Source organism: Argopecten irradians, chromosome 12 (assembly GCF_041381155.1).
Source record: "Argopecten irradians isolate NY chromosome 12, Ai_NY, whole genome shotgun sequence".
Taxonomy (NCBI): Eukaryota; Metazoa; Mollusca; class Bivalvia; order Pectinida; family Pectinidae; genus Argopecten; species Argopecten irradians.
Genome location: NC_091145.1, coordinates 1,071,498 through 1,143,586, shown reverse-complemented (window position 1 = coordinate 1,143,586; position 72,089 = coordinate 1,071,498). Strand labels below are relative to the sequence as shown.

At 36.5% G+C, this 72,089-nt stretch overlaps 2 protein-coding genes across 2 annotated transcripts; one reads left to right on the top strand and one right to left on the bottom strand.

The window, feature by feature from the left end:
- Nucleotides 1–213: 213 nt before the first annotated feature.
- LOC138336525 (probable serine/threonine-protein kinase clkA) lies at nt 214–5,986 on the bottom strand. The gene is made up of 2 exons (XM_069286038.1): nt 5,727–5,986; nt 214–853 (listed from the first exon to the last, which is right to left on the bottom strand). The coding sequence occupies exons 1-2, from the start codon at nt 5,984–5,986 to the stop codon at nt 214–216; spliced, it is 900 nt and encodes a 299-aa protein (XP_069142139.1).
- A 12,893-nt stretch (nt 5,987–18,879) lies between these two features.
- Nucleotides 18,880–57,703, top strand: LOC138336014 (serine--tRNA ligase, cytoplasmic-like). Its single transcript, XM_069285275.1, is given in 12 exon segments — nt 18,880–19,085; nt 28,202–28,272; nt 28,865–28,948; nt 32,661–32,819; nt 33,189–33,329; nt 36,650–36,805; nt 40,008–40,229; nt 44,856–44,985; nt 47,016–47,173; nt 52,092–52,169; nt 52,171–52,222; nt 56,604–57,703. Coding segments are annotated over 12 exon segments (1,545 nt in total). The 5' UTR covers nt 18,880–18,949; the 3' UTR covers nt 56,762–57,703.
- The last annotated feature ends 14,386 nt before the right edge of the window (nt 57,704–72,089 follow it).

Below are 72,089 nucleotides of genomic sequence, written 5' to 3'. Positions count from 1 at the left end.
TGACACCTGGTTGTGACTATGTCCATTGTTTATAACTGGAGTTGGTTCTGACACCTGGTTGTGACTATGTCCATTGTTTATAACTGGAGTTGGTTCTGACACCTGGTTGTGACTTTGTCCATTGTTTATAACTGGAGTTGGTTCTGACACCTGGTTGTGACTTTGTCCATTGTTTATAACTGGAGTTGGTTCTGACACCTGGTTGTGACTGTGTCAATTATTTATAACTGGAGTTGGTTCTGACACCTGGTTGTGACTATGTCTATTGTTTATAACTGGAATTAGTTCTGACACCTGGTTGTTACTGTGTCCATAGTTTATAACTGGAGTTGGTTCTGACACCTGGTTGTGACTATGTCCATTGTTTATAACTGGAGTTGGTTCTGACACCTGGTTGTGACTATGTCCATTGTTTATAACTGGAATTAGTTCTGACACCTGGTTGTGACTATGTCCATAGTTTATAACTGGAGTTGGTTCTGACACCTGGTTGTGACTATGCCCATAGTTTATAACTGGAGTTGGTTCTGACACCTGGTTGTGACTTTGTCCATAGTTTATAACTGGAGTTGGTTCTGACACCTGGTTGTGACTTTGTCCATAGTTTATAACTGGAGTTGGTTCTGACACCTGGTTGTGACTTTGTCCATTGTTTATAACTGGAGTTGGTTCTGACACCTGGTTGTGACTTTGTCCATTGTTTATAACTGGAGTTGGTTCTGACACCTGGTTGTGACTTTGTCCATTGTTTATAACTTTGCTATTGTTCTTGCTGTAACATGTCTTGCTATTTTTCTTGCTGTAACGTGCCTTGCTATTGTTCTTGCTGTAACGTGTCTTGCTATTGTTCTTGCTGTAACGTGTCTTGCTATTGTTCTTGCTGTAATGTGCCTTGCTATTGTTCTTGCTGTAACGTGTCTTGCTATTGTTCTTGCTGTAATGTGCCTTGCTATTGTTCTTACTGTAATGTGCCTTGCTATTGTTCTTGCTGTAACGTACCTTGCTATTGTTCTTGCTGTAACGTGCCTTGCTATTGTTCTTGCTGTAACGTGCCTTGCTATTGTTCTTGCTGTAACGTGCCTTGCTATTGTTCTTGCTGTAACGTGCCTTGCTATTGTTCTTGCTGTAACGTGCCTTGCTATTGTTCTTGCTGTAACGTGCCTTGCTATTGTTCTTGCTGTAACGTGCCTTGCTATTGTTCTTGCTGTAACGTGCCTTGCTATTGTTCTTGCTGTAACGTGCCTTGCTATTGTTCTTGCTGTAACGTGCCTTGCTATTGTTCTTGCTGTAACGTGCCTTGCTATTGTTCTTGCTGTTCTTGCTGTAACGTGCCTTGCTATTGTTCTTGCTGTAACGTGCCTTGCTATTGTTCTTGTTGTAACGTGTCTTGCTATTGTTCTTGCTGTAACGTGCCTTGCTATTGTTCTTGCTGTAACGTGCCTTGCTATTGTTCTTGCTGTAACGTGTCTTGCTATTGTTCTTGCTGTAACGTGCCTTGCTATTGTTCTTGTTGTAACGTGCCTTGCTATTGTTCTTGCTGTAACGTGCCTTGCTATTGTTCTTGCTGTAACGTGCCTTGCTATTGTTCTTGCTGTAACATGCCTTGCTATTGTTCTTGCTGTAACTGCCTTGCTATTGTTCTTGCTGTAACATGCCTTGCTATTGTTCTTGCTGTAATGTGCCTTGCTATTGTTCTTGCTGTAACATGCCTTGCTATTGTTCTTGCTGTAATGTGCCTTGCTATTGTTCTTGCTGTAATGTGCCTTGCTATTGTTCTTGCTGTAACGTGCCTTGCTATTGTTCTTGCTGTAACGTGCCTTGCTATTGTTCTTGCTGTAACGTGTCTTGCTAACATGCCTTGCATGCCTTGCTATTGTTCTTGCTGTAACGTGCCTTGCTATTGTTCTTGTTGTAACGTGCCTTGCTATTGTTCTTGTTGTAACATGTCTTGATGTAACGTGCCTTGCTATTGTTCTTGTTGTAACATGTCTTGATGTAACGTGCCTTGCTATTGTTCTTGTTGTAACGTGCCTTGCTATTGTTCTTGCTGTAACGTGCCTTGCTATTGTTCTTGCTGTAACGTGCCTTGCTATTGTTCTTGATGTAACGTGCCTTGCTATTGTTCTTGCTGTAACGTGCCTTGCTATTGTTCTTGCTGTAACGTGCCTTGCTATTGTTCTTGCTGTAACGTGCCTTGCTATTGTTCTTGTTGTAACATGTCTTGCTATTGTTCTGTAACGTGCCTTGCTATTGTTCTTGTTGTAACGTGCCTTGCTATTGTTCTTGCTGTAACGTGCCTTGCTATTGTTCTTGCTGTAACGTGCCTTGCTATTGTTCTTGCTGTAACATGCCTTGCTATTGTTCTTGCTGTAACGTGTCTTGCTATTGTTCTTACTGTAACGTGCCTTGCTATTGTTCTTGCTGTAACGTGCCTTGCTATTGTTCTTGCTGTAACATGCCTTGCTATTGTTCTTGCTGTAACATGCCTTGCTATTGTTCTTGCTGTAACGTGCCTTGCTATTGTTCTTGCTGTAACATGCCTTGCTATTGTTCTTGCTGTAACGTGCCTTGCTATTGTTCTTGCTGTAATGTATTTTCTGCTGCCTTGCTATTGTTCTTGCTGTAACGTGCCTTGCTATTGTTCTTGCTGTAACGTGCCTTGCTATTGTTCTTGCTGTAACGTGCCTTGCTATTGTTCTTGCTGTAATGTGCCTTGCTATTGTTCTTGCTGTAACGTGCCTTGCTATTGTTCTTGCTGTAACGTGCCTTGCTATTGTTCTTGCTGTAACGTGCCTTGCTATTGTTCTTGCTGTAACGTGCCTTGCTATTGTTCTTGCTGTAACGTGCCTTGCTATTGTTCTTGCTGTAACGTGCCTTGCTATTGTTCTTGCTGTAACGTGCCTTGCTATTGTTCTTGCTGTAACGTGCCTTGCTATTGTTCTTGCTGTAACGTGCCTTGCTATTGTTCTTGCTGTAACGTGCCTTGCTATTGTTCTTGCTGTAACGTGCCTTGCTATTGTTCTTGCTGTAACGTGTCTTGCTATTGTTCTTGCTGTAACGTGTCTTGCTATTGTTCTTGCTGTAACATGCCTTGCTATTGTTCTTGTTGTAACATGTCTTGCTGTAACGTGCCTTGCTATTGTTCTTGCTGTAACGTGCCTTGCTATTGTTCTTGCTGTAACGTGCCTTGCTATTGTTCTTGCTGTAACGTGCCTTGCTATTGTTCTTGTTGTAACATGTCTTGCTGTAACGTGCCTTGCTATTGTTCTTGTTGTAACATGTCTTGATGTAACGTGCCTTGCTATTGTTCTTGCTGTAACGTGCCTTGCTATTGTTCTTACTGTAACGTGCCTTGCTATTGTTCTTGCTGTAACATGTCTTGATGTAATGTGTCTTGCTATTGTTCTTGCTGTAACGTGTCTTGCTATTGTTCTTATGTAATGTGCCTTGCTATTGTTCTTGCTGTAACGTGTCTTGCTATTGTTCTTGCTGTAACGTGCCTTGCTATTGTTCTTGCTGTAACATGTCTTGCTATTGTTCTTGTTGTAACATGTCTTGCTATTGTTCTTGTTGTAACGTCTTGTGTAACTGCCTTGCTATTGTTCTTGATGTAACGTGCCTTGCTATTGTTCTTGTTGTAACATGTCTTGATGTAACGTGCCTTGCTATTGTTCTTGTTGTAACATGTCTTGATGTAACGTGCCTTGCTATTGTTCTTGTTGTAACATGCCTTGCTATTGTTCTTGTTGTAACATGCCTTGCTATTGTTCTTGTTGTAACATGTCTTGCTATTGTTCTTACTGTAACGTGCCTTGCTATTGTTCTTGTTGTAACGTGTCTTGCTATTGTTCTTGCTGTAACATTCCTTGCTGTAACGTGCCTTGCTATTGTTCTTGATGTAATGTGCCTTGCTATTGTTCTTGTTGTAACTGTGATCTTGCTATTGTTCTTACTGTAACGTGCCTTGCTATTGTTCTTGCTGTAACGTGCCTTGCTATTGTTCTTGTTGTAACATGTCTTGATGTAACGTGCCTTGCTATTGTTCTTGTTGTAACATGTCTTGATGTAACGTGCCTTGCTATTGTTCTTGTTGTAACATGTCTTGCTGTAACGTGCCTTGCTATTGTTCTTGCTGTAACGTGCCTTGCTATTGTTCTTGTTGTAACATGTCTTGATGTAACGTGCCTTGCTATTGTTCTTGTTGTAACATGTCTTGATGTAACGTGCCTTGCTATTGTTCTTGTTGTAACATGTCTTGATGTAACGTGCCTTGCTATTGTTCTTGTTGTAACATGCCTTGCTATGTCTTGATGTAACGTGCCTTGCTATTGTTCTTGTTGTAACATGTCTTGATGTAACGTGCCTTGCTATTGTTCTTGCTGTAACGTGCCTTGCTATTGTTCTTGTTGTAACATGTCTTGATGTGCCTTGCTATTGTTCTTACTGTAACATGTCTTGATGTAACGTGCCTTGCTATTGTTCTTGTTGTAACATGTCTTGATGTAACGTGCCTTGCTATTGTTCTTGCTGTAACATGCCTTGCTATTGTTCTTGTTGTAACATATCACGATGTAACGTGCCTTGCTATTGTTCTTGTTGTAACGTGTCTTGCTATTGTTCTTGATGTAACGTGCCTTGCTATTGTTCTTGTTGTAACATGTCTTGATGTAACGTGCCTTGCTATTGTTCTTGCTGAAACGTGTCTTGCTATTGTTCTTGTTGTAACATGTCTTGCTGTAACGTGCCTTGCTATTGTTCTTGCTGTAACGTGCCTTGCTATCGTTCTTGCTGTAACATGTCTTGCTGTAACATGCCTTGCTATTGTTCTTGTTGTAACATGCCTTGCTATTGTTCTTACTGTAACATGCCTTGCTATTGTTCTTGCTGTAACGTGCCTTGCTATTGTTCTTGTTGTAACATGCCTTGCTATTGTTCTTACTGTAACATGCCTTGCTATTGTTCTTGTTGTAACATGCCTTGCTATTGTTCTTGTTGTAACGTGTCTTGCTATTGTTCTTGATGTAACGTGCCTTGCTATTGTTCTTGTTGTAACGTGCCTTGCTATTGTTCTTGTTGTAACATGTCTTGCTATTGTTCTTACTGTAACGTGCCTTGCTATTGTTCTTGTTGTAACATGTCTTGCTATTGTTCTTGTTGTAACGTGCCTTGCTATTGTTCTTGATGTAACGTGCCTTGCTATTGTTCTTGTTGTAACATGTCTTGCTGTAACGTGCCTTGCTATTGTTCTTGCTGTAACGTGTCTTGCTATTGTTCTTGCTGTAACGTGCCTTGCTATTGTTCTTGTTGTAACATGTCTTGATGTAACGTGCCTTGCTATTGTTCTTGTTGTAACATGTCTTGCTATTGTTCTTGCTGTAACATGTCTTGCTGTAACGTGCCTTGCTATTGTTCTTGTTGTAACATGTCTTGATGTAACGTGCCTTGCTATTGTTCTTGTTGTAACATGTCTTGCTATAACATGTCTTGATGTAAACGTGTCCTTGCTATTGTTCTTGTTGTAACATGTCCTTTGCTATTGTTCTTGTTGTAACATGTTCTTGCTGTTGAACATGTGCCTTGCCGTTGTTCTTGTTGTAACATGCCTTGCTATTGTTCTTGAGTTGTAACATGTCTGATGTAACGTGCTTGCTATTGTTCTTGCTGTAACGTGCCTTGCTATTGTTCTTGATGTAACATGCCTTGCTATTGTTCTTACTGTAACGTGCCTTGCTATTGTTCTTGCCTTGCTATTGTTCTTGTTGTAACATGTCTTGATGTAACGTGCCTTGCTATTGTTCTTGATGTAACGTGTCTTGCTATTGTTCTTACTGTAACGTGCCTTGCTATTGTTCTTGATGTAACGTGCCTTGCTATTGTTCTTGTTGTAACATGTCTTGCTGTAACGTGCCTTGCTATTGTGTAACTGTGTGCTTGCTATTGTTCTTGATGTAACGTGCCTTGCTATTGTTCTTGTTGTACATGTCATGATGTAACGTGCCTTGCTATTGTTGCTATTGTTCTTGCTGTAACGTGCCTTGCTATTGTTCTTGCTGTAACGTGCCTTGCTATTGTTCTTGTTGTAACATGTCTTGCTGTAACGTGCCTTGCTATTGTTCTTGTTGTAACATGTCTTGCTGTAACGTGCCTTGCTATTGTTCTTGCTGTAACGTGCCTTGCTATTGTTCTTGTTGTAACATGTCTTGATGTAACGTGCCTTGCTATTGTTCTTGCTGTAACGTGTCTTGCTATTGTTCTTACTGTAACGTGCCTTGCTATTGTTCTTGTTGTAACGTGCCTTGCTATTGTTCTTGTTGTAACGTGCCTTGCTATTGTTCTTGCTGTAACGTGCCTTGCTATTGTTCTTGCTGTAACATGTCTTGATGTAACGTGCCTTGCTATTGTTCTTGTTGTAACATGCCTTGCTATTGTTCTTGTTGTAACATGTGCCTTGCTATTTGTTTTGTTGTAACATGCCTGAAGGAACGTGCCTTGCTATTGTTATTGTTGTAACTTGTGTTGTAACTTGCCTGTAACATGTTTGATATACTTGCTGTAATGTTCTGTAAACGTGCTTTGATCTTACTGTAACGTGTCTTGCTATTGTTCTTGCTGTAACGTGCCTTGCTATTGTTCTTGTTGTAACATGTCTTGATGTAACGTGCCTTGCTATTGTTCTTGTTGTAACATGTCTTGATGTAACGTGCCTTGCTATTGTTCTTGTTGTAACATGTCTTGATGTAACGTGCCTTGCTATTGTTCTTGTTGTAACGTGCCTTGCTATTGTTCTTGATGTAACGTGCCTTGCTATTGTTCTTGTTGTAACGTGCCTTGCTATGATGTAACGTGCCTTGCTATTGTTCTTGTTGTAACATGTCTTGCTGTAACGTGCCTTGCTATTCTTGTTGTAAACTGCCTTGCTATTGTAACATGTCTTGATGTAACGTGCCTTGCTATTGTTCTTGTTGTAACATGTCTTGATGTAACGTGCCTTGCTATTGTTCTTGTTGTAACTGTCTTGAAACGTGCCTTGCTATTGTTCTTGTTGTAACATGTGCTTGCTATTGTTCTTGCTGTAACATGTTTGATGCCTTGCTATTGTTCTTGTTGTAACATGTCTTGATGTAACGTGCCTTGCTATTGTTTCTTGTTGTAACATGTCTTGCTGTAACGTGCCTTGCTATTGTTCTTGTTGTAACATGCCTTGCTATTGTTCTTGTGTAACATGTCTTGATGTAAACGTTGCCTTGCTATTGTCTTGATGTAACGTGCCTTGCTATTGTTCTTGTTGTAACATGTCTTGATGTAACGTGCCTTGCTATTGTTCTTGTTGTAACATGTCTTGATGTAACGTGCCTTGCTATTGTTCTTGTTGTAACATGTCTTGATGTAACGTGCCTTGCTATTGTTCTTGTTGTAACATGTCTTGCTATTGTTCTTGTTGTAACATGTTCTTGATGTAACGTGCCTTGCTATTGTTCTTGTTGTAACATGTCTTGATGTAACGTGCCTTGCTATTGTTCTTGTTGTAACATGTCTTGATGTAACGTGCCTTGCTATTGTTCTTGTTGTAACGTGCCTTGCTATTGTTCTTGTTGTAACATGTCTTGATGTAACGTGCCTTGCTATTGTTCTTGTTGTAACATGTCTTGATGTAACGTGCCTTGCTATTGTTCTTGTTGTAACATGTCTTGATGTAACGTGCCTTGCTATTGTTCTTGTTGTAACATGTCTTGATGTAACGTGCCTTGCTATTGTTCTTGTTGTAACATGTCTTGATGTAACGTGCCTTGCTATTGTTCTTGCTTGTTGTTCTTGCTGTAACGTGCCTTGCTATTGTTCTTGTTGTAACATGTCTTGATGTAACGTGCCTTGCTATTGTTCTTGTTGTAACGTGCCTTGCTATTGTTCTTGCTGTAACGTGCCTTGCTATTGTTCTTGTTGTAACATGTCTTGATGTAACGTGCCTTGCTATTGTTCTTACTGTAACGTGCCTTGCTATTGTTCTTGATGTAACGTGCCTTGCTATTGTTCTTGTTGTAACATGTCTTGATGTAACGTGCCTTGCTATTGTTCTTGTTGTAACATGTCTTGATGTAACGTGCCTTGCTATTGTTCTTGTTGTAACATGTAACTTGCTATTGTTCTTGTTGTAACATGTCTTGATGTAACGTGCCTTGCTATTGTTCTTGTTGTAACATGTCTTGATGTAACGTGCCTTGCTATTGTTCTTGTTGTAACATGTCTTGATGTAACGTGCCTTGCTATTGTTCTTGTTGTAACATGTCTTGATGTAACGTGCCTTGCTATTGTTCTTGTTGTAACATGTCCTTGCTATTGTTCTTGTTGTAACATGTCTTGCTATTGTTCTTGCTGTAACGTGCCTTGCTATTGTTCTTGATGTAACGTGCCTTGCTATTGTTCTTGCTGTAACGTGCCTTGCTATTGTTCTTGTTGTAACGTGCCTTGCTATTGTTCTTGTTGTAACGTGCCTTGCTATTGTGTCTTGATGTAACGTGCCTTGCTATTGTTCTTGTTGTAACATGTCTTGATGTAACGTGCCTTGCTATTGTTCTTGTTGTAACATGTCTTGATGTAACGTGCCTTGCTATTGTTCTTACTGTAACGTGCCTTGCTATTGTTCTTGCTGTAACGTGTCTTGCTATTGTTCTTGCTGTAACGTGCCTTGCTATTGTTCTTGTTGTAACATGTCTTGATGTAACGTGCCTTGCTATTGTTCTTGTTGTAACGTGCCTTGCTATTGTTCTTGCTGTAACGTGTCTTGCTATTGTTCTTGCTGTAACGTGCCTTGCTATTGTTCTTGTTGTAACATGTCTTGATGTAACGTGCCTTGCTATTGTTCTTGTTGTAAACATTGTTTGATGTCTTGTTGTAACATGCCTTGCTATTGTTCTTGTTGTAACTTAACGTGTTCTTGCTATTGTTCTTGTTGTAACATGTCTTGATGTAACGTGCCTTGCTATTGTTCTTGTTGTAACATGTCTTGATGTAACGTGCCTTGCTATTGTTCTTGTTGTAACATGTCTTGCTATTGTTCTTGTTGTAACATGTCATGATGTAACGTGCCTTGCTATTGTTCTTGTTGTAACATGTCTTGATGTAACGTGCCTTGCTATTGTTCTTGTTGTAACATGTCTTGATGTAACGTGCCTTGCTATTGTTCTTGTTGTAACGTGCCTTGCTATTGTTCTTGTTGTAACGTGCCTTGCTATTGTTCTTGTTGTAACGTGCCTTGCTATTGTTCTTGATGTAACGTGCCTTGCTATTGTTCTTGTTGTAACATGTCTTGCTATTGTTCTTGTTGTAACTTGTTGTAACATGTCTTGTAACGTGCCTTGCTATTGTTCTTGATGTAACGTGCCTTGCTATTGTTCTTGTTGTAACATGTCTTGATGTAACGTGCCTTGCTATTGTTCTTGTTGTAACATGTCTTGATGTAACGTGCCTTGCTATTGTTCTTGTTGTAACATGTCTTGATGTAACGTGCCTTGCTATTGTTCTTGTTGTAACATGTCTTGATGTAACGTGCCTTGCTATTGTTCTTGTTGTAACGTGCCTTGCTATTGTTCTTGTTGTAACATGTCTTGATGTAACGTGCCTTGCTATTGTTCTTGTTGTAACATGTCTTGATGTAACGTGCCTTGCTATTGTTCTTGTTGTAACATGTCTTGATGTAACGTGCCTTGCTATTGTTCTTGTTGTAACGTGCCTTGCTATTGTTCTTGCTGTAACGTGCCTTGCTATTGTTCTTGTTGTAACATGTCTTGATGTAACGTGCCTTGCTATTGTTCTTGTTGTAACATGTCTTGATGTAACGTGCCTTGCTATTGTTCTTGTTGTAACATGTCTTGATGTAACGTGCCTTGCTATTGTTCTTGTTGTAACATGTCTTGATGTAACGTGCCTTGCTATTGTTCTTGTTGTAACATGTCTTGATGTAACGTGCCTTGCTATTGTTCTTACTGTAACGTGCCTTGCTATTGTTCTTGCTGTAACGTGCCTTGCTATTGTTCTTGCTGTAACGTGCCTTGCTATTGTTCTTGTTGTAACATGTCATGATGTAATGTGCCTTGCTATTGTTCTTGTGTACACGTGCTTGTATTGTTCTTGTTGTAACATGTCTTGATGTAACGTGCCTTGCTATTGTTCTTGTTGTAACATGTCCTTGATGTAATGTGCCTTGCTATTGTTCTTGTTGTAACATGTCCTTGCTATTGTCTTTGTTGTTAACATGTCTTGAATGTAACGTGCCTTGCTATTGTTCTTGTTGTAACATGTCTTGCTGTAACGTGCCTTGCTTGTTCTTGTATATACATGTCTTGATGTAACGTGCCTTGCTATTGTTCTTGTTGTTGCTAACATGTCTTGATGTAACGTGCCTTGCTATTGTTCTTGTTGTAACATAATGCCTTGCTATTGTTCTTGTTTTGTAACATGTCTTGATGTAATGTGCATCTTGCTATTGTTCTTGTTGTAACATGCCTTGCTATTGTTCTTGTTGTAACATGCCTTGCTATTGTTCTTGTTGTAACGTGCCTTGCTATTGTTCTTGTTGTAACATGTCTTGATGTAACGTGCCTTGCTATTGTTCTTGTTGTAACGTGTCTTGCTATTGTGCTTGCTATTGTTCTTGTTGTAACATGTCTTGATGTAACGTGCCTTGCTATTGTTCTTGTTGTAACATGTCTTGATGTAACGTGCCTTGCTATTGTTCTTGTTGTAACATGTCTTGATGTAACGTGCCTTGCTATTGTTCTTGCTGTAACGTGCCTTGCTATTGTTCTTGTTGTAACATGTCATGATGTGTAACGTAAAAGGAAATTAACGAATACGCAAATTGGCCAAATTAGCGTGCGAGCGCCGAAGGCGCGAGATTTTGGGGTTTAGGGGTCACCCCCGTGAAAAAATATATTACGATTTAGAATGGCCGAGATGAGTTTTACAATGTATTTTGATGATTTTGCGAGCGCCCGAAGCGCGATATTTTGGTGTTTGGGGGGGTTTGTGGGTCTCCCACGGGAAAAAATATTACGATTTAGAATGGCCAAGATGAGTTTTACGATGCATTTTGATGAATTTGCGAGCGCCCGAAGGCGCGAGATTTTGGTGTTTGGGGGGTCCGGGGGTCTCCCCTGGAAAAAATATTACGATTTAGAATGACTGAGATGAGTTTTACGATGTATTTCAATGATTTTAAAGCGTTCTTACCATGGAAATTTTTCGATTTAAAGTAACCTGCATTTAGAAATGATAATTGTGATAATTGTGTCGTCATATCATTATGCAACCCTGCTCGATCTGAACATACCGGCTTCACACCATCGGCACATTGTTGTGTAACTCAAAATAATAATGAATTAATTATCTTGCTAAGACATATAAACACAGTAATCTTTTAAGAGACATTTTTTGAAATAGTACGTAGAATCCCTTGGCAATGTCCTAATTTGATTGGTCATTTTAGTCATGTTTTCAAAATAATGTCAACCTTTGAACAGGTTCCCATCGCTCTCAGGTCGACAATGCTGATACCTGATCCACACCATTAAAATTCAAAAGGCTTCAACATTAGTTCTAAAGCCGGAATGAAACGACGATCAACAGACGCAGGTATATGAACAAAACAGAACAAGTACGATAACCCTATCAATCAATCAATCAATCCTTATAAAGACCATACTTGGAAAATCGTGACAAGTCCCTGTGCTCGTAGCTATATTTATACAATCCCGGTCGCCGGGGATAGGGGGTTATATAGCTTACCGGTATCGTAATCATTATGTATAGTCAGGTAAGTGTTGACAAACAGGTTATAAAAATAGACTGGCACCTGGGTCGGTGACAGCGGGAGACAGACACGTGAACCATATAACATGATGGTACCGTGTACCCCTTGCTTTGTTTCAATCTGAGCACTTCTATCTGATTTCCCCTGACAATAATGTACATGTGCCGCGTTGCGAGATTGCCATTCGTGGGAAATGCAGTTGAGTTACATCACACACCTTTGGTATCAAACGATCTTCAGTTATCAGTATAAGGTACAAAATTGTATGTATTATGGATTAGTTGAGATCGATGTCTGGAAAATGTATAAATCAATTTTATTCTCGTTCAGCTTCTTATAAAATATAAAAAAATAATTAAATAAAAATTAATATTCTTTAAATTTGATTTGAGAAAATTTGATTGTGCTTCATTATAACATATATTTGGGAAGAAACAAAACGTGAAATGGAGAACATGAAAACGAAAATTTTTGTATATTTAATGAAGTACCGATATATCACATGGAGACCATTTTAGGTCCCATGGTCAGAGAAGTAGTGCAAAGAAGCGAAGTGACTTTGATAGATCAAAACGACGCACATAATTCTTGTTGATATGTCTTGGTCACACATGTATTGTCTAAAGATGCGATGGGCTGTGGCCAATGACCGATTATAATTCAGCAACAGTAAGGAGAAGGGTCAAGTGGCCAGAGTAGCTTGTTGTCGCTTAGGTACTGTCTGTATTTAGTGGTTCACATTCTTTATTCAATGCTAAGTATTTAGTATCTACTAATCAACGGTCATCATTACCGTAAACTTCAACTATATTTTCCGTTTTCAGGTGAATCACCAATGCACAAGATATAAAGAACGTTTACTCTTTTTCTTGGAATTTTTCTAATTTCGTCTACAGATGGATTTTAACCAAATTTCGCATAGTTTTAGAAAATTGCTTGCCCACTCTTTTATCTCATAATATTTACATCAAAATGTTCTACTGTTTTTTTATTGTATCATTACATTTGTGCGCCTCTTAGTGACGTCATTTCCTTATATGGCGATTGAAATAACGGAAAATTATGCAAATATTACGAGAGAATGAGTAGAATATAGGAAAAATAACAGTACAGTTTTGACCTGGATTTTTTCGATGCGTTGGTATTCGAATTCCATGTCTTAATTAACACCATCAGCTAATTGATTACTTATCAATGTTTAATTTTGGGATATCATGCAGGTTCACACGGAATTCAATTCCAACATTTTAATTCTAGTTTCTCATTGCTCTATAGGACTCGAATAATAGGGCGATATTTCTTTCAGTGTACTGTTTCAAGGGAGGTTACTCTTAGTCTTGGTACTCGCACACAACAGTCCTATTGGAGTAATGCCCCTTTACTACGAGGACACACGGACACACAAATGATAGAGCCTACAAAGATCACAAACACATTTACACAATACACATTGGGAAACTAGCTTAACTCTGTCCATATATATACAAAAATATTTACATCCCCCGCTACACTTATATAAAGGCATAATGGATTTTTATAACGGTCTAGATGGCCACGTACAAAATATAATATTGGTTCAACCAGAGACGTAGAAATCTACATGATTTAACTACTATTTAAATCTCTGGTTCAACCTTTGGGATGACTGATAATCCTCCTGGAACGTGCTTTTACCTCCAAAGTCACATTGAATTTCATAAATATAGCTTTGGATCTACAATGTATTTTATAGTACATGTACTAACGTAGTAAACAAGTCACGTGCTTATACCTCATTCATGCCATTGGCCGAAATACAGAATTGTATTATGGGTAACTAATGATCACGTGATTGTGTGTTTACTTCCAAATATAGTGATAGTTTGCTTGCCATTTTTTTCGGAAAAAATGATTTATTTGAAAATATTTGTACTCCAAAATGTTATTAATATTGCATGCATATCATTTTGCCTTGCACATATATACTGTTTTACTACAAATAATGGTCTGAAATGAGTCATAAAACTGTCATTTCAACTTTTTACCCATAAATGATATAATGCGAATTGACCAACTCAATCGGTCTAACCGTCTACTCCCGGCTAAATTCGTAGAATTTTAAATTTATATATTTTTTTTTTTTTTTTTTTTTTTTTTTTTTTTTTTTTTTTTATAATTATCTTTTTATTCGTGATTTTCATTCAGTACAATTAAATATACAAATACACTCAATAGACTCTCAAACACATACATACTTACGTAAAAAACATACACTCATATATTTAACACATGCATATACATTCACATACATACAAATACAAAACTTAAATTTCTAGTACATACGTAGAAAAAATTATACGAATTAGGAGTTTGGAGATGAGGGGAAAAATTATATTGTACTGAATATTAAGGAAAGGAATCAAAGACAGGATTAGAAGAAAAAGAAAAAGTGATAGAGTTATAAAGAAAGAAAAAGGAAAATGAAAAGAAAGAAAAAAGAAAAAAAAAAGTTAAGAGTCTAGGTAGGATGGAGACGGAGGAACAATTATAACTGTATAAAAAATCTTTAATCAAAAAAAAAAAAAAAAAAAAGGAAAAAAAAGCTATTTCGGCTTTGTGCAGGGAAAGGGGAAGGGGGGGGGGGGATAAAATGAAATAAAATAAACAAATTATAAATATGGATTTAAAAAGTTTAATAAAGTAAATGTGTGACAAAGTGCAATTATAACTTGATTAGTTTTTCCCATTTTCTCCATTCATTTTCAAATTTAAGTTTTACTTTTTCATCTTTACTATTTGAAATATATTTTTGAATTGTATAATGGTCTTTAATTGTGTTGATAAGAGCGTTGATGCTTAATGAGTTGTGTAAACATCTCATTCTGTAAATGTATTGCTTTAATAATTTATGTTTATTTCATTGTCCACTCTATTACTATGGAGGATAATTTTCATTGCAAGAGTCCAAAAAGAAAGGATTTTTTATTAACAGAAAAAGGGAATTAAGAGAGCTTGTAACTAATGTGTCAAAACTTTTCAAGTAATCCTTGCACTTCGTCACACTCCATAACAGGTGTTGTAATAGTTTCAGGCCCTCAGTATTGCAGAGTACACAAAGAGGAGGAGATAAACTACTCTGATTTTAAACCAAAATGAATTTGTTGCCAAAGATATAATGGATTAATCTATATTGGGAACCACTGTAGTTTAGCATTTGTTGTAACTTTTATTAAATGGAATTTTATATATTTTACACACCAAGTTTCATGATCTATATTGTTAAAAAATTGCATTCCATTTTCTAGGACCGGACGGTATTATATCGGACTTGTTTAAAAAGTTATAAAACAGTTTTGATCCTTTTCTATCTTTGAGAAAGAGTTGCAGATTAATAGGCATATATGGATAATGAATTTGTTTTCTTTGTAAATCATATGAAGAAATTAGTTTTTTGGTAGCTGAAACAAGACCTTGGTACTGTAAAAAATTTGTGTTAACTTGGTAAATCTGAATAAATTCTTGATATGTGTAAAATAAACTTCCTTCTACACTCTTAACAATGTCATTTATGATACACACACCTTTCTGATAATAGTTTTTATAGAAGATTATCTTCCTATCCACCTTAATATCACTGTTATACCAAATAGGAGCCATCAAAATGTTTTCCTGACAGATTTTCTCGTTATATTTTGAGCTTAACATATACCACGATTTAAAAACATCACTCCAGAATTTATTTTTACATTTATTTTCACACATCTTTATATATTCCGAACCAAACAATTTGAAAGAATGAGTCCAATATTGTTAAAAGATATTATTTAAGACTTGTTGTCTGCCATTTCTCGTTAGTCAGATAAAGTCCTTCATACCCATGAAAGTTTAAGAGAATTAATAAAAGCAATTGGTATTTTATCCATTTTCACTCCCCTTCCCATTTGCATAATTATTTTGTGTGTTTGGTCTGCCTTCTTTAATTTTGTCAGGTTTTCCCAATATGCCGGATAAATAGATCAAATGTAATAATGAATTAAGATAGCTTATAAATTTATTGATCTGGATTGGTGATGAAATATAAAAAGGCATTGATTGATTTGTGGAGAAAAAGTTAGGGGTGTTAAGATAAATGTGAAATTTTTCCTTGTGAGGTGTTAAAAGATCCGCATCCTTTTATTCCATACTTTTAACAAAGATTTTAGTCTGATTAGTTTTTTGTCAAAGTTAAGTTTTGGCATTTCATGGAGATTTACACTAAAAACAATACCTAGCAATTCGAATTTTTCCTTCCCCCACTGTAATTTAAGTTCTGGTAAAAAAGAGTCTTCACTATATTTCTTGCTACCAATCCAAATCACTTGCGTTTTATCAACATTCATTTTAAGTCCAGAAATTTTTGCAAATCTATTAAGTTCCATAATTGATTCTTTTAGAGATTTCTCCGAACCGTCGAGTATAAGTGAAGTATCATCTGCATACTGAGATAACAAAATAGGACAATTTTCAACATTTACTCCTTTTATATCTTTATTATTTCGCAGTTTTTATAGCTAGAATTTCAGCACAAAGAATAAACAAATATGGTGCGATAGGATCCCCCTGACGGCAGCCCCTCCCAATACCAAAGAAAGAAGAGATATTTCCACCCTGATTAATAGCAGATTGTACATTACAATGTAGAGTTTTAAACCAGTTTATAATACTATTTCCGAAACCAAATAAAAGAAGAACTTTTTCTATAAATAGCCACGACACCGAATCAAAGGCCTTCTCAAAATCAATCATCAAAAGCATGCCTGGTATGTCATTTTCCTCAGTATAATGCATAATATCATATATTAATCTAGTATTTACTCCAATATAACGCCCAGAAATAAAACCAGTTTGATCATCACTTATTAATTTATTAAGAACGGTTTTTATTCTATTAGCAATAGTACCAGATGCAATCTTATAAACAATGTTAAATTTTTTAAATTTATATTTACCTGCTTTTGGTTTCAGAATAGATAAACAGAACACAAAGAAAATAAGATCTTCTTCAAAAGGCCAAATTAAATCTATATTAAATAACAGGTCAGAAAAATCACTATATATGTGGAAGTAAACACACAATCACGTGATCACTAGCTAGTTACCCGTAATACTGGGCCAATTCCATATTTCGGCCAATGGCATGAATGAGGTATAAGCACGTGACTTATTGTTTGTACTACGTTTTTTACAGATATTTTGATAGTAAATTATCTATGTGTCTGGTTTTTACTACAAAAAAAAACAAAAAAAACACGTGTGTTTTGTAACATTATGGGGGAAATCCCCCGCGGATCGTTGTTTCATTTCCAAAGTTTGGAAACATATTGAATTTCATAAATATATGTTTGCATCTATTTTTCACCGAAGCGTTTGTTATGTAACAGGAGCTTGCATGAGATGCTAATCAGTCAGGCGTCACAGGTAAGGTATACCTACAGTTGGTAGTAGACTATTAAAGGTTACACATTGTGCACACGGTGTGAACTACGAGTGGACACGGAGTGCAAGAGGTTTAGACTACAGGTAGACACGGAGTGCACAAGATTTAGACTACAGGTAGCTATATAGACACGGAGTGTACTACGTGTGAACACGGTGTCCACTACAGGTGGACATCGTGTCCAGGTAATATGCCCACTACATTCAGACAACAGACAAACTAGATAATATGGTACTGAGATATGAGAAAAGATCTATTTATTCTGCATTCTGTATGGACTGTGACAGATAGAAACATTTATTGCGATCAGAAACATACATGTAATATTTATTGCAACATAAAACCGCCCTAATTACTAGAAACCATTCGCACGGTAATGTTTATTTGAATTGATACATATAAAGTAAAATGTATCAATACATATTATCATACAATTTAATTTATAAATTAGGACGTTTAATAGAAGTTATAAAAGCAAATTAAGTGCGTAGCAAATTAACTGCGTACAGGTTAATTGTTACGGTAAACCACATACTGGTTATGTCTCATCAATGGCTCGTTCAAGTCAGCATTTTCCCAGTAAAAACTTTTTTTCTTGTTATTGATATATAGTTTAAACATTGACTTTTTATCTAATAAATCTTACTTTGGATAGTTCGAACCAAGGACGTAGATGAAATTCTTGTAAGAACACTTAAAGTGATGAACCTTAGGTGAAGTAAGATTTTCAGTGTTCCAAGAGACATTTTGATCAGCATTTTTTTTAAATTTTTTTTTTTTTAATTAAAAATGATGTATCAAGGAAATCCTTGGATATATTGATGGGCATAATAATAGCAAGGACATATATAATAAACATAAGCAGATTAAGTCCTTCATAAAATGTTTAATTTTGTATGCATCGAATATAGTTTTCAAAACGGCAAGATGTGCGAAATAGTTTTAAGCCCAGCCCCTGTCAAATGTGTATACATCATGTACGTGTGCATTTGCTTCATGGAACCTGGTGCGTTGCAAAGCATTGGAAATATGAAAAACCGTCCATAGACGTTAAAAGACCGCAATAGAAATTGCATTTTATTGTGTCAACCGATTGAGGAACCTGTAAGCACTGGCTTAAGAAAGTTATAATTTAGTATTTTCTTTAATCCCAGGGGTCCATTATAGAATTCAATTCAATTGATAGCATGCTGGGACAGCCTCTGTATCTGTATAAACTAATCAGTTCAGTAAAGTCTACATAATGTTCCAGTCTACTTGACCCCGTGTGGTTTTGTTTCAATTAATAATAATTTAATAAACCTACTTTTTTATCAAAATGCGCTTATTCTTTCAGTTATTAAAATGATTGTTATAATACTGATTTTTGTATTCTGTCTGGCTTTCATTCTTTCAAGCACCATCACATGTTCATAAATCAATTCAACAATATCAAAGATTTAAATAGTAATTACTATTTAAATCTCTGACAATATCAAACTTCTGCATACCTTTCAACGTTTATTAGATTTAACACAGTAATCAGGAACATATAGTCGATAAAGTTGGGTTTTTAGTCGATAGCAGATAAATCCACTAACTAAAGTCTACACAGATGAGATTTCCTGGGATTATTCCGGTTCCGGTTGCGCATGAGTACAAGCAGGTCACTGACTCCACGTTGAGAACTCGCCGGGTTGACAGCCAAAATGGTGTTGGACATTGAATTATTTCGTTCCGATAAAGGAGGTGATCCGGATAAGATCCGGGAAAACCAGGCGAAAAGATTTAAGGATGTTACGTTAGTCGATAAAGTGATAGAATTCGACACACAATGGAGGAAAAGTAAGTAAACGGAATCACTCAATCAGCTGGTGATATTATTCTTGGGACTCTATGGAGCAGCTGTCTGATGTTTGGCGAATATGATAAGGTTGTTGACCGAAAACTAACACCAAATATTATTCACAATAGTTAAATTTTTGTGGCATTTTGTCTGGAATGAAATAGTTAATGCCTTGTAGTTCTTATTAAAATCCAATCCAATCACCTTTTATGATGATGCAATCCGTCGCAAAAAGTGGACATATATGACATATATGCTATATGATATAGCAGATACATAGGTTCTAAGAGGAACATGAAACTACACTTACGGTATGAGAACTCACACTTGTGAATAGTGCATACTTTCACGAAATCGCTGAAAGCTAAATGTCAAAAAGAAATTTGTAGTTATTAGATGTTACACCGACAATGACAATGATGCAATAGTTAAAGCAAGGACATATAGATCAGGTTGGGCACTAGTCCGCTAAAACTGACCATAATCACAGGCTCAAAATTCTAACTGATCGCCTGTTTATGGTCAGCTACCTACTGACTTGAAAAGCCGGGGATTGTAGTACAAATCTGGCGACAGCGATTTTAGGACTTCTGTAGGTTTAATTGGGGCCAAAGAGGTCTTGATAGTTAAAAGAAAACATTTTGGCTCTCACTTTAACACATGTCACATCACAACTCATCACATTAATGATGCTATGTCCTTATAATTAGTTATGTTCGAGACGTCCTAGAATCAATGTTTGGGTTGCTATCTTTGAAGACTGAAAGTTAATTTTAACACCCAATCAGACAGCTGGGATCGATTTCCGGTGAAATTCCGCGATTCTGATTGGATGTTAAAATTAACTTTTGGTCTACTGAAACTCTGATTCTTGGACGTCTCGAGCATAACTAGGGACATAGCATCGTTAATGTGATTTGTTGGGATGTGACATGTATTAAAGTGAGTGCCAAACGTTTTCTTTTAACTGTAAAGGCATATTTGACCCCAAACCAACATGTATAATTATCATAATTGCTGTCGCCAGATTTGTACTACAATCCCCGGCTTTTCAAGAGCAGTAGGTAGCTGACCATAAACAGGTGATCAGTCAGAATTTTGAGTCTGCGAGGAAAATGGTTTTTATTCCCAGTTCATAGGCATCTTGCATCAGGTTTTAAGTAGTGTAAAGATACAGGGACAAATATCCTTCTCACTTATAAATCCTTGTTAAAAGGTTTAAGACCCTCTTTAAACTAGTGATTTTTTGTATGCCGATATCTCACTTCTTATGTGTACTTGAACATTTAACATTTGCTAAAGACTGTCTATGCATCCGTCTTAACCTTATACAATTATGGCCTACTGTGGTTTCGCCCTCGAGAAAATAACTCTTTTGAGGGAGACAATTCTAGATGTATCCCGTCACATAGGGACATAATTGTTTTATCATACCAAACAAAATTAAAATAAATCAATGAATTTGTTATATTAAAAACCATCAACAGGCTATATCTAAAAAATCTGGTTTAAGAAAATTGAACTCATAAAGATAGTTCCCAACAACATTGCTTCATTCGTTGGACTACAAAAAAATAAGCAACGGCCTTGCCATTGTTGGTTGACGTTGCAGATGACGTCCACTTCCGGTCACAGGCGGAGCTTCCAAGGGGTTATTTACCTGAGGTTACTTCCCTGAGGGGTTATTTCCCTGGGGTTATTTCCCTCACCTCTCAATTCTGGGGATATATCTAACTTATTCAATGTCATTGTATCAAGTTTAATCCAATCAGAACATACATGAAAGTGAGATATCATCATAGATGTTATTGTTGACTCGTAGATTGTTGTATTGTTTGTAAATTTTGGCAAATTATGAAAAAAAATTGTACATTTCTGTTTAGTACTGTAAGTCCGCAGGATTCATTATATATTTCTGTCACCAAATAACCATGCAATTATGTTTACTAGTGTTTATAGCATGTACTAGGAGTGCTTGTTTGACTGGATTCAACTACATTTGACATATACAAAAGAATAGTCATTGAATCCTTTTTGATACGGTAAAACTTGGTTTTACCAGTATTGGGATCGCAATTCCGGAACTAGCTTTTTACCCCCCCGGCTGGTGTCGTGAAGAATAAACTGAATAACCACACATTTGTGGTATATGTAGTTGTCATTTGCACTCAGATACAATATAAACTAGTTTAGAATCATTCTGTAAACTTATTCAACAGCATCAATATCATTTTAAGTGGATTGCGAAGAAAATACGAAAATATAGTGAACTGCATTTCATTATTAACTTAATGATATTCACAAGATGATCAGCAGATACAAGTGGTGTTGTGGTAAGTCCTGAGCTTTCTATGCAGACGGCCCGGGTTCAACCCTTATCGTCGGCAGATTATTTTTATTTTTTTTATTTCATATTTTTATTTGTTGTTAATTCACCATGCTTGAAAATATTCTTTTATTTTGTCTTTATATTTATTTTTGTTTTATTTTATTTTTATTTTCCAAAAGTTTATTCCAAACATAGACATGTATAGCATATACACTAAATTACGAACATCCCACTATTACGGCCACTTATTTTCAGTTCCGACTTTTTTTCTCTTCAGAAATACAATCACACCACTATTCCGTTTTACGACCAATTTTCATAGTCCCAACGACCACTAAATTAACACTAATTGACCCTTTGATTATGACCACAGGCACATGTGACTTCACACCTCGCTGTGCCTCACCTTCCCGCACGCAGCAACCCGTGAACAACTACCCGCAGGTACATCAGTCAGTCAGTCTTTTGTTTCCGTCGACCTAATTATCAGATTATCTACCTGTACTAGGAGAGTGTTAATCGCCATCATTTGCATACTTGTGACTGGCAGTTGACGTGATCGAAACCACAAGTAATGCAACGTTCTTTCGATAGCCCTGGTGGCGAGATCGAACGATTTAGGCAGTTCTTTCTCATACGTGTAACGCCAATGGAATTAAAATTCTTTAATGCATGAGATATATTGATCTTATTTCAGATATTTATGAAGTACCGTACGTGTGTCATCTATTTTGTTGCGCTAAACAATCGGTGTTTTGCATTAGTTAAAAGTACGCTTGACTATTGCACAGTAGTCTTTCAAACACTTTACCGATTGTGATCGTAAGTTATTATTTGACCAATCATTGCACATGGCGGGATAATTAAAATCGATTTACGTAAATATTAATAATAATTTACACAGATCAATACTAATTTTAAAACACATAGATTCTCATTTACCTCAGGTGATACTATGTGATAATTAAACCAGAGACATAGATAATTTAATAACTATCTAAATCTCTGATTAAACTAACGATATGTATTTGAAATATAATTAAAACATAATAGAAAGTAATGTCTAGAAAAAGTATTTTCATTTAGATTGTCAACAATTACTTCAGTGAAATTCAGTTTAAGATTTAAATAAGCACACACCATTAACTTTATTTAATGAAAAAAATATGTCTATGCTCTAGTAATAAATGGTATAGTCATTATATGTCCCTAATTTATCAAACTTTAAAAAATATTTGTAAATTATTGGTTTTGATTAGATACGCATGCATTAAAATATGATATGATTAAGATTCTAATGGCCGACAAAAATAATTGATCAAATATAGTAATTTGCAAATTTATCTTAACCAAAATATATCAAACTGGTTTTTTCCCCACACGTACATGTACATACTCAGCATGCTATGTTATGTTTCTTATGTTTTTTTTTATATAAATGTAATGTATATGTCATGTCAAGTTTATGTTGATGTCCCATGTATTTGTAAATGTGTTAAATGCAAAAAATTGAACAAAAAATTAAAAAAATATATATATATAATATACATTTATATATACATGTATATTGCATTTTTCATAAAATTTCAATTTTGAAACAAAAATACAGTACATATATTATGTACCGGTCAGCTAGGATACAGAGTTTCTGTTCTTGATCGTCATGATCATAGAAGAAACCTGGTCCACCTCAGAATTAAGACCACCTCGCTATTAAGACCACTTTTACTCAGACCACTGGGTGGTTTTAATAGATAGGTTTTAATGTAAATACTGTTATACATATTCTCAACACATGTTATATAATGTTTCTGACGTCCCTTGCTCATACACATTTTCATTTACAGCGGTTCGGAGCGGTAGGGAGCTGGGTTTTCGAGAAAAATATTTCAAAGATTAAAGGATAGATAACCACCCCATATATACATCTCTTCGTATCGGTAGCAGTGTGCAGCCAAGCGTGAAGGTGTGATACATTGTTCATGACCACACATCAAAACAATAAGCAGTGATCTAGAGTTGGCTGTTCTATTGTTTAGAGGATTAAGTGTCATTTTATAACGAAATCTTATCGTTTGGTTGTTTATGCAAATTAAATGAAAAAATTCGGAGGTGTTTAAAATATAAATGAAATTGTAATACATGTACGTACTATTCTGTACTAGGCAAATGTACTTATATAATTTGTAACACAATGTTTTTAAGAGTAGATTATCATGTCAAAGTAAAATTGCTGAGTGAATCTGCTATAATATATATTGAAACCACTGAAGCTTATAATTTTCGTTACTGTAAAGGAAATTTTAGAAATATCAACCCAATTCAAATGATTCGACTGAACTAATTAAGTCTTCCCATCTTCTCTTCCCGGTAGGAGTATGTTATTTTTTCATTACATTGTACAGATCAATATGAAATATTTAATGTAAGTAGGAAACAAATTTGACATATTTCAGAGTCAGCCTAATTCAGGTATTCTCTGATAGCAGATAATAAAACCGTGATATTCCACAAATTTAGTACTAATCTGATAGATTTGTATCAATCCATCAAAACAGTAAAAAGTAAGCGTGTCACTATCCTTCATTAAATCATATACTACAATTATGTTTTTTCTTGAACCAAGCCTTATAAGAACAGTTTTTCTACCAATATTCATATTTCAAAGTAAATTATCATGTTCAAGCCTTATGAAAACAGTTTTGGAACCAATAGTCAAATTTCAAAGTAAATTATCATGTCAAAGTAAAATTTCTGAGTGAATTTGCGATCCGAATTTTGGACCTATCCTTGCTCCAAATTTTGCTGAACAACTTTCCATAATGTTTAATAAGAAGATATTTACAAATTGTAGTAGTTAGAAAAGGACACTGATGACAATATCTGTCATTTAGGTAACTCGTGCCGTTACCGTTTGTTAGAATATATGTTGTAATGTACTACAAACTTGATAGACATAGAGAAAAAATATTAACATGTTTTGACAAAAAACATTCTTCGTGCCATTTACATGTCGTTTAGTTAATTAACTCAGGTTATTTAGTTTTATAGTTAATTTATATACATTCATGTACTTGAAACTTGATAAAGCATATACCGGTAAACAGCTGATAGCTGACAGAGATTTTTTTCCCTCTTTCCCTCTCTTTCTCCCTGATATGTTGCCAAAGTAGTATTAGTGAAGTTATGAAGCATGAAAGTCATCCTTTATGACAATATACGTTAGTTATATATGTTACACGGTCTGACAACCATTAATTTTTGTAGTTATAGATAGTATGGTGTTCTTAAACTTGCTAGATGCATTTTTGTTAAAAAGGAAATCCTTGATGTCATTCATATTAGTCATTAAAGGTCAAATACGTGTACGGTATTGCTTAAACATTATATGAGATTATAACCAGTAAGTTTTTTCTTGATATCTGAAGAATGCTTGTTTAGTTTTTAACAAAAAAAAATCAATTTAATTTGACATTACAAGTCACCATAATGCTGAAACTTTTCTTTATATAAACTTGACAACATAAATACTTCCTCTTTGATTGAAGGTTCTGCACTGAAATGCATTATGTGTATTTAGAATAACTGGACCTGTACAAAATGCGAGAAAATAAATCAATGTGATAAATTATTACGACCAAATAAAAAACAATTATTTGTATTAGTTTTTCAGCCTTAGTTTAAGTCCTGTTTTCTTTGGATCGTTTTCCAATTTGCAGTTATACTGATAATATAACCATTGACTTATCAATCTTTAACACTCGAATCAACTCCTATCATCCAGAAGTTTTACCGCAGCAGTACTTTCAGTACTTTGATTGAATCCTTTTTGATATTGTCATGCAAATGGCGACTATATTTATATATAGTTATACATATTGCATTTTGAGAATTATCAGTTCACAAGATGGTCGACAGGCAGCCATTTTCAATTTTTTTTTTTTTTTTTGTGGAATAAATTTTATTTAACAAAATACACTAAACACCAATATAATTAAAAGGAATGGTGGTGTACTACACAGCTAAATCAATCGATGTTTTTATGTCACAGAAAAAGCACCTTAACTACTTGATACAATGATCAACAACAATGCATACACAATGATCAAAATTATATATGGTATCAGCTGGCATGGACAGCAATATGTTTCATTGTAGCAATAGGTTGCCAATAGTTATTTCGCTCCAACGTTTCGAACATTCCGGTTTTTCAACTCTCAAAATAATGACAATATTCTGTAGATGTAAATAGACATTTGGCTTTTCACAATAGATATTAAAACTGAAGGAGTTTTAATTCCACAAACACAGAAGCTTGTACAAGTTATTCCACGTTTACACATATATTACCGTGCATGTATAACATTCACTAAAACTTACAAACGGCTGATAACATGCATTCAAAAGTAAAACAAAACTTTCAATCTTGGCAATACAGTTTACACTAAATCAATGAAAAATGACCAGAGTAAAATATCCCAACGGGTCAGATGACTTTTTTTTTCTAATTGCAAAATTATACACCGTACGTTGTCATCACACGTACTTCTACCATAGGAAATCAATCGCCCTACTGTCAAATCAAAACGCTGTACAAAGGAACGAGTTCTGATTTCTATAAAAATATATTTTAAAAATAATTAAAAGTATAGAAATTCTGTTAAAAAAATCTTTTCAGTGGGATTGGAGGATGATGTGTATAAACGTAAAGACTACGCCTTTTTTGTTGAACCAACAGCTTAAAGCATCTTTTAATTTTGGGTTTAAATGATGACAACATGGTGATTGTACAGTGATGTGGACACATGTAAAAATAAGGATGTCTCGGACACAACCATCAGATATCTAACGTTTAGGAAAGCACTTACACACAAACATGACGTCACAATTAAAACCACGCCTCTCCGACTTGTGGTGATGTACACTCTCCTGACACACCAATAATCAAATAGCACGTTCAGTTATATATATTATACATCTATATCTATCTCCAGTTATAAAGAACTATTTACATATTTCGCTTTAAATTCAAACCTTAGATGAAAACAGTTCACTCTCAAGCGAGGAACATCAAGTACCATTCTATTATTAATTCTAATTGTATTCCAATATACCTTTTTCGTATTTGGCTCTTCGCTGTTAAAATCATACATTCATTTTGGCTTTATAGGAATTTGTTGTTAACACAACTTTTTCTTCGGTCGTTACAATAAGTTGTAAGTTTTCGATTTTGATAAATCAAGTATGTTATTGGTAGTTCTCGGAAAGTACAGAAGGGATCTGTTCCATAATTTTTAGCTCACCTGGCCCGAAGGGCCGGTCAGCTTATGTCATGGCGCGGCGTCCGTCGTCCGTCCGTCGTCCGTCCGTCCGTCCGTCCGTCAACATTCCTATAAATCGCTACTTGTCCTAGAGTTCTGCATGGATTGTAACCAAATTTGGCCACAAACATCCTTGGGGGAGGGGGAACAGAACTTGTATAAATTTTGGCTCTGACCCACCGGGGGCAGGAGGGGCGAGGCCCAATAGGGGAAATAAAGGTAAATCCTTTAAATCGCTACTAGTCATAGATTTCTGAATGAAATGTAACCAAATTTGGCCACAAACATCCTTGGGGGAAGGGGAACAGAACTTGTATAAATTTTGGCTCTGACCCCCCGGGGGCAGGAGGGGCGGGGCCCAATAGGGGAAATAGAGGTAAATCCTTTAAATCGCTACTAGTCATAGAGTTCTGCAGGGATTGGAACCAAATTTGGCCACAAACATCCTTGGGGGAAGGGGAACAGAACTTGTATAAATTTTGGCTCTGGCCCCCCGGGGGCTGGAGGGGCGGGGCCCAATAGGGGAAATAGAGGTAAATCCTTTAAATCGCTACTAGTCACAGAGTTCCGCATGGAATGTAACCAAATTTGGCCAGAAACATCCTTGGGAGAATAAGAACTGAGTTTGTATAAATTTTGGCTCTGGTCCCGGGGGGCAGGAGGGGCGAGGCCCAATAGGGGAAATAGAAGGTAAATTCTTTAAATCGCTACTAGTCATAGAGTTCTGTATGGATTGTAACCAAATTTGGCCACAAACATCCTTGGGGGAAGGGGAACAGAACTTGTATAAGTTTTGGCTCTGGCCCCCCCAGGGGCAGGACGGGTGGGGCCCAATAGGGGAAATAGAGGTAAATCCTATAAATCGCTACTTGTCCTAGAGTTTTGCTTGGATTGTGACCAAATTTGGCCACAAACATCCTTGGGGGAAGGGGAACAGAACTTGTATAAATTTTGGCTCTGACCCCCTGGGGGCAGGAGGGGTGGGGCCTAATAGGGGATTTAGAGGTTAATATTAAAATTCCTTCAGAAAAGAAACAATGAACCTGTATTCAGAACATTACTTGGCATTACAAACCACTAAACCAGGTGAGCGATACAGGCCCTCTGGGCCTCTTGTTATATGTATAGGCTCCCAATGGGCCCTAGTTGTACATATTGAAGGAATCTTACAGGAATGCATTGCTAGTTTCCCATTGGACCCTAGTACTGCATATTGTTTCAAGAGCAATGCCATTGATCACACCATGAAATTGACTAAAGCAAGATTAATTCCTAGAAATCCTTAAATAATTATTTAATATAAATGTACTTAATGTTTCTCTCTATAATGGTTGTTGACTGATCGTGATTTTATCAAAAGAGAAATCCACTGTCAGTCTCATCAACTCATCAAGATTTAAAGGGACCTTAATCAAGGTAAGCAAATGAAACATGAATATATGAATGCCTGATTTGTTTTCTACAGTGAGATACAGAGCAGACCTTCTAAACAAACAAAAGAAAATGTGCAGTAAAGCTATAGGAGAAAAAATGAAGGTTGGTACAAAAGTTTTCTTTTTTTTTTATTTCATTTTGATCTAGGTTTTACAACACAAACTTATTAATACAACTGTACACATACAATCATCCAACATTGTCAATATCATTCATTGTGTATTATGTATTGTTTCAGTGTATTGCTAATATAAACATGTATTGTATTGTTTTAGCTCTTAGCAATACAGTGAAACAATACATAAATTAATACATAATGATATTGACGATATAGTGAGGTATTATGCAAAATTTAGAAGACCATTATTTTTGTTTTTAATATTGTGAAAATTAAAGACAATTTGGATGAAAAATTCTATCATTTACGTTGTCTTTTCGTCCTTTGTAAATTAAAATTTTGTCAGAAGACCATTTTAGGAAATGTAAGGCCCCCTACATTGTTTGGCGTATTGGTCATGTTGATTTGACTTATGTCTATATCTGAACTGTACAGACTAGTATATATGTATGGATGGCATTAAAAGGTGACATTATAGAAAATATACAAAATCATAATATTACATATAAAAATATAAAGAACTGAATATAAGATTATTGAGCTGATTAAATGAATTGCCATTTAATATTTTGACAGAAAAAGGAGCACGAAGGAACCGATACTACACTACCAGAGGAGATTAAGACTGACATAGACAACCTCAAACCCGAACAAATGGCTGTAAGTGGCTGCGTTCTGTTGTTTCTGGGGGCCTATATATATATTACACTGGTGTGGACTATAGCTAGTGTAACACACCCAACAGGGTTGTTTATGGGTAATACATTCTAGTAACGTCACACACCCAACAGAGCTGTCCTGTGGGTAATACATTCTAGTAACATCACACACCCAACAGGACTGTCCTGTGGGTAATACATTCTAGTAACATCACACACCCAACAGGGCTGTCCTGTGGGTAATACATTCTAGTAACATCACACACCCAACAGGGCTGTCCTGTGGGTAATACATTCTAGTAACATCACACACCCAACAGGGCTGTCCTGTGGGTAATACATTCTAGTAACATCACACACCCAACAGGGCTGTCCTATGGGTAATACATTCTAGTAACATCACACACCCAACAGGGCTGTCCTATGGGTAATACATTCTAGTAACATCACACACCCAACAGGGCTGTCCTATGTGTAATACATTCTAGTAACATCACACACCCAACAGGGCTGTCCTATGTGTAATACATTCTAGTAACATCACACACCCAACAGGGCTGTCCTATGTGTAATACATTCTAGTAACATCACACACCCAACAGGGCTGTCCTATGGGTAATACATTCTAGTAACATCACACACCCAACAGGGCTGTCCTATGGGTAATACATTCTAGTAACATCACACACCCAACAGGGCTGTCCTATGTGTAATACATTCTAGTAACATCACACACCCCAACAGGGCTGTCCTGTGGGTAATACATTCTAGTAACATCACACACCCAACAGGGCTGTCCTATGGGTAATACATTCTAGTAACATCACACCACCCAACAGGGCTGTCCTATGGGTAATACATTCTAGTAACATCACACATACACCCAACAGGGCTGTCCTATGGGTAATACATTCTAGTAACATCACACACCCAACAGGGCTGTCCTATGGGTAATACATTCTAGTAACATCACACACCCAACAGGGCTGTCCTATGGGTAATACATTCTAGTAACATCACACACCCAACAGGGCTGTCCTATGGGTAATACATTCTAGTAACATCACACACCCAACAGGGCTGTCCTATGGGTAATACATTCTAGTAACATCACACACCCAACAGGGCTGTCCTATGGGTAATACATTCTAGTAACATCACACACCCAACAGGGCTGTCCTATGGGTAATACATTCTAGTAACATCACACATACACCCAACAGGGCTGTCCTATGGGTAATACATTCTAGTAACATCACACACCCAACAGGGCTGTCCTATGGGTAATACATTCTAGTAACATCACACATACACCCAACAGGGCTGTCCTGTGGTAATACACTAGTAACATCACACATAACCAACAGGGCTGTAAATACATTCTAGTAACATCACACATACACCCAACAGGGCTGTCCTATGGGTAATACATTCTAGTAAACATCACACATACACCCAACAGGGCTGTCCTATGGGTAATACATTCTAGTAACATCACACATACCCAACAGGGCTGTCCTATGGGTAATACTTCTAGTAACATCACACATACACCCAACAGGGCTGTCCTATGGGTAATACATTCTAGTAACATCACACATACACCCAACAGGGCTGTCCTATGGTAATACTTCTAGTAATCACACACCCAACAGGGCTGTCCTGGGTAATACATTCTAGTAACATCACACACACCCAACAGGGCTGTCCTATGGGTAATACATTCTAGTAACATCACACACCCAACAGGGCTGTCCTATGGGTAATACATTCTAGTAACATCACACACCCAACAGGGCTGTCCTGTGTATATTCAGTAATACATTCTAGTAACATCACAACCCAACAGGGCTGTCCTATGGGTAATACATTCTAGTAACATCACACACCCAACAGGGCTGTCCTATGGGTAATACATTCTAGTAACATCACACACCCAACAGGGCTGTCCTGTGTGTAATACATTCTAGTAACATCACACACCCCAACAGGGTCCTATGGGTAATACATTCTAGTAACATCACACACACCAACAGGGCTGTCCTATGGGTAATACTTCTAGTAACATCACACACCCAACAGGCTGTCCTATGGGTAATACTTCTAGTAACATCACACACCCAACAGGGCTGTCCTGTGTGTAATACATTCTAGTAACATCACACATACACCCAACAGGGCTGTCCTATGGGTAATACATTCTAGTAACATCACACACACCCAACAGGGCTGTCCTATGGGTAATACATTCTAGTAACATCACACATACACCCAACAAGGGCTGTCCTATGGGTAATACATTCTAGTAACATCACACATACACCCAACAGGGCTGTCCTATGGGTAATACATTAGTAACATCACACATACACCCAACAGGGCTGTCCTATGGGTAATACATTCTAGTAACATCACACATACACCCAACAGGGCTGTCCTATGGGTAATACATTCTAGTAACATCACACATACACCCAACAGGCTGTCCTATGGGTAATACATCTAGTAACATCACACATACACAACAGGCTGTCCTATGGGTAATACATTCTAGTAACATCACACATACACCCAACAGGGCTGTCCTATGGGTAATACATTCTAGTAACATCACACATACACCCAACAGGGCTGTCCTATGGGTAATACATTCTAGTAACATCACACATACACCCAACAGGGCTGTCCTATGGGTAATACATTCTAGTAACATCACACATACACCCAACAGGGCTGTCCTGTAATACTGTCCTATGGGTAATACTTTCTAGTAACATCACACACCACCCAACAGGGCTGTCCTATGGGTAATACATTCTAGTAACATCACACACCCAACAGGGCTGTCCTATGGGTAATACATTCTAGTAACATCACACACCCAACAGGGCTGTCCTATGGGTAATACATTCTAGTAACATCACACATACACCCAACAGGGCTGTCCTATGGGTAATACATTCTAGTAACATCACACACCCCAACAGGGCTGTCCTGTGTGTAATACATTCTAGTAACATCACACATACACCCAACAGGGCTGTCCTATGGGTAATACATTCTAGTAACATCACACACACCCAACAGGGCTGTCCTATGGGTAATACATTCTAGTAACATCACACACCCAACAGGGCTGTCCTGTGTGTAATACATTCTAGTAACATCACACACCCAACAGGGCTGTCCTATGGGTAATACATTCTAGTAACATCACACATACACCCAACAGGGCTGTCCTATGGGTAATACATTCTAGTAACATCACACACCCAACAGGGCTGTCCTATGGGTAATACATTCTAGTAACATCACACACCCAACAGGGCTGTCCTGTGTGTAATACATTCTAGTAACATCACACATACACCCAACAGGGCTGTCCTATGGGTAATACATTCTAGTAACATCACACACCCAACAGGGTTGTTTATGGGTAATACATTCTAGTAACATCACACATACACCCAACAGGGCTGTCCTATGGGTAATACATTCTAGTAACATCACACACCCAACAGGGCTGTCCTGTGTGTAATACATTCTAGTAACATCACACACCCAACAGGGCTGTCCTATGGGTAATACAATCTAGTAACATCACACATACACCCAACAGGGTTGTTTATGGGTAATACATTCTAGTAACATCACACACCCAACAGGGTTGTTTATGGGTAATACATTCTAGTAACTAAGTTATATGTTTGTAGGCTCTCACAGTCACTCAAATCAAACAAGTGCGGATCCTAATAGATGACAGTATCAAGGCGAACGATGCTGGTCTACTGAACAGCGAGAGCCAGAGGAATGAGGCTTTGAAGGAGATGGGTAACCACCTCCATTCCAGTGTCATTGTCAGTAATGATGAGGTAGGTACATGGCAGTTAAATATTCACTGTATTTAAATGAAAATGGTTTTTATTAGGGGACCAAAATGTATGTTGTGGATGAAAAAACTTGGTTAAAATTTGGCTATGAAATCTTTTCATACTCAATATAACATAGTAGTTAATCACAATATAATGCTTTCTTCCCTTTGAGATGCATTATATATTAATTATTACATTGTGTTTCGATCACTTGTGAAAGAAATTCCGGTTTAGCAAATTAAGTCGGAATAATTTCAATGTTAAAATATGTAAATATAATAAATATAATTACCCAGGATTAATTCACAACCAGTAATTGAAATCCAGCATTCTATATATCCATTACCTACAGCTTTTCTATTTGTTTAGGATGAAAATGAAGTAGTGCGCACTTTTGGTGATTGTGAAACAAGAAAAAAATACTCCCATGTAGATCTTGTGGTAATGGTTGATGGAGTTGATAATGATCGTGGAGCAGTGACAGCTGGAGGGCGTGGCTACTATCTAAAGGTGAGTGACAGCTGGAGGGTGTGGCTACTATCTAAAGGTGAGTGACAGCTGGAGGGTGTGGCTACTATCTAAAGGTGAGTGACAGCTGGAGGGTGTGGCTACTATCTAAAGGTGAGTGACAGGTGGAGGGCGTGGCTACTATCTAAAGGTGAGTGACAGGTGGAGGGTGTGATTACTATCTAAAGGTGAGTGACAGGTGGAGGTCGTGGCTACTATCTAAAGGTGAGTGACAGGTGGAGGGTGTGGCTACTATCTAAAGGTGAGTGACAGGTGCAGGGGTGTACAATTCCAAAAATTTTGCACTAGCCCAAGGGCTAGTAGCAACAATTTTTCACTAGCCCTGATCAGAATTCTACTAGCCCTATTTTTCGTTCATTTTCATATGCACATTTTACTCTATCTGGATTTTGTACAAACCTGTACAGAACAAATACATGTCTAAACAGTGTGTTAAATACCATATCTGCTAATAAAGATATCACACAGATTGTTTCACAGGAACCAGGTATTCATATAATAGTGAAAACATTATTGAGTCGATATTGATAATGCAACAATGCCATCGCATGCAAAATATTTCAGATTTGAAATTATAGTTCTTATATCACTCAAATATTTGCTTTAAAACTATCATTAGATGTAAAGAAAGAAAACATAATCAGTATATCTATTAAAGTTTAACTTTGATATAAAAGCTTAGCAAGGAAACATAACATGAATACAATCAGTATTAAATATCTGCTGTTTTCATTTTATATGTAAGATGAACTTATTAGAATTTAGTAAATAGTACAGTTCATGAAATTTTTGTAACAAAATCTTGAAGTAAGATTACTTTTTACTGATCTTACTTATTTTCCATGATTTTTATGAATATTAAAAAAAAAACTCCATTTTATCTAGTAACATTTGCATGAGATTTGAATAAAATATGTTGCCAATTCCATAATTTCATATAAATTATTTCCAAGAACTGTACACAAATTCAATTTGACAATTTACAATAAAATATTTTGTAAATGATTATTAAATTGCACTGCTAATTTTCATTTACAAGATTTCAATTCTATTTAAGTTATTTTGAAAAACATTTAGTGAATTTATTTGTGTCAATTAACTAAGCATACCTATATATGTATAGATCTGCAAGTGCACAGGACTAAAAATTACCATTATTTCATACTTCAAAACGATCCTCTATCCATCTCACAGCAGTAGTACTTTCTGAATCCAACCCTCATATACTCAAATTTATAACACTAAAATGATAGTGATGCTAAATAATATAACAGTCACTTCATAATTAATTTTTATCTAGAGTCTAGAAATCTAGATTTTCCCGTTCCCTGTCTGTCAACAACATCGGCAAACACATGGCCATCTGGGTCACTCAAGCGCTTAACTTTCACCAATTACATAACAAAGCGTTTGATGCACCTAGATGAAAAATGTTATTTACGTTTGGGAACCATCTGAGGTTGTAAAACTACATTCATGATATTTTCGCTTCAGTTTTGACCACAAATTTTCTGCTAGTAGAATTCTGAACAGCAATAAAAGGCTAAACTGCTGATTTACAACTAAATTTCAATGTAAACATAGATTTTTATCAGGAAATTTCCACTAGCCCACGGGCTAGTAATGATCGTGAAGCCACTAGCCCTGACCTGAAATTCACTAGCCCCGGACGTCGGGCTAGTGGAATTGTACACCCCTGAGGTGGAGGGTGTGGTTACTATCTAAAGGTGAGTGACAGGTGGAGGGTATGGCTACTATCTAAAGGTGAGTGACAGGTGGAGGGCGTGGCTACTATCTAAAGGTGAGTGACAGGTGGAGGGCGTGGCTACTATCTAAAGGTGAGTGACAGGTGGAGGGTGTGGTTACTATCTAAAGGTGAGTGACAGGTGGAGGGTATGGCTACTATCTAAAGGTGAGTGACAGCTGGAGGGCGTGGCTACTATCTAAAGGTGAGTGACAGGTGGAGGGCGTGGCTACTATCTAAAGGTGAGTGACAGGTGGAGGGTGTGGTTACTATCTAAAGGTGAGTGACAGCTGGAGGGCGTGGCTACTATCTAAAGGTGAGTGACAGGTGGAGGGCGTGGCTACTATCTAAAGGTGAGTGACAGGTGGAGGGTGTGGTTACTATCTAAAAGTGAGTGACAGGTAGAGGGTATGGTTACTATCTAAAGGTAAGTGACAGGTGGAGGGTGTGGTTACTATCTAAAAGTGAGTGATAGGCGGAGGGTATGGCTACTATCTAAAAGTGAGTGACAGCTGGAGGGTGTGGTTACTATCTAAAGGTGAGTGACAGCTGGAGGGCATGGCTACTATCTAAAGGCAGTGACAGCTTGAGGGTGTGGTTACTATCTAAAGGTGAGTGACAGCTGGAGGGCGTGGCTACTATCTAAAGGTGAGTGACAGCTGGAGGGTGTGGCTACTATCTAAAGGTGAGTGACAGCTGGAGGGCGTGGCTACTATCTAAAGGTGAGTGACAGCTGGAGGGCGTGGCTACTATCTAAAGGTGAGTGACAGCTGGAGGGTGTGGCTACTATCTAAAGGTGAGTGACAGCTGGAGGGTGTGGCTACTATCTAAATGTTAGTGACAGGTGGAAGGTGTGGCTACTATCTAAAGGTGAGTGACAGCTGGAGGGTGTGGCCTATATCTAAAGGTGAGTGCCAGCTGTAGGGTGTGGCTACTATCTAAAGGTGAGTGACAGCTGGAGGGCGTGGCTACTATCTAAAGGTGAGTGCCAGCTGTAGGGTGTGGCTACTATCTAAAGGTGAGTTACAGCTGGAGGGTGTGGCTACTATCTAAATGTTAGTGACAGGTGGAAGGTGTGGCTACTATCTAAAGGTGAGTGACAGCTGGAGGGCGTGGCTACTATCTAAAGGTGAGTGCCAGCTGTAGGGTGTGGCTACTATCTAAAGGTGAGTGACAGCTGGAGGGCGTGCCACTATCGAAAGGTGAGTGAAAGCTGGAGGGTGTGGCTACTATTTAAAGGTGAGTGAAAGCATGGGGTGGGGATTCTATCTTACAGTAGATCAATATATAAATTATCAATTAATATATTACAAAAAAGAAATATATAAATTTAAGATAATTATTATCAAAAATGGGCCGAATAGTGATAAATGGATTGATTTATTATATAATTATAATAAATATAATCTTATTGTTATGATGTGGTTAAAGAAGTCAAAACAAGATTTTCAGAAAGTTCTTATACATAAACGGTAGAGAATGAAATTTATTGAGCTGATTTCTTTAAACTGTGGTTTGACATTGTGTTAGAGTGAGATTGCTGTCCATTGTTTGACAGGGGCCTTTGGTGTTTTTGGAACAAGCTCTGATCAACCTTGCCATGAGTCTGCTCCACACGCGGAACTACACACCGTTATACACACCATTCTTCATGAGAAAGGAAGTGATGCAGGAAGTGGCCCAGCTATCACAATTTGATGACGAGCTCTACAAGGTATACTACCTGACTATGTTGTCACTATCTCCTATCAACCATTCACTATCCAACTCCTCGCGTGCTCATCTTCAGGCCATTAAAAGTAATTTGTATAAGTTGTATAACTTGTTTTGCAATCAAAAAAGTTTATAATTTTTACCATTCACTTATTTGTCAACATTTATAACTGTTAGATATTTCTCTGTCAACACCTAGGTTTACAGTGTTAAAGATTTCTCTGTCAACCCCTAGGGTAACAGTGTTAGAGATTTCTCTGTCAACTCCTAGGTTAACAGTGATAGAGATTTCTCTGTCAACCCCTAGGTTAACAGTGATAGAGATTTCTCTGTCAACCACTAGGTTAACAGTGTTAGAGATTTCTCTATCAACCCCTAGGTTAACAGTGATAGAGATTTCTGTGTCAACCCCTAGGTTAACAGTGATAGAGATTTCTGTGTCAAACCCTAGGGTAACCGTGATAGAGATTTCTCTGTCAACCCCTAGGTTAACAGTGATAGAGATTTCTCTGTCAACCCCTAGGTTAACAGTGATAGAGATTTCTCTGTCAACCCCTAGGTTAACAGTGATAGAGATTTCTCTGTCAACCCCTAGGTTAACAGTGATAGAGTTTTATCTGTCAAACCCATAGGTTAACAGTGATAGAGATTTCTCTGTCAACCCCTAGGTTATCAGTGTTAGAGATTTCTCTGTCAACCCCTAGCCTAGGTTATCAGTGATAGAGATTTCTCTGTCAACCCCTAGGTTAACAGTGTTAGAGATTTCTCTGTCAACCCCTAGGTTAACAGTGATAGAGATTTCTCTGTCAACCCCTAGGTTAACAGTGATAGAGATTTCTCTGTCAACCCCTAGGTTAACAGTGTTAGAGATTTCTCTGTCAACCCCTAGGTTAACAGTGATAGAGTTTTATCTGTCAAACCCCTAGATTAACAGTGATAGAGATTTCTCTGTCAACCCCTAGGTTATCAGTGTTAGAGATTTCTCTGTCAACCCCTAGCCTAGGTTAACAGTGATAGAGATTTCTCTGTCAACCCCTAGGTTATCAGTGTTAGAGATTTCTCTGTCAACCCCTAGCCTAGGTTATCAGTGATAGAGATTTCTCTGTCAACCCCTAGGTTAACAGTGTTAGAGATTTCTCTGTCAACCTCTAGGTTAACAGTGATAGAAATTTCTCTGTCAACCCCTAAGTTAACAGTGATAGAGATTTCTCTGTCAAACCCTAGGTTAACGGTGATAGATTTCTCTGTCAACTCCTAGCCTAGGTTAACAGTGATAGAGATTTCTCTGTCAACCCCTAGATTATTAGTGATAGAGATTTCTCTGTCAACCCCTAAGTTAACAGTGATAGAGATATCTCTGTCAACCCCTAGGTTAACAGTGTTAGAGATTTCTCTGTCAACCCCTAGGTTAACAGTGAAAGAGTTTTATTTGTCAAACCCATAGGTTAACAGTGATAGAGATTTCTCTGTCAACCCCTAGGTTAACAGTGTTAGAGATTTCTCTGTCAACCCCCTAGGTTAACAGTGATAGAGATTTCTCTGTCAACCCCCTAGGTTAACAGTGATAGAGATTTCTCTGTCAACCCCTAGGTTAACAGTAATAGAGATTTCTCTGTCAACCCCTAGGTTAATAGTGATAGAGATTTCTCTGTCAACCCCTAGGTTAACAGTGATAGAGATTTTCCTGTCGAACCCTAGGGTAACGGTGATAGAGATTTCTCTGTCAAACCCTAGGGTAACGGTGATAGAGATTTCTCTGTCAACTCCTAGCCTAGGTTAACAGTGATAAAGATTTTTCTGTCAACCCCTAGGTTAACAGTGTTAGAGATTTCTCTGTCAACCCCTAGGTTAACAGTGATAGAGATTTCTCTGTCAACCCCTAGGTTAACAGTGTTAGAGATTTCTCTGTCAACCCCTAGGTTAACAGTGATAGAGATTTCTCTGTCAACCCCTAGGTTAACAGTGATAGAGATTTCTCTGTCAACCCATAGGTTAACAGTGATAGAGATTTCTCTGTCAAACCCTAGGGTAACAGTGATAGAGATTTCTCTGTCAACCCATAGGTTATCAGTGTGAGAGATTTCTCTGTCAACCCCTAGCCTAGGTTAACAGTGTGAGAGATTTCTCTGTCAACCCCTAGCCTAGGTTAACAATGATAAAGATTTCTCTGTGAACCCCTAGGTTAACAGTGTTAGAGATTTCTCTGTCAACCCCCTAGGTTAACAGTGATAGAGATTTCTCTGTCAACCCCTAGTATAACAGTGTTAGAGATTTCTCTGTCAACCCCCTAGGTTAACAGTTATAGAGATTTCTATGTCAACCCCTAGGTTAACAGTAATAGAGATTTCTCTGTCAACCCCTAGGTTAATAGTGATAGAGATTTCTCTGTCAACCCCTAGGTTAACAGTGATAGAGATTTCCCTGTCGAACCCTAGGGTAACGGTGATAGAGATTTCTCTGTCAACCCCTAGGTTAACAGTGTTAGAGATTTCTCTGTCAACCCCTAGGTTAACAGTGATAGAGATTTCTCTGTCAACCCCTAGCCTAGGTTAACAGTGATAGAGATTTCTGTGTCAACCCCTAGGTTAACAGTGATAGAGATTTCTCTGTCAACCCCTAGGTTAACAGTGATAGAGATTTCTCTGTCAATCCCTAGGTTAACAGTGTTAGAGATTTCTCTGTCAACCCCTAGGTTAACAGTGATAGAGATTTCTCTGTCAACCCCTAGCCTAGGTTAACAGTGATAGAGATTTCTGTGTCAACCCCTAGGTACAGTGATAGAGATTTCTGTGTCAACCCCTAGGTTAACAGTGATAGAGATTTCTCTGTCAACCCCTAGGTTAACAGTGATAGAGATTTCTCTGTCAACCCCTAGGTTAACAGTGATAGAGATTTCTCTGTCAACCCCTAGGTTAACAGTGATAGAGATTTCTCTGTCAACCCCTAGGTTAACAGTGATAGAGATTTCTCTGTCAACCCCTAGGTTAACCATATGTAACCAGACACAGTTTAAATGCTTTGATAATTTGTTGTTTTCCTTATAGTATTTAGTAGTATAAATGATCTGGTCAACTGTTGACAAATCTCATAATAAATCACAGACTTAAAACATAGATGATGTTATTTTCACAAGAAATAACAAGATGTTCTCTAAAAATACTAAATAGTTTGAAATGGTGAACAGAGGAAGTGAAATTTTACAGGTTGTAGGTAAGGGCAGCGAGAAGGCAGAGGAGAATACGGTAGAAGAAAAGTACTTGATAGCCACATCAGAACAGCCCATTGCTGCTTACCACAGAGATGAATGGATACCCAAAGAAAACCTTCCCATTCGGTACCTTGGTTACTCCACATGTTTCCGACAGGAGGTCGGATCTCATGGACGGGATACGCGTGGAATTTTTAGAGTCCATCAATTTGAGAAAGTAAACAAAGCTTTTATGTTCTTTAATCTCATTGGTTTTAAGTGCATTGATAAAAAACCGTTTGTGAAATATTTCTGAACATATGATTTTTGGCAATTTTTCTTTGTGTTAGAATACTAACAACCTCCAACCCAAAAAGCAGCAAAACTTTTGTTTCAATTATTTGTAGGTTAGGCCTCTATTTTTCAATTTTTTTCTAGACTATACCATGAAAAATACATTTAGAGATTAAAAGATAACAGAAGCAAGAAAAGACCTACTTAACTACAAAGTAGAACAGAGTTTAGACCCACTTTACTACAGTGTAGAACAGCGTTTAGACCCACTTTACTACAGTGTAGAACAGTGTTTAGACCCACTTTACTACAGTGTAGAACAGTGTTTAGACCCACTTTACTACAGTGTAGAACAGAGTTTAGACCCACTTTACTACAGTGTAGAACAGAGTTTAGACCCACTTTACTACAGTGTAGAACAGAGTTTAGACCCACTTTACTACAGTGTAGAACAGCATTTAGACCCACTTTACTACAGTGTAGAACAGTGTTTAGACCCACTTTACTACAGTGTAGAACAGAGTTTAGACCCACTTTACTACAGTGTAGAACAGAGTTTAGACCCACTTTACTACTGTGTAGAACAGAGTTTAGACCCACTTTACTACAGTGTAGAACAGAGTTTAGACCCACTTTACTACAGTGTAGAACAGAGTTTAGACCCACTTTACTACAGTGTAGAACAGAGTTTAGACCCACTTTACTACAGTGTAGAACACCCACTTTACTACAGTGTAGAACAGAGTTTAGACCCACTTTACTACAGTGTAGAACAGAGTTTAGACCCACTTTACTACAGTGTAGAACAGAGTTTAGACCCACTTTACTACAGTGTAGAACAGAGTTTAGACCCACTTTACTACAGTGTAGAACAGAGTTTAGACCCACTTTACTACAGTGTAGAACAGAGTTTAGACCCACTTTACTACAGTGTAGAACAGAGTTTAGACCCACTTTACTACAGTGTAGAACAGAGTTTAGACCCACTTTACTACAGTGTAGAACAGAGTTTAGACCCACTTTACTACAGTGTAGAACAGAGTTTAGACCCACTTTACTACAGTGTAGAACAGAGTTTAGACCCACTTTACTACAGAGTAGAACAGAGTTTAGAGCCACTTTTACTACAGTGTAGAACAGAGTTTAGACCCACTTTACTACAGTGTAGAACAGAGTTTAGACCCACTTTACTACAGTGTAGAACAGAGTTTAGACCCACTTTACTACAGTGTAGAACAGAGTTTAGACCCAATTTACTACAGTGTAGAACAGAGTTTAGACCCACTTAACTACAGAGTAGAACAGCGTTTAGAGCCACTTTACTACAGTGTAGAACAGAGTTTAGACCCACTTTACTACAGTGTAGAACAGCATTTAGACCCACTTTACTACAGTGTAGAACAGCATTTAGACCCACTTTACTACAGTGTAGAACAGCGTTTAGACCTACTTTACCACAGTGTAGAACAGCGTTTAGACCCACTTTACTACAATGTAGAACAGTGTTTAGACCCACTTTACTACAATGTAGAACAGAGTTTAGACCCACTTTACTACAGTGTAGAACAGCATTTAGACCCACTTTACCACAGTGTAGAACAGAGTTTAGACCCACTTTACTACATTGTAGAACAGAGTTTAGACCCACTTTACTACAGTGTAGAACAGCGTTTAGACCCACTTTACTACAGTGTAGAACAGAGTTTAGACCCACTTTACTACAGTGTAGAACAGTAATTAGACCCACTTTACTACAGTGTAGAACAGCGTTTAGACCCACTTTACTACAGTGTAGAACAGTAATTAGACCCACTTTACTACAGTGTAGAACAGCGTTCAGACCCACTTTACTACAGTGTAGAACAGAGTTTAGACCCTTTTTACTACAGTGTAGAACAGTAATTAGACCCACTTTACTACAGTGTAGAACAGTAATTAGACCCACTTTACTACAGTGTAGAACAGCGTTTAGACCCACTTTACTACAGTGTAGAACAGTAATTAGACCCACTTTACTACAGTGTAGAACAGCGTTTAGACCCACTTTACTACAGTGTAGAACAGAGTTTAGACCCTTTTTACTACAGTGTAGAACAGTAATTAGACCCACTTTACTACAGTGTAGAACAGCATTCAGACCCACTTTACTACAGTGTAGAACAGAGTTTAGACCCTTTTTACTACAGTGTAGAACAGTGTTTAGACCCACTTTACTACAGTGTAGAACAGAGTTTAGACCCACTTTACTACAGTGTAGAACAGAGTTTAGACCCACTTTACTACAGTGTAGAACAGTAATTAGACCCACTTTACTACAGTGTAGAACAGTGTTTAGACCCACTTTACTACAGTGTAGAACAGTAATTAGACCCACTTTACTACAGTGTAGAACAGTAATTAGACCCACTTTACTACAGTGTAGAACAGTGTTTAGACCCACTTTACTACAGTGTAGAACAGAGTTTAGACCCACTTTACTACAGTGTAGAACAGAGTTTAGACCCACTTTACTACAGTGTAGAACAGTAATTAGACCCACTTTACTACAGTGTAGAACAGAGTTTAGACCTACTTTACCACAGTGTAGAACAGCGTTTAGACCCACTTTACCACAGTGTAGAACAGTGTTTAGACCCACTTTACTACAGTGTAGAACAGAGTTTAGACCCACTTTACTACAGTGTAGAACAGAGTTTAGACCCACTTTACTACAGTGTAGAGCAGAGTTTAGACCCACTTTACCACAGTGTAGAACAGTGTTTAGACCCACTTTACTACAGTGTAGAGCAGAGTTTAGACCCACTTTACTACAGTGTAGAACAGCGTTAAGACACACTTTACTACAGTGTAGAACAGAGTTTAGACCCACTTTACTACAGTGTAGAACAGAGTTTAGACCCACTTTACTACAGTGTAGAACAGAGTTTAGACCCACTTTACTACAGTGTAGAACAGAGTTTAGACCCACTTTACCACAGTGTAGAACAGTGTTTAGACCCACTTTACTACAGTTTAGAACAGAGTTTAGACCCACTTTACTACAGTGTAGAACAGAGTTTAGACCCACTTTACTACAGTGTAGAACAGAGTTTAGACCCACTTTACTACAGTGTAGAACAGAGTTTAGACCCACTTTACTACAGTGTAGAACAGAGTTTAGACCCACTTTACTACAGTGTAGAACAGAGTTTAGACCCACTTTACTACAGTGTAGAACAGAAGTTTAGACCCCTTTACTACAGTGTAGAACAGAGTTTAGACCCACTTTACTACAGTGTAGAACAGAGTTTAGACCCACTTTACTACAGTGTAGAACAGAGTAACAGAGTTTAGACCCACTTTACTACAGTGTAGAACAGAGTTTAGACCCACTTTACTACAGTGTAGAACAGTGTTTAGACCCACTTTACTACAGTGTAGAACAGAGTTTAGACCCACTTTACTACAGTGTAGAACAGAGTTTAGACCCACTTTACTACAGTGTTAGAACAGTGTTTAGACCCACTTTACTACAGTGTAGAACAGTGTTTAGACCACTTTACTACAGTGTAGAACCCCACTTTACTACAGTGTAGAACAGTAATTAGACCCACTTTACCACAGTGTAGAACAGAGTTTAGACCCACTTTACTACAGTGTAGAACAGAGTTTAGACCTACTTTACTACAGTGTAGAACAGAGTTTAGACCCACTTTACTACAGTGTAGAACAGAGTTTAGACCCTTTTTACTACAGTGTAGAACAGAGTTTAGACCCACTTTACTACAGTGTAGAACAGTGTTTAGACCCACTTTACTACAATGTAGAACAGTGTTTAGACCCACTTTACTACAGTGTAGAACAGAGTTTAGACCCACTTTACTACAGTGTAGAACAGTGTTTAGACCCCTTTACAGTCAGTTTAGACCCACTTTACTACAGTGTAGAACAGAGTTTAGACCCACTTTACTACAGTGTAGAACAGAGTTTAGACCCACTTTACTACAGTGTAGAACAGTGTTTAGACCCACTTTACTACAGTGTAGAACAGAGTTTAGACCCACTTTACCACAGTGTAGAACAGCGTTTAGACCCACTTCACTATAGTGTAGAACAGAGTTTAGACCCACTTTACTACAGTGTAGAACAGTGTTTAGACCCACTTTACCACAGTGTAGAACAGCGTTTAGACCCACTTTACTACAGTGTAGAGCAGAGTTTAGACCCACTTTACCACAGTGTAGAACAGAGTTTAGACCCACTTTACCACAGTGTAGAACAGTGTTTAGACCCACTTTACTACAGTGTAGAACAGAGTTTAGACCCACTTTACTACAGTGTAGAACAGAGTTTAGACCCACTTTACTACAGTGTAGAACAGAGTTTAGACCCACTTTACCACAGAGTAGAAGAGTGTTTAGACCCACTTTACCACAGTGTAGAACAGCATTTAGACCCACTTTACTACAGTGTAGAACAGAGTTTAGACCCACTTTACTACAGTGTAGAACAGCGTTTAGACCCACTTTACTACAGTGTAGAACAGCGTTTAGACCCATGTTTACTACAATACATGTTTTTACTTTGACAGGTTGAACAGTTTTGCTTGACTTCTCCTCATGATAACAAATCTTGGGAAATGTTTGATGAAATGATTAAAAATGCTGAGGACTTTAACCAATTACTAGGAATACCATACCGGATAGTGGGTATTGTGTCAGGTGGGTACAATTACTAGGAATACCATACCGGATAGTGGGTATTGTGTCAGGTGGGTACAATGTCCTTGTCTATGGTTACTCCTTGTTAGCTCACCATCATCAGATGGTGGGCTATTCAAATCGCCTTTCGTCCGTGGTCCATCCTTCCGTCCGTCCGTCCTTCTGTCTGTTAACAATTCTTGCTACCACTATTTTTAGAAGGTATTTAAGGGATCTATCTCAAATTCCATATATAGCTTCCCCTAGGACTTTAGTTGTGCATATGGCATTTTGTTACTGATCGATGAACAAGATGGCCAACAGGCCGCTATCTTGAATTGAAGTTTGTTACCGCAATTTCTTAAAAAGTACTGAAGGGATATGTCTCAAATTTCACATGCAGGTTCCTCAAGGCCCTAGTTGTGCATATTGCATTTTGATCATTGAAGTTTGTTACCGCTATACAGTAAAACCTTTTTATATCACCACCTTCTGTTTTCCAAGATTTTGGCGATACTGTATATCGAGTTTGGCGGTATATCAGATTTTTCGTTGAAATCTTAATTAGGCGTAAGTATAGGTAGTCCTTTGGTGCCGTACTGAAACAGACTTTCTAGTCATTCTGTGTACTGTACGGCCACTTCGTATTTTGTTATATGAATAGTTCCAAAATCAAAGTAAATTTCGATAGTAGTCTTTCAATAAATATGTCAGCTTAATGTGTGTAAATACAAAAGCCGAACTCGTTTGTGTTACCAAGTATCGTGCCGTAATTGCCTGCTAGCTGGGATTTTCTTGGTTACATGATATTTTTATCCTGGGAAATCCCACCCGGAAACAAAGAATAGAAGTTCTGAACAAGCACAGTGCGGTCGTGACCTCACTTCCGCGAACATGTCTGCAAATATAAAAACAGGTACCCCGGAAATAAACGGCACTCTGGCGACGATTTGATCTTACTAGTAAATGGTGGGTTCCTCTGCACGTACGTAATATTTATATCGCACTTGAAATTACTAATTGCATTTTATGGTCCAATATAAACGAACGGCGATATCGAGAAACAGACTTGTGGGTTCCTTTTTGTCAATTCACAATAAAAATCAAAGGTTAATTAATAGTAAGTAAAACACATGTACAGAAGCGAATTTTATTCACCACCACTTGCGACAACTACCTGTAAAACAATAACAAAGGTGTACCCATATTGTTAAATGATTTCACTGTGGCCATAGTGTGTGTAGCTGATTACCTGTCAGTCAGCAGTCGAGCACCTTACAAAAACATGTGTCCCTAATTAACAGAATTTGGCGATATTAACGAGGTCATTATAGTGTTATTTTAATCATTTGTTTTGCAAATGTGGTGGCGGATGGTGGTAGGCGGGTTTGGCGGTATAACGGGTGTATTTGCATGGAGGGATATCCGCTCTGAATAAATTCATGGCGATAAGCGGGTTTGGTGGTAAAAGGGATGGCGATATAACACGGTTTTATTGTATCTCAAAAAGAACTGAAGGGATTTGTCTTAAATTTTATATACAGGTTCCCCTTGGGCCCTAGTTGTGCATATTGGATTTTGGGACCGATATGTGAACAAGATGGTCGACAGGCTGCCATCTTGAATTTTGATCATTGAAGTTTGTTACCACTATGAATTTCTCAGAAAGTACTGAAGGGATCTGTCTCAAATTTTATGTGCAGGTTCCTCTTGGGCCCCTGTTGTGCATGTTGCATTTTGGACTGATTGGTGAACAAGATGGCCGACAGGCCCCAATCTTGGATTTTGATAGTTTAATATGCACCAAACTTAACAAAAGACATCAGTTGGCTAGTAAATTACATAACTAATTTGTATCAAATATCAGGTGACCGTTAAGGCCCATGGGCCTCTTGTTATCATAGGAATCCTTTGCATGTACGTACAACTTAAGACAAGTTCATGACATACAAAAGACAACATTCTCCAAACAACAATATATTTATGTACATATAATGTGAAAAGTCTTGTGATTTTGTATTGTAACATTTTACATTGATTAACCATTACAGGGGCCCTGAACAATGCTGCTGCTAAGAAGTTGGACCTGGAGGCCTGGTTCCCTGCCTCAGGAGCTTTCCGGGAGTTGGTCTCTTGTTCTAACTGTCTGGACTATCAGGCTCGTCGCCTCAAGGTGCGCTACGGACAAACCAAGAAGATGAATCAGGAGGTTAGTGAAGGTTTTACTTCAAATGTTTAGTACATTGTTGGAGATCCAGTGCATTGATGACGATCCTCAGCAATATGAAATTTAAAGCACAGTTGAACTTGATTGATACAAACGCGGATAATTCAACAACCTAGCTTAATACGATGTCAGTCCTGACTCAATTCCCTCTTTATCTTTGTTTAAAAAAAATAGATTTCAAAAATATCAGATAATATGAAGTACGTTTTTGGTTTGAATGACAAAAATCATACATAAAATGTTCGTATAACTAGAAGTGAGATTTTTTGGACTAATAGATTGCTGAAAATACTGATTTCTTTTTAGCCCACCATCATCAGATGGAAGGCTATTCAAATAGCTTTTCGTCCGTGGTCCGTCGTCCGTCCGTCCTTCTGTCCATCATAGACAATTTTGACATTTTTCTTGCTTACATCGCTTTACACGCAACTAGTATATATACTACTATTCTATTATGGCCCTTACCAGAGGGAGCTGTTCTCCTATAGTGTTGTCTGGCGAGGTATAGTCCCCAAGTCGAAGATGAGGGGACTATATCTCGCCAGACAACACTATAGAAGAACTGTTCCCGAGGAAAAGGGCCATAATAGATTTAGTACGTCATATGACATTCATTATGACGTCATATATTTGGTCGTGTGCTCATTCCCGGGGGACTATACTTTAGTATAGTTCCCGTAGTCAGGTATAGTCTCCCGTAGTCAAGAAGGACAGGGAACTGTCGCAAAATAGATAATGGCTTTTATCCAATCGCATTCCTAGTGATTATCATGTGATGTACTAAAATTGGACAACTCATATAAGTTTCGTTTTTATTGAGACAATATCACAACAATATTGAAATATTATGAAAAAACCCTTTACTGGTCTACAATTTTGATGTTATATTTTAAAACAAACAATTAACACTTCAGAAAAAAATAACACTTCAGAAAAAAATAACACTTAAGAAAAAAATCCGTTTTAATGTATCTCCAGAAAGCTTCGAAGGAAGTGAAATTGTTTTTTCGTGCGTTCATCACAATATCAAACGCTGATTTTCTACAAAATTCTTGGCCTAAAATAGAACGCTTTTTCCAGATCACGTAAATTTCATACTTAATTCACCACAATCATATAACGTCATATGATGGGAAGCTATTTCGATACAACCTTTAGCTGGTGGTTTTGAAGAATGCATGCATGCATTGCATGTTAATCATGTTTCCAAAATATGACTGTCATTGTGTCAATCACTATCAACGACGGCAACTCTATCAAAACATTGCAAGACCATGCAATCTTCACAACATTCTGTTGTCGTTCAAGGGACTTCAAGCTTCCCCTGTTCGTGATTTAACATTCACAACAGAGAAAGCGGCAAAAGAAAGCATGTTTACATCTGGTGCCATTTTTTAGGTCACCTGAGACGAAGTCTCAAGTGACCTTTTCTAATCCCCTTTTGTCCGTCGTCGTGCGTCGTCCGTCGTATGTCCGTAAACAATTTACATTTTCGACTTTTTCTCCAAAACTGCTGAAGCAATTTCAATGAAATTTTGCACAAACCTTCTAAGGCATAAGGCCAATCAAAATTGTGAATTATGTGGTCTCCACCCCCCAGGGGGCTGTGGGAGGGGCCAAAAGGGGTAAAGTTGAGTAAAATTTCAAAAAAATCTTCTTCTCTACTCACAGATGTGGTAGAATCAAATACTCTTCATAGATAGAAAAGTCTTAAGGTCCTTTACAAAAATTGTGAATTATATAACCCTGGGGTCTCTAATTTCCCCATGGGGAGGGGGTTAAGTTTACTATAGTTTATATTGGGAAAACACATTTTTGCGCATGATTTGGTCATTTGTAATAGGAAATGAGTCAAATGTCGTCAGAATTATCAGAATGAGATGGCCATTTAATCCTATTAACAAATTTTCTATGACTGACCCCCAGGGGCCTTCGGACGGGGCTAAAAAAGGGTCAAATAGGCTAAAACTTCAAAAATCTTCTTCTGAAATTCTGGAAATGGTAGAATCAAATACTTTTCATAAATAGAAAGGTCTTAAGGTTCTTTACAAAAATTGTGAATTATATGACCCTGGATTCTCAGGTTTCCCCCTGGGGAGGGGGTCAAGTTTACTATAGTTTATATTTGGAAAACACATTTATGAGCATGTTTTGCTCAATTTTCATTGGAAACGAGTCAAACTTGGTTAGAATTATAGGCCTGAGATAGCATTTTAATATCATATCCATATTGGTCCAGGCCGACCCCCTGGGGGCAGAGGGGCGGGGCCAAAAAAGGTCAAATAGGCTAAAAAAATTCAAAAATATTCTTTTAAAATTCTGGAAATGATGTTATCAAATACACTTTATAGATGAAAAGGTCTTAAAGTTTGTTTATATAAATTGTAAATTATATATGACCCTGGGTTCTCACGTTTCCCCCTGGGGAGGGGGTCAAATTTACTATAGTTTATATAGGAAAAACACATTTATGAGCATTTTTTGCTCAATTTTCGTAGGAAATGAGTCAAACTTGGTTAGAATTATTAGCCTGAGATAGCATTTTAATATCATATCCACATTGGTCCTGGCCGACCCCCTGGGGGCAGAGGGGCGGGGCTAAAAAAGGGTCAAATCGGCTAAAACTTCAAAAATCTTCTAAAATTCTAGATATAGTAGAATCAAATAATTATAGATGGTCTTAAGATGTTTTATAAAAATTGTGAATTATATGACGTTGGGGTCTCACGTTACCCCCTGGGGAGGGGTCAAGTTTACTTTAGTTTATATAGGAAAAACATATTTGTGAACATTATTTGCCCAATTTTCGTAGGAAATTAGTCAAACTTGATTAGAATTATTAGCCTAAGATATAGTATTTTAACATCCATATCTGTCCTCGATGACCCCCTGGGGGACCAGAGGGGCAGGATCAAACAGGGTCAAAATGATTAAAATTTCAAAAAATACCTCTAAGTTCACAGGTTTAATGGAAGCAAATACTCTTCATAGTCTAAAGAGTCAAATTTATAAATCACTGACCAACTTCAAGGCCCAGCATATAGTGTTTATATGTCTTTAATTTGTTTCATTATTTGTTTCATTATATATTCTAACTCAGGTGACCGTAAAGGCCCATGTGCCTCTTGTTTGTTTTTCTTTTTTTCCCCGATCGATTCAAGCGTTTGTGAGACCAAAATGCGAGAAAATGATATAAAAAACCGGATTTCGTTCGTCAAAATCCAGAACTCAGAAAACAGGAGCGGGATTATGTTTTTATATATATATTTTTGAAATTTCAATTTTAGGAGCGGGAATTCCTGATGAGCTATTTTTCAAATTGGTGTGATCTTAGTTAGCATACATTGAAGAAACAACTGAAACACAATTTTTATCTTCTTTGGTATATGTAAATAGCAAAGTATCAAATTAAATTATTTCTTGTTTGAAATGAAATGTGGTTGCAGATTCCCAAGAAGAAATTCCATTGCGTCTAAAATTAGAATACTAGAGAGTTCTACATTTACCCAAATGGCGATTGAGAAGTTCCCCGACGTTGCAAACATGTCGTTTATTTTTTTAGAAATGTACTGAAATTTAAAAAAAACAAAAGCTTCTGCAAATAAACAATAGTAAGCAGTTATCATTATCATGCAAATTTATTGCTTCTTTTAATGACTTGTATCTATATTACGACAAAACAAGCATATAAAAATGATTTTGCGATAGGTTTGTGGGGCTAGGAACTTACCTACATTAAATGGGCCGGAGAGGACAGTATGCAGGGTTTTGTGGTATTAACAGTGTTTTCTACCACAATAGCTGGTGTTCTTCAACTCTCAGGACATTGAATAAACACTCCAGCTGTTGATTAACAGATTAACGTGGTATAAACTCTCTACGCATTCTGATTGGCTGACACTGTGAACTCTGACCGAACTACTTATTTCTCAGTGTCACGTCATCATTGTCAACGTCATCAATAATCAAATGAGGTCATTCTATGTTTTGATCGCCACTTGATGTCCAAAACTGCTGTTGGAAAGCATATGCATTGTGGTCGTTGTGCCAAAATATGTGACGTTTTCATACAAATTAAATTGACCTTAAGTACTAATAATACATCTTGACGGATGAGAATTTCACTGATGAGTTTAGGAGATTTAACTTGTATGAAACGAATTTGATCTTGATGGTAATGGCTTGATGATTATCTGACGGGAAAAAGACGATGCCGTGTCGTGCGAATGCTTTTACATGTATACTTGTAGTCCGGCATTGAGTTTCATTTTCTGGAAGCAACTATGAAGATTTTAACTTAATAAGACGTTTTATGAGTATTATTTAACCCTAAAGATGTTCCCAATTAAAATAATTTGATATCTAGGAATTCTTTATCAAACGATATGACTTTTGAATACTAATTAGTGTCTTTTTGCTGATGAAAATATTACTACACCTTATTTGCATATTTCGGTAAATACATCTTACCGTATCCCTACTGTATTTCTATCGACTAAAATGAATATGATTGTGGTAGAAACAGGTCACACTACTCGTGGTTGTTGAATATTGAATTTATTCCACTCTCGTAAGTTATTTTTTTAAAGTTACTTTTGTAACTTTTATAGAATAACTCACTCGTGTGGAATAAATTCAATATTCAACAACCACTCATTGTGTAACCTCTATTTATGTAATGAGGAAATCTGTTTTAAACAGAATTGTGGTAGTGGGGTTGGCACTACAATTGGACAGTATATATACAACGGGCATTTATTGTACACGTTTATCGGTTATGCAAAAAGAAAACAAATCATTGAATTAGGTGATTACTTCTCTCTCATACATAAGCTATATGTTCTCCTTTATAAAACCTTATTTTCTTCTGATATTAATTTACATATTTCGCTTCTTTCAGGCTGAATACTGCCATATGTTGAATGCTACGATGTGTGCCACGACGCGAGTGATATGTGCCATACTGGAGAACTACCAATACAGAAGATGGTATACTGGTACCGGAGCCACTCAAACCATTTATGCCTGAAAGTATGTATTAATCACCAGTCATGGACTATTTATGTCCAATCTTGACATACTGACTATTTATGTCCAACCATGACATACTGACTATTTATGTCCAACCTTAACATACTGACTATTTATGACCAACCTTGACTTACTGACTATTTATGTCCAACCTTGACATACTGACTATTTATGTCCAACCTTGACATACTGACTATTTATGTCCAACCTTGACATACTGACTATTTATGTCCAACCTTGACATACTGACTATTTATGTCCAACCTTAACATACTGACTATTTATGTCCAACCTTGACATACTGACTATTTATGTCCAACCTTAACATACTGACTATTTATGTCCAACCTTGACATACTGACTATTTATGTCCAATCTTGACATACTGACTATTTATGTCCAACCTTGACATACTGACTATTTATGTCCAATCTTGACTTACTGACTATTTATGTCCAATCTGACGTACTGACTATTTATGTACCAACCTTGACCTTACTGACTATTTATGTCCAACCTTAACATACTGACTATTTATGTCCAACCTTGACTACTGACATTTATGTCCAACTTGACATACTGACTATTTATGTCCAACCTTGACATACTGACTATTTATGTCCAATCTCAAATCTCAACTTTTACATGACTATTTATGTCCAACCTTGACATACTGACTATTTATGTCCAATCTTGACATACTGACTATTTATGACCAACCTTACATACTGACTATTTATGTCCAACCTTGAACATACTGACTATTTATGTCCAACCTTGACATACTGACTATTTATGTCCAACCTTGACATACTGACTATTTATGTCCAATCTTGACATACTGACTATTTATGTCCAATCTTGCACAATCTTGTACGTACTGACTATTTATGTCCATTTTATGTCCAATCTTGACATACTGACTATTTATGTCCAATCTTGACATACTGACTATTTATGTCCAATCTTAACATACTGACTATTTATGTCCAATCTTGACATACTGACTATTTATGTCCAATCTTGACATACTGACTATTTATGTCCAACCTTAACGTACTGACTATTTATGTCCAATCTTGACATACTGACTATTTATGTCCAATCTTGACATACTGACTATTTATGTCCAACCTTAACATACTGACTATTTATGTCCAATCTTGACACTACTGACTATTTATGTCCAATCTTTGACATACTGACTATTTATGTCCAATCTTGACATACTGACTACTGACTATTTATGTCCAATCTTGACATACTGACTATTTATGTCCAACCTTAACATACTGACTATTTATGTCCAATCTTGACATACTGACTATTTATGTCCAATCTTGACATACTGACTATTTATGTCCAACCTTGACATACTGACTATTTATGTCCAACCTTGACATACTGACTATTTATGTCCAACCTTGACATACTGACTATTTATGTCCAATCTTGACATACTGACTATTTATGTCCAATCTTAACATACTGACTATTTATGTCCAATCTTGACATACTGACTATTTATGTCCAATCTTGACGTACTGACTATTTATGTCCAATCCTTACATACTGACTATTTATGTCCAACCTTGACATACTGACTATTTATGTCCAACCTTGACATACTGACTATTTATGTCCAATCTTGACATACTGACTATTTATGTCCAACCTTAACATACTGACTATTTATGTCCAACCTTGTCGTACTGACTATTTATGTCCAATCTTGACATACTGACTATTTATGTCCAACCTTGACATACTGACTATTTATGTCCAATCTTAACATACTGACTATTTATGTCCAATCTTGACATACTGACTATTTATGTCCAACCTTGACATACTGACTATTTATGTCCAATCTTGACATACTGACTATTTATGTCCAACCTTAACATACTGACTATTTATGTCCAACCTTGACATACTGACTATTTATGTCCAATCTTGACATACTGACTATTTATGTCCAACCTTGACATACTGACTATTTATGTCCAATCTTGACGTACTGACTATTTATGTCCAATCTTGACATACTGACTATTTATGTCCAACCTTGACATACTGACTATTTATGTCCAATCTTGACATACTGACTATTTATGTCCAATCTTGACATACTGACTATTTATGTCCAATCTTGACATACTGACTATTTATGTCCAATCTTGACATACTGACTATTTATGTCCAATCTTGACATACTGACTATTTATGTCCAATCTTAACATACTGACTATTTATGTCCAATCTTGACGTACTGACTATTTATGTCCAATCTTGACATACTGACTATTTATGTCCAACCTTAACATACTGACTATTTATGTCCAACTCTTATATGTCCAATCTGACATACTGACTATTTATGTCCAACCTTAACATACTGACTATTTATGTCCAACCTTAACATACTGACTATTTATGTCCAATCTTGACATACTGACTATTTATGTCCAACCTGACTATTTATGTCAACCTTATACTGACTATTTATGTCCAACCTTAACATACTGACTATTTATGTCCAATCTTGACATACTGACTATTTATGTCCAATCTTGACATACTGACTATTTATGTCCAACCTTGACTACTGACTATTTATGTCCAATCTATGACTATTTACAACTGACAGACTATTTATGTCCAACCTTGACATACTGACTATTTATGTCCAACCTTAACATACTGACTATTTATGTCCAACCTTAACATACTGACTATTTATGTCCAATCTTGACATACTGACTATTTATGTCCAACTGACATACTGACTATTTATGTCCAACTTAACATACTGACTATTTATGTCCAATCTTGACATACTGACTATTTATGTCCAACCTTGACATACTGACTATTTATGTCCAACCTTAATCTTGTCACATACTGACTGATATTTATGTCCAATCTTTGACATACTGACTATTTATGTCCAATCTTAACATACTGACTATTTATGTCCAATCTTAACATACTGACTATTTATGTCCAATCCTTGACGTACTGACTATTTATGTCCAATCTTGACATACTGACTATTTATGTCCAATCTTGTCGTAATGACTATTTATGTCCAACCTTGACATACTGACTATTTATGTCCAACCTTAACATACTGACTATTTATGTCCAACCTTAACGTACTGACTATTTATGTCCAATCTTGTCGTACTGACTATTTATGTCCAACCTTGACATACTGACTATTTATGTCCAATCTTGACATACTGACTATTTATGTCCAATCTTGACATACTGACTATTTATGTCCAATCTTGACATACTGACTATTTATGTCCAATCTTGACATACTGACTATTTATGTCCAATCTTGACATACTGACTATTTATGTCCAATCTTGACATACTGACTATTTATGTCCAATCTTGACATACTGACTATTTATGTCCAATTCTTGACATACTGACTATTTATGTCAACTTGACATACTGACTATTTATGTCCAACCTTGACATACTGACTATTTATGTCCAACTTGACATACGACTATTTATGTCCAACCTTGACATACTGACTATTTATGTCCAATCTTGTCGTACTGACTATTTATGTCCAATCTTGACATACTGACTATTTATGTCCAATCTTATTTTGTCCACAACATACTGACTATTTATGTCCAATCATACTGACTATTTATGTCCAACCTTAACTACTGACTATTTATGTCCAATCTTGACTACTGACTATTTATGTCCAACCTTGACATACTGACTATTTATGTCCAATCTTACGTACTGACTATTTATGTCCAATCCTTGACATACTGACTATTTATGTCCAATCTTGACATACTGACTATTTATGTCCAATCTTGACATACTGACTATTTATGTCCAATCTTTGACATACTGACTATTTATGTCCAATCTTGACATACTGACTATTTTATGTCCAATCTTAACATACTGACTATTTATGTCCAACCTATTTATGTCCAACGTACTGACTATTTATGTCCAATCTTGTCGTACTGACTATTTATGTCCAATCTTGACATATGACTATTTATGTCCAACCTTGACATACTGACTATTTATGTCCAATCTTGACGTACTGACTATTTATGTCCAATCTTGACATACTGACTATTTATGTCCAATCTTGACATACTGACTATTTATGTCCAATCTTGACATACTGACTATTTATGTCCAATCTTGACATACTGACTATTTATGTCCAACCTTGACATACTGACTATTTATGTCCAATCTTGACATACTGACTATTTATGTCCAATCTTGACATACTTAAACTATTGACCATACTGACATACAGACTATTTATCCAATCTTGAGCATATGTCCAAATCTCGATATACTGGCTATTTGTTGACAGGTTGGAAAGTAAAGATCCCCTTTGTCAAACCGGCACCCATCGATCAAGAAGAGACAAAGAAACAAAAGAAGCACAAAGAAGGTCAAAAGAAGGCAGAGAAGAAAGGAGGTGCAGAAAACTTAGAAACCAATGTTCAGAAAATGAATATTGACAAATAATTGTTTCATTAGGTTCCCTTGTCCATATCTTATGAGCAATGCCAATTCTCTGTGAAGTTCTATGTAAAGTACTATACCTGGCGGAGGACACAGAACAACCCCAGTGTCATGCGAGTTTGATACGCATTAATCAACCTAAAGGGGTCAAGTTGTTCATTAAAATAAGCTGTTTTAGAAGATAACTGTTTCCATGTGCTGTGTCTAAATATTGGACTAAATCTATGTACTGTCTGGTCTGACAACGTCCAACTTTCTGTAGATCTTGTCTTGTGCTTATATGTTTGGTTTTGGGATTTAATCTAAAAATATAATCAAGATAAGAAGCCATTGATTTTATTCATCACAATAAAACAAAGAATATGTATATGTATCTCAACAGCTACCCCCCCCTCCTCCCCTCCTTTTTAGTTCTATAGAGAATCTGATCGAGGGTTGATATTGTCACAAAACGAAGTCACTCCATTTGGGATGAGACACATTACAAGTTACCTCCCTTGCTCTGTGATATTGGATAGTGACGAGAATGGTAGGGATCATGGGCTCAGGCGAGCTTATATAAGAATCATGAAATGTTTGTAAAACATGAAAATGTTCAAAATTATTTCTTTAAATTTAGTTAGCGTCTTTTTTCTCTTTCTGTGAATATTGACAAAATAATGGTCCATAACTGAAGGTCATGTTTTATAGTGCTATACCCCGTCACTACTTGTGTGTGTGTAGCTGGACTGGAGACTGTTTTATAGTGCTATACCCCGTCACTACTTGTGTGTGTGTAGCTGGACTAGAGACTGTGTGGACGTTGGGATCAATCTCTGATGATTGTGTTTGGCTGAGGACTATAATGCTGTGTTTAGTCACCGCTTTATCTGTGTTACACCAGCTAAAGGCTACATCACAGTTTCTTCTAATGAGGAAAACAGGAAAATAAATTATTAACTCGAACATTCATTGTTTTTGTTTTTCTTAATATCCAGTACCAGAAACAATGATATTAAATATGACAATGAGACTGGGCCAGTCATTAAAAAAAAGAGGATAAGGTCAAGGTCAGTTCAGTTTGTGTTAAATTCATCAAAACCACAATTTCCTTGACTTGGTATGTTCTTTAGAGAAAGGTGTAAATGTTTGACCAGAGATGGTTTTATAAGTATTTACTAGAATCTTGTTTTTGCAAATTGGATTAATATGACCAATCTGAACAATGGATTAGGTTTTGGTAAAGGAAAGTTAGTATCTGTTTGAAAATGCACCAATATACATGTATAACCAACAAAATTTGACATTCAGGATGACTTATAGCCATCATGTTTCATCCATCGTCATGCACCATTAGGAAACATTTACATTTTGCACTTTTTCTCAAGTTCCACAACTGTAATTTAGCTGAAAATTGCTTTAACTGATCCTAACATGGTCCCAACCAAGTGTTATTTTTTGCTTTTGGGTCAATTCAAAATCCAAGATGGCCACTATTTTGAAAAAAAAAATTGAACTTCTTCCAAAAAGATTAATATACAGATCATACACTAATGTAGTGATTGTGCGTGCATCTCAACATTGTAAATCCATTATTTGTCACAGTGAGTGAACACCTGTGCTACACCTGAAGTGGGATGTCCCATTTCTTAAACAGGGTATGCAAGGTAGTGAGTAGTGGTATGCTGGGTTTAAACATACAAAGACGACATTAAAATTCCAGATACACACTTGATAGTCAATGAAATATATATTTAAAGATGCTCCACCGCTGACAAATGGTATTTTTTCTCTATCAAAAACAGGAGCAGACGATTTAGTATTGTTCTTCAGTTACAAAAGTTACTTACTTAGCACCATTACCACCAATGAAAAGTTTGAGCTTTCTAATTAATTAATTGCATCCCGAAAAAATTCTGTGGCACGTACTGTGTCCTATATGGAATGAAATTATTTCATATTATTTTTTGTGTTAATTAGACATGTATATACACGATTAAACACCAATTACAGTTTAAATGATGAGTACATTTATGCTCTGTTGGCGGTGGAGCATCTTTAAGTAACACATATTTATCCCCCGCCCAACGAAATTGGCGGGGTATATACAAATGGGTTCCGTCCATCCGTCCATACGAATTGTTTCCGGAGCATAACTCTAAAACCAGTAGAGATATTTCCACAAAACTTCATACACACATTGATCTTATGGTCTAGTAGTGCCTTTTGCTATTTTTAGGTTTTCATTTTTTGCATTTTTTCCGTAACCATGGAAACATTGCTGAAAATATCATATTTTTGTACCAGGTTCGTTTCCGGAGCATAACTCTAAAACTAGAAGAGATATTTGCACGAAACTTCATAGACACATTCGTCTTATGGTCTAGTAGTGCCTTTTGCTATTTTAAGGTTTTCATTTTTTGTACTTTTTTCTGTAACCATGGAAACATTGCTGAAAATGGCAGATTTTTGTGTAAGAATCGTTTCCGGAACACAACTCTAAAACCAGTAGAGATATTTCCACAAAACTTCATACACACATTGATCTTATGGTCTAGTAGTGCCTTTTGCTATTTTTAGGTTTTCATTTTTTGCATTTTTTCCGTAACCATGGAAACATTGCTGAAAATATCATATTTTTGTACCAGGTTCGTTTCCGGAGCATAACTCTAAAACCAGAAGAGATATTTCCACGAAACTTCATAGACACATTGGTCTTATGGTCTAGTAGTGCCTTTTACTATTTTTAGGTTTTCATTTTTTGCACTTTTTCCGTAACCATGGAAACATTGCTGAAAATATCATATTTTTGTACCAGGTTCGTTTCCGCAGCATAACTGGAAAACCGGTTGAGATATATGCACGGAACTCCATAGGCACATTAATCTTATGGTCTAGTAGTGCCTTTTGCTATTTTAAGGTTTTCACTTTTTGTCCTTTTTTCTGTAACCATGGAAACATTGCTGAAAATGACAGATTTTTGTGTAAGAATCGTTTCTGGAGCACAACTCTAAAACCAGCAGAGATATTTCCATGAAACTTCATAGACACATTGTTCTTATGGTCTAGTAGTGCCTTTTGCTATTTTTAGGTTTTCACTTTTTGTGCTTTTTTCTGTAACCATAGAAACATTGCTGAAAATATCATATTTTTGTAGCAGGTTCATTTCCGGAGCATAACTCTAAAACCAGCAGAGATATTTCCACGAAACTTCATAGACACATTCTTTTTATGGTCTAGTAGTACCTTTTGCTATTTTTAGGTTTTCATTTTTTGCACTTTTTCCGTTACCATGAAAACATTGCTGAAAATATCATGGTAAATGGTAAATGTTACTTTGCAAAACTCCACCCATCTTTGTGTATATAGTCTAATATAAATGTCAAGGCTGTATACCTGATTCAACAATTGCAGCTCCGCTCTACTTGAATTCTGTCTTCACTCCTGATTAGTACTACGAGATCCCGTGAGATGCGTGCGCATCGTTAGCAGTCATAGCGTGCTTTGTTAGCAGAGTGGTCAGAAGGACACTGTGACCTCTGACTTTATTCTTTTATAATTAGCAGTAATTAGACAATTTTTATACCCAAGAGTCGCTCGAGGGTGTAGTTTATTATCATTGTACTGCTTTGATCATAAGCTTATTGATCATTCACTGGCCGACTCGGCAAAATTCGCAGTGAAATATTCGAGGGACTCCCTCGCACTGCTGTCCTTGGCGGGAGCGCATGGCCGCCATCTTGAATCGGCAGAAAATCGTCAGAGAATTCGATTTTGTAGGGGAAATTCTTAACAATATGGAGCCCCGTTACGCCGAAAAAAACAAATAAGAAGACGGAAAAGTCTTCAAAGAAATCTAATGGACAGTCTAACGGCAGTAGTAAGACCGTTTTAGCTAGTAATGCTGAAAAATCTGCTCCCGTAACTGATGTTGAACGGGAGTCGCCCAAGGCCCCAGAAACAAACAAACCGTCTCAAAATCGGACAGTGCCAATGGAAGTTGACCAACAACTACCCGGGCCCTCAGGTACACAAACATGCTCCCCTGTTGGAAATAATTTCCAGGAATCGTTGGCATCGGTATTAACAAACATGCAGAATATGATGGCTACACAAATGCAAATGTTTGAAGAAATGAGGTCGTCTGACCAGAGATCGTTTATATCAGACGGTATGTACAGCGAACACGATTCTGTTGATGTGTGTGGGCAGATTGATGCTTTACTCGGCGATTCCGACTCGGAAAATGACGACAAAACTGAGAACGACGAAACTACAGTTGAATGTACTACCAATAGATCTACTGTGCAAATCGCATCTAACGTTAGCCAGGGACCTGTTGATGATCATGACGAACTTCCTCAGTGTATGAGGGAAATAGCTCAAGACTTGTCAAATTCTGATGCGACAGGGCCAGATTTGAATAATGAGAAGCTCACAAAACTGTTGAGCGACATGCTGTCAAAACGCATGCCCGACGAAAAACTGAAGACGAAAATGGACGAATATCTCCGTCCCGCAAATGTTGATATGTTACAGGCTCCTAAAATGAACCCAGAAATATGGAGAAAAATCAGCACAACACAAAGAGTCGAGATTTGCGTTTTCAAAGAGCGCAGGACAAGATGTTGAAAGGGTTAGTTCCCTTAGCTAGAACTCTCCAGAAAATAACATCGGACCGGAAAGAAATCACGGACGACAAAACGAAAGCGATACTGGATGAGATCATGAAAGCTACTCTCGACAGTTTCATGCTGATAAGTACAGCTTCTCAGGACATAAGTCAACGAAGACGTGAGCTTATTAAGCCTGATTTGAACAACCAATTTTCATCATTGTGTTCCACGAACAATCCTGTAACAACACAACTGTTCGGTGACGATCTCCACAGGTCAATGAAAGAGATCAGTGAAACAAATCGGGTCGCGTCTCAAGTTTCCTATGGAAACTATCAGTACGGGAAAATGAAGGGACAGACCAAATACTCAAATAGAGGAAAATTTGGTGGACATCGCGGCCGTTTCCAGCCATATGATGGCAGAAACCCCAGAAATTTCCAGGCTTTCCAATACCAGGGAAAAGGCCCACAGTATGGAAATCAACAACACAAGCCAAAAAACTACAAAAGGGGACAGCAACAAGAGAGAAAGTAACACAGTCTCTGTCCCCAGTTAATGAGGTAAGTGATGTAAAACATTTACCGGAAAAGAATTGTAAACAATCTCAATTTGGGGTACAAACTCAAAGAAATCAAACAGATTGGGAAAAGTTTCTAAGTACTATACAAAATGAACTGCCAAAATGTGTTAGCTCATTCCAGGCAGGTTGTATAGGTGATCATTTGTCATCATGGAGGAAATTGACCTCAGATTTTTTACTATTAAGTAATGTAAAAGGTGTCAAGATTGAATTTAAAGAGACTGACACAGATAACCCTAGTGCCTATAAAAATAACATTATATTGCCAGAATATGTGTTTAAAAATTCTGAAAAAGTAATGATTCAAACCGAGATTAAGAATCTCATCCAAAAGGGAGTCATAGAAGAAGTAGATCATGTTGAAGGGGAATATATCTCTAACATATTCATGAGACCTAAGAAGGATGGTACTTGTCGACTTATTCTGAATTTAAAACAGTTAAATGAGTCAATTGTGTACCGACATTTTAAAATGGACACATTAACCAATGCTCTAAATTTAATAACACCAAATTGTTATATGGCATCAATTGATTGGAAGGATGCTTATTACTCGGTGCCAATTCACAAAGAGTATCAAAAATATTTGAGATTCACATTCGAAGGTAAACTTTATCAATACACAGCTTTACCTAATGGGTTGTCATCAGCACCAAGAATATTCACTAAAATTACAAAGCCATTTTTTTCGGAATTGAGGAAAATGGGTCACATGAATACGTCATATATTGACGATTCTTTGTTATTAGGTAATTCTCTTGATGAATGTCGGCAAAATGTGAAAGACACTGTTCAACTTTCAGAACAAGTTGGTTTCATAGTGCATCCTACTAAATCAGTGTTTGAACCAACACATATCATTGAATATCTAGGGTTTATATTGAACTCGATAACCATGACTGTAACTTTACCAAGCAGAAAATCAGAAAACATTCAAAGTGTTTGTAATCAGTTGTTGGTTTGTAGAACACCGACTATTCAGGAAATTGCGCAATGTATTGGTTTACTAGTATCAAGTTTTCCTGCAGTTCAGTATGGCCCGTTACATTATAGATATCTTGAAGAAAACAAAATAACGGCACTGAAGCAGAACAAAGGGAACTTCAATGCAAGGACACAGTTATCTGCTCAAAGTAAAATAGATTTACAATGGTGGATTAACAATATTATGTCTGCCAAAAATGTCATATCACATGGCCCACCCTCTGTCACTCTAACTTCTGATGCATCCAAAACAGGATGGGGGGGAGTGTTATATATGGCTAACAGTCAGATGCAGAAAACAGGTGGTAATTGGTCAAAAACTGAATCACTTGATCATATCAACTACCTTGAACTTAGAGCAGCATGGTTTGTTTTACTGACACTATGTAAAAATCTTAAAAGTGTCCACATTAGAATGAACTTAGATAACACTACAGCTATAGCTTACATTAATCACATGGGTGGGAAAAACTCCCAGTGTAACTTGTTAGCCAGGGAAATCTGGCATTGGTGTAGTGAGAGAGATATATGGCTGTCAGCTGCTCATATCCCAGGTAGTCAAAACATTGAGGCAGACACAGAGAGCAGGCTTGACCATGACAATACTGAGTGGAAAATAGATCCAAATATATTCACAATGCTTGTAAATATTTGGGGAATGCCTGATTTAGACATATTTGCATCTAGACTTAACTGCCAAATAGAAAGATATGTTTCTTGGAAGCCTGATCCATATGCTGAGGCAGTTGATGCGTTTTCTATGATATGGAACAAGTTTGTGTATATTTTCCCACCATTTTCATTAATTGGGAAAATACTTAAAAAAGTAAGGGAAAAAGTAAGGGAAGATGAGGCTGAGGTAATAATGATACTTCCTTTTTGGTCTACACAAACATGGTTTCCATTTTTGCTAAGATTACTCATTGATTGTGTGTTTTTATTACCTAGGAAGAAGAACATTTTGTCACACCCCAGCAGAGCAGTAGAAACTCTTCCGAAGATGCAGTTAATGGCTTGTCGCCTTTCCGGCAAACAATCACAAACCTTGGAATTTCAAAAGAAGCTGAGGAAATATTGTTGTCGTCATGGAGATCAGGGACACAAAAACAGTATGACACTTACTCCAGGAAGTGGTTTTCATATGCAGCTTCAAGGGAAATTAATCCATTTTCACCATCTGTGACAAACGTTATTGAATTCCTAACTGAACTGTTTAATTCTGGATTAGGATATAGTGCCATTAACACTGCCAGATCATCTTTATCAACATTTATTGTTATAAATGGACAGTCTTGTGGAACTTTGCCCTTAGTGAGACGATTTTTAAAAGGCGTGTTTCAAAAACGACCAGCTTTACCAAAAAATACTTCAATATGGGACCCGCAAATAGTTCTTGACTATTTAAATACAGTTGAATGTGTTTCATTAAAAATGTTGACATTGAAAGTGGTAACTTTGCTGGCATTAGTGACAGGACAGCGTGCCCAATCACTTCATGTGATGGACACTAAGAACATCTACTTCCGACAAAATAGCGTGTATATCGTTTTTGGTGAAGTGTTAAAGCAATCAAGACCAAATTTCCATCAAAGTGGACTGTCGTTTGAGGCCTTCAAGGAAAATCCCTCTCTCTGTATTGTCACACAATTGCAGGAATACCTGAAATGTACAGCAGAAATTAGAGGAGAACATACTAAGCTGTTTCTTAGCTACCAAAAACCACATTTGCCCATTTGCAAAAGCACCATTTCCAGATGGATAAAAACTGTACTTGAAAAAGCTGGAATCGACATGAACATGTTTACACCACACAGCACAAGAGCTGCGTCTATGTCGGCTGCTTATCGGGCCAATGTTCCAATCGCAACAATAATGAAAACTGCAGGTTGGAGCAACGTATCGACTTTCTCCAAATTTTATCAGAAAGCATTACTGGAGTAGATTTGGAAGTTTCATCCAGTTCATGGACATATATATATATCTTCTTGGTGATTTCGCGCGTGTTTACTTTGACTTACACTGTATGTGTATTTTTTGTTTATCGTGACTTTTTAAAGTGAATATATGTGTGTATACCATATATATGAAGTTTTTAATGTTTATGAACTTTGATTGTGTTGTAATATAACTTTTGTTTGAATACATAGTATGAGTTATCTATTTATTATGGTATTAGTATTTTTTGTTCGTGAACACTGTCTTTGAACATCTCACGGGATCTCGTAGTACTAATCAGGAGTGAAGACAGAATTTGAAAATTAAATGAGACTTACCTGTAAGTTGAAATTTGATTGGAATTCTGTCTTCACTCCTGATGGTACGTAGAGATCACGTGCCCACCCTTTTTAGGGGATTGATGTACGAATGTAATGTAATTATTTTTTTTTTTTTGGTTATGGGGTTTCCCTCCCTGTTCTACATGGGCTTAATATGCATTCAAGTTTTCTATTAGTCTAAATTTGATTACATTTCTTGTATTTATGCCAAGTGTTCACTCACTGGTTAAAGTATGACTGCTAACGATGCGCACGCATCTCACGTGATCTCTACGTACCATCAGGAGTGAAGACAGAATTCCAATCAAATTTCAACTTACAGGTAAGTCTCATTTAATTTTCAAATTAAGAGGGATCGTCAAAACACAAATTTGTCTACTTTAAAGGTAAGTAATTGATCATGCAAAACTCCATATTTTGAATGGTAAAATTAGCGTGCAGTCCTCCCAAAACACGCACCATGAGCACATACATACTTTCTAAACACTCAGCTTTAACATGGGAGGAGAACTGTTCATCGACCCTCTTAATTTATCCAGAAAAACAAAGGATTCTAATTTATAATAAGCCTGTTGGTATATATACATTTACTAATAAGTCCTCTCTAACATTACTAAATTTATGCCCCATTACTAATGTCCTCTCTAACATTACTAATTATGTCCTCTCTAACATTACTAATTATGCCCTCTCTAACATTACTAAATATACCATCTCTAAACATTACTAAATATACCCTCTCTAACATTACTAATTATGCCCTCTCTAACATTACTAATTATGTCCTCTCTAACATTACTAATTATGTCCTCTCTAACATTACTAATTATGTTCCTCTCTAACATTACTAATTATGCCCTCTCTAACATTACTAATTATGCCCTCTCTAACATTACTAATTATGCCCTCTCTAACATTACTTAATTATGCCCTCTCTAACATTACTTATTATGCCCTCTCTAAACATTACTAATTATGTCCCTCTCTAACATTACTAATTATGCCCTCTCTAACATTACTAATTATGCCCTCTCAAACTTACTAATTATGCCCTCTCTAACATTACTAATTAGCCCTCTCTAACATTACTAATTAATGCCTCTCTAACATTACTAATTATGCCCTCTCTAACATTACTCTAATTATGCCCTCTCTAACATTACTAATTATGCCCTCTCTAACATTACTAATTATGTCCTCTCTAACATTACTAATTATGTCCTCTCTAACATTACTTATATGTCCTCTCTAACATTACTAATTATGTCCTCTCTAACATTACTAATTATGTCCTCTCTAACATTACTAATTATGTCCCTCTCTAACATTACTAATTATGTCCTCTCTAACATTACTAATTATACCCTCTCTAACATTACTAATTATGCCCCTCTCTAACATTACTAATTATGCCCTCTCTAACATTACTAATTATGCCCTCTCTAACATTACTAATTATGTCCTCTCTAACATTACTAATTATGCCCTCTCTAACATTACTAATTATGCCCTCTCTAACATTACTAATTATGTCCTCTCTAACATTACTAATTATGCCTCTCTAACATTACTAATTATGCCCTCTCTAACATTACTAATTATGCCCTCTCTAACATTACTAATTATGCCCTCTCTAACATTACTAATTATGCCCTCTCTAACATTACTAATTATGCCCTCTCTAACATTACTAATTATGCCCTCTCTAACATTACTAATTATATCCCTCTCTAACATTACTAATTATGCCCTCTCTAACATTACTAATTATGCCCTCTCTAACATTACTAATTATGCCCTCTCTAACATTACTAATTATGCCCTCTCTAACATTACTAATTATGCCCTCTCTAACATTACTAATTATGCCCTCTCTAACATTACTAATTATGCCCTCTCTAACATTACTAATTATGCCCTCTCATTACTTATTATGCCCTAATAATTATGCCCTCTCTAACATTACTAATTATGCCTCTCTAACATTACTAATTATGTCCTCTCTAACATTACTAATTATGCCCTCTCTAACATTACTAATTATGCCTCTCTAACATTAACTAATTATGCCTCTCTAAATTAACTAAATTATGCCCTCTCTAACATTACTAATTATGTCCTCTCTAACATTACTAATTATGCCCTCTCTAACATTACTAATTATGTCCCTCTCTAACATTACTAATTATGTCCTCTCTAACATTACTAATTATGCCCTCTCTAACATTACTAATTATGCCCTCTCTAACATTACTAATTATGCCCTCTCTAACATTACTAATTATGTCCTCTCTAACATTACTAATTATGCCCTCTCTAACATTACTAATTATGCCCTCTCTAACATTACTAATTATGTCCTCTCTAACATTACTAATTATGCCCTCTCTAACATTACTAATTATGCCCTCTCTAACATTACTAATTATGTCCTCTCTAACATTACTAATTATGCCCTCTCTAACATTACTAATTATGTCCTCTCTAACATTACTAATTATGTCCTCTCTAACATTACTAATTATTTGCCTCTCTAACATTACTAATTATGTCCTCTCAACATCTAATTATGTCCTCTCTAACATTACTAATTATGTCCTCTCTAACATTACTAATTTATGTCCTCTCTAACATTATAATTATGCCCTCTCAACATTATACTCTCTAACATTACTAATTATGCCTCTCTAACATTACTAATTATGTCCCTCTCTAACATTACTAATTATGCCCTCTCTAACATTACTAATTATGTCCCTCTCTAACATTACTAATTATGTCCTCTCTAATTATTACATTACTAATTATGCCCTCTCTAAACATTACTAATTATGTCCTCTCTAACATTACTAATTATGCCCTCTCTAACATTACTAATTATGCCCTCTCTAACATTACTAATTATGTCCTCTTCTAACATTACTAATTATGCCCTCTCTAACATTACTAATTATTATGCCCTCTCTAACATTACTAATTATGTCCTCTCTAACATTACTAATTATGCCCTCTCTAACATTACTAATTATGTCCTCTCTAACATTACTAATTATGTGCCTCTCTAACATTACTAATTATGCCTCTCTAACATTACTAATTATGTCCTCTCTAACATTACTAATTATGTCCTCTCTAACATTACTAATTATGTCCTCTCTAACATTACTAATTATGCCCTCTCTAACATTACTAATTATGCCCTCTCTAACATTACTAATTATGCCCTCTCTAACATTACTAATTATGTCTCTAACATTACTAATAACATTACTAATTATGTCCTCTCTAACATTACTAATTATGCCCTCTCTAACATTACTAATTATGCCCTCTCTAACATTACTAATTATGTCCTCTCTAACATTACTAATTATGCCCTCTCTAACATTACTAATTATGTCCTCTCTAACATTATAATTATGCCCTCTCTAACATTACTAATTATGTCCTCTCTAACATTACTAATTATGCCCTCTCTAACATTACTAATTATGCCCTCTCTAACATTACTAATTATGCCCTCTTACTAACAACATTACTAATTATGCCCTCTCTAACATTACTAATTATGCCCTCTCAACATTACTAATTATGCCCTCTCTAACATTACTAATTATTGTCCTCTCTAACATTACTAATTATGTCCTCTCTAACATTACTAATTATGCCCTCTCTAACATTACTAATTATGCCCTCTCTAACATTACTAATTATGTCCTCTCTAACATTACTAATTATGCCCTCTCTAACATTACATTACATTAATTATGCCCTCTCTAACATTACTAATTATGTCCTCTCTAACATTACTAATTATGCCCTCTCTAACATTACTAATTATGCCTCTCTAACATTACTAATTATGTCCTCTCTAACATTACTAATTATGCTCTCTCTAACATTACTAATTATGTCCTCTCTAACATTACTAATTATGTCCTCTCTAACATTACTAATTATGTCCTCTCTAACATTACTAATTATGTCCTCTCTAACATTACTAATTATGTCCTCTCTAACATTACTAATTATATTGTCCTCTCTAACATTACTAATTATGCCTCTCTCTAACATTACTAATTATGCCCTCTCTAACATTACTAATTATGCCCTCTCTCTAACTATTACTAATTATGTCCTCTCTAACATTACTAATTATGCCTCTCTAACATTACTAATTATGCCCTCTCTAACATTACTAATTATGCTCTCTCTAACATTACTAATTATGTCCTCTCTAACATTACTAATTATGCCCTCTCTAACATTACTAATTATGTCCTCTCTAACATTACTAATTATGTCCTCTCTAACATTACTAATTATGTCCTCTCTAACATTACTAATTATGCCCTCTCTAACATTACTAATTATGCCCCATCTAACATTACTAAATATACCCTCTCTAACATTACTAATTATGCCCTCTCTAACATTACTAATTATGCCCTCTCTAACATTACTAATTATGCCCTCTCTAACATTACTAATTATGTCCTCTCTAACATTACTAATTATGTCCCTCTCTAACATTACTAATTATGCCCTCTCTAACATTACTAATTATGCCCTCTCTAACATTACTAATTATGTCCTCTCTAACATTACTAATTATGCCCTCTCTAACATTACTAATTATGTCCTCTCTAACATTACTAATTATGTCCTCTCTAACATTACTAATTATGTCCTCTCTAACATTACTAATTATGTCCTCTCTAACATTACTAATTATGTCCTCTCTAACATTACTAATTATGCCCTCTCTAACATTACTAATTATGTCATCTCTAACATTACTAATTATGTCCTCTCTAACATTACTAATTATGTCCTCTCTAACATTACTAATTATACCTAACATCTTCTAACATACTAACTTACTAATTATGCCCTCTCTAACATTACTAATTATGCCCTCTCTAACATTACTAATTATGTCCTCTCTAACATTACTAATTATGTCCTCTCTAACATTACTAATTATGTCCTCTCTAACATTACTAATTATGTCCTCTCTAAATTACTAATTATGCCCTCTCTAACATTACTAATTATGTCCTCTCTAACATTACTAATTATGTCCTCTCTAACATTACTAATTATGTCCTCTCAAACATTACTAATTATGTCCTCTCTAACATTACTTATTATGCCCTCTCTAACATTACTAATTATACCCTCTCTAACATTACTAATTATGCCCTCTCTAACATTACTAATTATGTCCTCTCTAACATTACTAATTATGCCCTCTCTAACATTACTAATTATGCCCTCTCTAACATTACTAATTATGCCCTCTCTAACATTACTAATTATGCCCTCTCTAACATTACTAATTATGTCCTCTCTAACATTACTAATTATACCCTCTCTAACATTACTAATTATGCCCTCTCTAACATTACTAATTATGCCCTCTCTAACATTACTAATTATGTCCTCTCTAACATTACTAATTATGTCCTCTCTAACATTACTAATTATGTCCTCTCTAACATTACTAATTATGCCCTCTCTAACATTACTAATTATGCCTCTCTAACATTACTAATTATGTCCTCTCTAACATTACTAATTATGTCCTCTCTAACATTACTAATTATGTCCTCTCTAACATTACTAATTATGTCCTCTCTAACATTACTAATTATGTCCTCTCTAACATTACTAATTATGTCTCTCTAACATTACTAATTATGTCCTCTCTAACATTACTAATTATGTCCTCTCTAACATTACTAATTATGTCCTCTCTAACATTACTAATTATGTCCTCTCTAACATTACTAATTATTCCTCTCTAACATTACTAATTATGTCCTCTCTAACATTACTAATTATGTCCTCTCTAACAATTACTAATTATGCCCTCTCTAACATTACTAATTATGTCCTCTCTAACAATTATACCTCTAATATAATTTCCTCTCTAACATTAATAATTATCCTCTCTATTACTAATTATCCCTCTCTAACATTACTAATTATGTCCTCTCTAACATTACTAATTATGCCTCTCTAACATTACTAATTATGTCTTCTCTAACATTACTAATTATGTCCTCTCTAACATTACTAATTATGCCCTCTCTAACATTACTAATTATGTCCTCTCTAACATTACTTATTATGCCCTCTCTAACATTACTAATTATGTCCTCTCTAACATTACTAATTATGCCCTCTCTAACATTACTAATTATGTCCTCTCTAACATTACTAATTATGTCCTCTCTAACATTACTAATTATGCCCTCTCTAACATTACTAATTATGCCCTCTCTAACATTACTAATTATGCTCTCTCTAACATTACTAATTATGTCCCTCTCTAACATTACTTAATTATGCCCTCTCTAACATTACTAATTATGTCCTCTCTAACATTACTAATTATGTCCTCTCAAACATTACTAATTATGTCCTCTCTAACATTACTAATTATGTCCTCTCTAACATTACTAATTATGTCCTCTCTAACATTACTAATTATGCCCTCTCTAACATTACTAATTATGTCCTCTCTAACATTACTAATTATACCCTCTCTAACATTACTAATTATGCCCTCTCTAACATTACTAATTATGTCCTCTCTAACATTACTAATTATGTCCTCTCTAATGTTACTAATTATATCCTCTCTAACATTACTAATTATGTCCTCTCTAACATTACTAATTATGTCCTCTCTAATGTTACTAATTATATCCTCTCTAACATTACTAATTATGTCCTCTCTAATGTTACTTTTATATCCTCTCTAACATTATAATTATGTCCTCTCTAACATTACTAATTATATTCTCTACCTAATTATACCTCTCTTACATTACTAATTATGTCCTCTCTAACATTACTAATTATGTCCTCTCTAACATTACTAA

Coding starts and splice junctions, on each gene's coding strand:
- LOC138336525 (XM_069286038.1), bottom strand. CDS start 5,986: ATGACATGTACAACAAGAACAATAGCAAGGCACGTTACATCAAGAACA. Junction 854..5,726: donor AAGGCAAGAACAATAGCAAG/GCACGTTACAGT, acceptor GACACGTTACAG/CAAGAACAATAGCAAGACAC.